At 42.3% G+C, this 72089-nt stretch overlaps 1 protein-coding gene across 2 annotated transcripts; it reads right to left on the bottom strand.

The window, feature by feature from the left end:
- Positions 1-13520: 13520 nt before the first annotated feature.
- Positions 13521-70952, bottom strand: stim2b (stromal interaction molecule 2b). 2 transcript variants are annotated; one of them, XM_085266815.1, is made up of 12 exons: positions 70848-70952; positions 43739-43869; positions 27872-27983; positions 25569-25680; positions 23216-23331; positions 22920-23097; positions 21764-21941; positions 20942-21103; positions 19305-19405; positions 18364-18602; positions 18075-18264; positions 13521-15858 (listed from the first exon to the last, which is right to left on the bottom strand). In XM_085266815.1, exons 2-12 carry the CDS (start codon positions 43850-43852, stop codon positions 15252-15254), a joined length of 2109 nt encoding a protein of 702 aa, XP_085122941.1. In that variant the 5' UTR covers positions 43853-43869; positions 70848-70952; the 3' UTR covers positions 13521-15251. The 2 variants fall into 2 exon arrangements, with proteins under 2 accessions (XP_085122941.1, XP_085122940.1); XM_085266814.1 differs by having other exon boundaries at positions 69399-70950.
- Between the last annotated feature and the right edge of the window lie 1137 nt (positions 70953-72089).

The following is a 72089-nucleotide window of genomic DNA, read 5'->3' as shown; positions in this document are numbered from 1 at the left end:
GTGTACAGCTCTACTGGTTTTGATGGGGCCAAATCCCAGAGTGTGAACACAATTTTAATATTGGTGTTTGAATATTTTATAACATAATGGTCATGGATGCTAATTGGAGGCACTCCCTGTGAATTTTTAGCCTATGGACCAAGCAGAGCCATCAGTGTTTACTTGGCCTCATCCAGTACTTAGACTCATTAAACTGGACTTACAGTATTGAATATGTGTTGAGTATATGCCACTGGTGCTTTCAGGATTATTTGTAGTGGATTATTGACTAATATTATGTCATTTTGTGTGGCACATACTATCCTAGTTGTCTGTGCATCAGTTGCGGTGAGTGAAATTCTACCATTAAGGCATTAATTAACCAATATTTGTATCCCTGCATTGCACCCATATAGTTAATGTAAGCAGGTTGCTTACCAAGCCAGAGATAGTATAGGATATGGAAGTAGCCAGAAAAAAACGCCAAATATGGAAGTACCTTAAACCTGCATTCTATCTAAAGACCACTAGGTGGCGATCCTATAGAGGTCTAAACCCATAAAATCATTTCAGTCAGACTCATTAGAGTCTAATGAGTCTAAGTACTGGATGAGGCCTAGCAAACAACAAAAGCCCTGCTTGGTTCAGTCACTTATTTTGGGTCATATTGAATAAAAGTTAAGTCTATTTTGGAAATCTTGTTCAAACTATATTTCCAAATGGAGATGAATCTGTTGCATGAAACTCCACAATCATTGGCTAAGAACTGGCTAACATCAAGGATGCGAGTTTACAGTCAGACTCATCACAATTGATTTTTGCAACCAAGATGGTGAAATTAAAAATGCTCATCTCAAGGCTTCAAAACGAGGCCTCGTAAACCAGTGGTGGACGTCGCTGTAGCTGCATACAGCTATGAACTAAGCTAGCTAGCGTTAGCTGATAAATTAGCTCTCCGCCATTTCATCCATAGAAACTAACTTTTGGACTTTTCACTCGACCTAGCAGTCAGGATAGTGGTGCTGCCTATGTTAAAGTCCGAAACCAGTGGCGATGACATTTTTATAGTGTCTGTGCCTTTTACCACTCGTTGTGTGGTCGCCCATTGGTACTGCCACTGGTTGTTCAAAAGCATTTAGGTATCTAATACTACACCTATTAACACAGTAGAAGAAATGTACAGCACAAACTGGCAGACCATTACACCATCACAAATGCACACTGACACAAGTACATTTGTATTACTATAAATATCAGTTGTTTTACTTATTGTCAAACATAATACAAAAGAAGGCCCCTTTTGTCTTTATACCAGCATCAAATGCTTTTTTAATGAAATACAAGTGACAACAGTGCAGAGAAAATGAATATTTAAAATATGTGCTTAAGCTTTGGCACACCAAAAAGAGCTTAACGGACCTGAATCGTTTTTTCAAACTGAGTAATGGGCATTTCAGCTTGTTTTTAACCACAGGTCAACCTGAAAAATGTCCCGCTAAGTGCCCAGAATATATCAATTAAGCAAAGTGGCAGTGAAGAATAAAACTCCTTTCAGGCGAGCGACCGGCCTGTCAAAGAAACATCCTCTGGCATTTTTTCAAACCCACACTGGGAGATGCTGAGCTTCTGTCTAAGTGGAATTTGCCTTGTTAATCTAATAGGTGCTGCAGTCAGTCTGTGGTACTGGATGTCACATCTGTTAGACCTCACCATGACTCAACACTAACTCTGTTTGGACTTCATGTCGTCTGACACGGTGTTGGCGATAACAACAAGGTAATTGCGCCGGAAAAGATCTTGACACCTATTAGAATACCATACTTCCTTGCTAGTAGCTGCTTTTTGATACTTGCTTGGGGCTTTCTCTTTAAGTTGCAGCATCACTTAAAGAGCTGGACTGTAACTATCAAATGTAATTTAGGGTGACAGGCAAAAAGTCTACATTTAGGCATCAGCTGAAACGCTGAAATGCTTCAGTTGGTCTAGCTGGAGGGACGTAGGAACAGGATCAGAGCAGCAAGCAATAAATAGTCATGAGAAACAGCATTAAAGGAGACTTGTTATGCTTATTTTCAGCTCTTGGACTTGAGCTGCTTTGTATGGTTCACAGTTCAAGATTATCCTTATTTATCTTGTTAAGGGCCTTGGTGCAGCTCTTCCATTTATCCACTGACTGAAATAAGCCCTTTAACTTCAACTTTGTTTTGATTGGTTGCACTTTGCAAACAAAAGATTTTAACAGTAGGTGGGCAGTTTTGTTAGCTTTTTATTTGTTGCTATTTTAGCATTAGTAATTTAGTATCCTGTAGAGCCAAGAGTAGAAAAAAATGTTAGAAACCACTGCTTTATGCTGTATTCTACTTACCTTAGAAGTCAGATGTTAGAGAACGGAGTCAACCCCCAAGCTGATTGCGTTCCAGTAGAAGTAGTTGGAAAATTCAGGAAAGCAGCTGCTTAGCAAGTCACTGATGCATCACAAGCAATTCCTGTTTGTTTGTTGTGGGTCTTTTGCATCTTGCAGATACACGACGATGACAGTAAAGATTACAAGTTTCACAGTTTTGCTGATGGTTACGTGCACCGCCACCATCTTCATCGTTAAGTTCTACAAGAATTCCATCGCCAGCCAAACCTGGGCTTTTGGCTGACCTGTACAAACACTAACTTCAATAACACCTTGGACACATGGATGGATTTTGGATGGATGTCAAACAGATGGATGAACAGATAAAATGCTATTTGCCACTGCATTTCAATAAATTAGTACTGGAGCTAAATAACTTCTAATGCTTGTTTAGTGCCTTAATGCTGTTTGAAGCTCCATTTCCCATTTTAACCCTATAATGCCCTTTGTATCATATTTGATGCATGAGTTTCTCTATTTCATCACCATGATCAGTATTTGCCATAATTTCAAAATGTTATGGACAAAACTCTTTTGTTTGTCTAAAATTAACATTGTTATTAACAAAAAGTTGCCAAAAACACCCAATGTATCAAATGCACTACACAAAATATCTGATAAATTTATAATAAAAATATATCGTACACAACATAATATAGCAAGAAAAAGTGTGGATTTTGTTATAGGGGTTAGTAAACATCTCAGTTCCAAGAAATCTCAATTTTCTTTCTATTTTTTGGTGGGTTGGGTCTTACAGGGTTAAATTGTAATGTGTCTCTATACGTTGCCTTTTTGTTTGATTGATTCGTTTATTTTTAAATTGTTTTTAATGGCCTTCACATCCTTAAAGTTGCCTAGTCAACAATAAGCTCATGCAATGCAAGGTTTTCACCCACAGATATGCATCTTTCCCTCAACCGTGAAATATTTTATCTCATAGTGTGCACTCGATTCACCGCTCTTCATTTATTAAGGTTCAATCCCCCCATTGTCTAAATAGTGTACTTTTTGAAAACACAAGTATAGAATCTTAATTCCTATCAAGTATGGAACAAACTCCTGATCCTGAAAGCAGTTTGGGATCAAACCGACCCACCTTTGTCCTCACAAGTGTTTCAGGAACTGGAGCGCTGCATAAATCAGACTACTTTAGAGCCAAAGCATGTGCACATGGTTAATTAGAAATAACGGGGGGAGAGAGAGCACTGGGCCTCGCAGGGTTATCCTGCACGATGAAGTCACGCTGCTTATTTGTGTCAGCTGATAGGTGTGGAGGACTAATATGCAGCTGATGCGACTGCTGTGATCGCCTATGCAAATCTGATTAAGCTCAGCTTAATCACACCAAATCAATCAGAGCAGTGTCATTCATGTCAAAAGACATTCAGACTACTCCGGTCCCAACAAACATTTTTTACAATTTGTTCATGTTTATTAATGAGGTCTTTGATCTCTTTCAGCTGCTTTAGGGCCAACAAATTAAACTCTGTAATTGCTTAATAAAAAGATGCATGCAGCGCTCAAGTGTAGCGAGATTATTTTTAGCAGCATTTTAATCAGGCCTACCTTTGCTAGAAATTAAAGATGAAATTCAAGCTGAATATTTGTTCCTTGGGATCTACCTGCTATGTGTGTGAACGACACATGTAATGTGCTGCTCTGATGAAATATCTCATTCGATTAGAGTTTCTTATACACTAACTGTGTAGAGACATTTATAGTATCAGGAACCTTCTTGTAGTTCAGCAAATATGTCCGTGGTATTATGGGGAATACTGGTTTGGAGGATTTTCTTCTCTCTTTTCTTTTTTTCCCCAGCACGACAACCTTATCTAAGTCGTATTTCCCTTAGCTTTCAGCTTCTAAGCAGAAGTGTTAGTGCTGGATCTTCTCTGCATTATTTATTCACTGTTCTGTCCCAGTCAGCATGATTCAGTTGGTTTAATCTGAGTTATATTAGGGTTATTTTTTTCAAAGTTAAATTTACTAAAAATTTAACATGTAGCTAGAACAGAACTGATAACTTTCTCATTTAGCCTGAAGACTGTTACTTATATTGAGACTTCTCGTCTGATTGTTCAACCAAATTTAGAAAATTTTTTTACTTGTATTACATCAAATCCATATCAGTAGAGACAACGCAACGCTGCAGTTGTGTCACACAGTGCTGTGAAGTAAAACAGATTTTAATATTAAAACGATAACACAATAAATGCAGTTGTTAAATGCTGATTCGTTTTATTAAGGAGGAAAAATGATCCAGACCTGCATGGCCCTGTGTGAGAAAGTATTTGCCCCATAAACCCGATAACTGGTTGAGCCATCCTTGGAAGCACAAACTGCAATCACGCATTTGTGATAACTGGCAATGAGCTTTCCACAGCACTCTTCTTCGCAGAATTGTTTGTAATTCAGCCACATTGGAGGATTTTCCAGCATGAACAGCCTGTTTAAGGTCAGAAATCCAGATTTTGAGTTTTGAGCTTCAAGGTACGACTGATGGACAGACATTCTCCTTCAGAGCAGAATTAATGATTCCTTCAGTTACTTTAATGAGATGCTTTGTTCATTTTACACCCGATGTAACGAGACTCAAACCTTCCAAAAAGTTCAGCCTGGGAAGGTGCCCCAAGTTTTCTTCATTTGTGGATAATCACTCTCACCGTGATTCCCAAAGCATTATAAATGGCTTTGTAACCCTGACTGATGGATGTCAATGAGCTTGTTTCTCAGCTGTTTCTTTAGATTGTGGCATGATGTGTTGCTTTTTGAGACCTTTTAGCTTACTTCACTTAATTTTTCACACAGGGCCAGGTAGGTTTGGATTTATTTCCTCCCTTATTAAATGAAATCATTATTCAAACACTGAATGTTGTATTTAGTTGGGTTATCTTTGATTTTTTTTTTAAAAAGAAAAGAAAAGGGGGGATACTTTATCACAGCACTGTATATCATGTTTTCTGCCAGCTAGGCAACTGAAAAAAGAAATCCAGCTTTTAAGGCGACTCAGTGCTTTGTAGTGTGGGGCAGGAAGTGTACAATGGCACTTGCAGCCTATTGTTGGAACATAGACTGTATTTAAAATTGAGTTCAATCCCATTTTATTTGTGCAACTTAATATTAAATCGAGAGGTTCAAAGGGCCTCGCAGGTATAAAAACACATTAAGAAACAAAGTCAGAGCCCATCAGATATACATACACAGCCACAGACACACAGATAATCCTTGAATGAAAATACATCATACAGAAACGCAAACAGACATACGAAAAAAGAAACAACCTTGGAAGCAGACGGCCAACATGAAGAAGAATCTACCAGACTATTAATTGTGACTTAACTTAGTGGGTATGGCACCAATTTCCTTTGTGAGGATAACTAGACATCTAAGACGTTAGCAGAGTTTCAGAAGTATGAGCAGGTCCGAGACTATGTAAGATTTTATATACAAGTAAGAGTATTTTCAGATCAGTTCTGCAGGATACTGGAAGCAAGAGTAGCTCTGCTAAACCTCGACGGATGTGCTCTGTGATATTCCTTTTCATTGTTAACCAAGGCAGAATTCAGGTTAAGCAGCAACCTACTGATCATCCAGCAAAAAGAGCTCTGTAGCAATTAGGACGGCTGAAAATGAGTCAGGACGGGTTGTATTTTGGTAATATTCATGAGATAGAAGAGGGCTGTCTTTAATATGAGCTTTAAAGCTCAAATCTGAATGAGAAAAAAACTTTTAACTTGTGGTTTTACACTCGTTGCTAATGTCCCAAGCTTCTGAATAGATAATATTTGATATTACTGCCAATTAAATACAGTAATAGAGAGTTTAGTCAAAGCATCACTGCCTCTACAGAAACATATAGCCGTGTATCATCTGCATAACCACAGTAGCAAATATTATGCTGTCTGATTAACAAGCGGCCACATGTATAGTGAGAACATTAACGGGCTCAGATAGCCGCCCTGTGGAACTCCATAGGAAGTGTCACGAGTGGCTGATAGCTGACCTCCAAAGATGAAGTATTTCCTGTCGGTGACCGTTAATCTAAATCATTCAAAAACACAATTATAAAAAGTAAAATACGGACAACAATCTTTCCTAGTATCATAAGTTAGCCTAACTATGAAGGTTATTATAGTTAGCTAAAACCAAACTAAAAGCTAAACCTAGATGTGGTGAAACTAAAATAAAAATTAGACTTTTGAAAGAAACTAACACTGAAATTAGTTTGTGAACTTAACTAATTAAAATAAAATCAAAGTACTGAGGAAATATCCTTAGTTTATATTTGTTAGTTTGGTAAAAATTAAATTAACTTGATTTCTTGTAATAGCTGTACTGATTTTAACATGAAATAATAATTCAAAAAGAGTAAAAGTGACTGAAACTAATAAAAAACTAAAGTGAAACAATAAAATCCACTCTGGGAACTAATTGAAACTAAACAGAATTAAAGTCTAAATGAAAACAATTTGAAAATACTAAACTATAATAACTCTGCTAACGATCTTGGTGAGGGAATTCACTGTCCTGTGATTTGCTCTATCACCAGACTGGAACCTAGCAGTATATCACTGATTTGCATAAATACAGCTTTTTCTAATACTTTCCTAAAAAAAGGAAGGTTTGATATTGGTCTGTGATTACTCGATATATTTGTGTCCAAGTTTGATTGCTGTAAAAGTGGTTTCATTACGGCTGTTTTAACACTCTGACGTGACATTTTACAGTTGAAAAAAAGATGAAGAAATTCCTCACATTTATCAGAGGTCTTGATGTACCTCATCTGTAGAAGGATTTAGAAACCATTTGATTGTAGTGAGCAATACTCTGGGATTACTTCCATTGTCAACAGTGAGTTCTTTGTAAGGTATTCTCCTCTTGCTTTGCTGGTAGCTTTGTCCTAAAGAGACAGAATCTTTATAGGCTAGACGATGGACTTCTAGTTGTGCTTTTTTCTGTCTCCTCTCAGCAGAGCAGCCTTCTGCAGACTCCTTTGAGATTGCAGACAGTATTTTTCAGCCATGGGGACGATTTAACCTGTCAATGTCTAGTGTATCATGTCTGATACATGGGTTTTGTGAGTTTTTAACCCCCTGAAAAAACTAAATAAATTGCTCAATACATTTTAAGCAATTAATTGCAAAAAAAAAAAGCCTTATGTAGAAAACATGATACAAATTCAAACTTATATGTCCAAATGAATATTTAATAAATGCTATCAATATCTAATAAGTGCTATCTAAAGACTTGTTTCTTGACTCTAAACTATCATGTGGTTTTGGTTGCAGATAAAACAGCATCAAAAGACACAGCATAAAGGTCACCTACAGCAGCAGCAGAGACTTAAACGCTGGCGATCTTGGCTAATGACCAGATCAAGTGTCTCACCAAGGTTATGAGAAGGTTCGATACCATGCTGCATAAAGTCAGAGTTCTCATTTGGGTTCAAAATGGTGTTGACTTTTAGGCCATTGCTGTTGTTTATATGAATAGTAAAACCTCCATCCAATAGGATTGTGTCATAGCAATGTGTAATGAGTGCCATCAATCCTGAAAATTGTGGAAGGAAATTAGTGTCTTGCTTTGGTGGACTATAAATTGCGATAATGAGGACACTTGGTTTAATTTGCAAATCAACTGCAAAGTGTGAACTAAAAGTACCAAGGTTCATAATTTTGAATACAGGTTGGTTTCAGTGGAGAATTGCAACGCTATCACCTTCTGATCTTGTCTTGCAGCTTGAAAAACACTCAAATCTGGGGACAGATTTCATTTCTAACCGCCACACCATCCTCTCTAAGCCAGGCTTCAACAAAGAAACATTAAATCTAATTCTTTTTCAGTGATCAGACTTCTCATTTGAGAGGGATCTTATATTTAATAACCCAAATCCGAGTTTGGACTTGGTATCTGAGTGATTCTGAGCAGTGATATGAATACTGATTAAGCTACTTGAGCAAATTTTGTTCCCTGTTTATTTCTGATAAGTGGAGGAGCCGATGTACCAACGCCATAGAAAGTAGTGGAATAAGGGGGCAAGTTCACTTTGTTTTTCGAAGGTCCTGGCTCCACACGAGCAACAAGTCTGAAGAAACAAAGATTCAATTCAGGTTTATTTATATAGCTCCATTTCAAGGAGCTTCATACTGTAAGGTAAAGACTACAATATTAGAAAGAAACCCTACAATCAGATTACCCCCTCTGAGTATGCACTTGGCAGCATTTGGAAAGAAAAAAATCCCTTTTAATGTAAAGAGGAGAACAGCATTTCTATTTTTATGGACACTTCTAATCTGCCTTGTCTCCATAGATTCTCGGTCATAGAGGTTGTAGTAGTCTTAAGAATTTGAGACAAAGGGAAGTGGACTTGGACTCTCATCCAAGAGCTTTTGTCAGTCTAAACAAATCCATGGTCTGGATTATAATTCTGATTCCAGACTAGAACGCTACAACTACGATATCAGATAGGAACCTCACCAAACCAGGAAGGACAAGCAGAATGGATTTAATTGCCGGCTTGACCTCATTCAATAGCAGATGCTTTGAAAACTGCAGCTGACTGCAAGTGGTCATATATAGTCATCGATTTGAACTGGTTCTTTCAAGCGCAGCAAGACCACAAGTTCATTGCTTACAGTCGCATAATTTGGATCATGCAATGGTCTCCAACCGCTGTTTTTTCCTAGTGTGGCTGTAACATAAGGGTTTAATTCAGCAGGATGTTCTTTTTGATAGTTATCGTCCTGATTAGACTAAAACCATGGGTATAATTTAGGCTAATAAAATGTCATTTTATTAGCCTACAAGTGTCCCTGAGTACAAGTGTCCCTGAGTATTAATTCAGATCCGCCTCTTGGGGGATGACAGTAAAAAGGCCAAAAAAGGCCAAACTTTTGGCTTTAAAATGGCCCACAAACAGTGTAAGACATGGCTGTGTTTTTATGCAGACTATGTGCTGGAAAAATGGTGCAAACTTTGGAAGTCAAAACAGGAAAGTTGAAGGTGGCGATACCAAAACTATGAGCTAAAAGACACAAAAAAGTACAAACTGCAGATTTGGGTAACAGTTCCCCGAAGAGTTTGTCACTACAAATGATACCTTTCGAGTTAACAATAATTCATTTTTCGATAGTTATTTCCATTCAATTCAGTTTTTGTAACCACAGGTGAACCTCCAACAACCAGGCTACCCCTATGAGCAAGCACTTGGCGACAGTGGGAAGGAAAAACTCACTTTAAACAGGAAGAAACCTCTCGGCAGAACCAGGTAAAAATATTTCTGTGTGCAATGTGTCTTTTGTTCTGTCTCCCAGCCCTCATCATCAACTGATCACAGCAGATGGTCGCCCCACCCTAAGCCTAGTTTGGCCAAAGGTTTCTTCCTGTTAAAATGTAGTTTTTCCTTCCCACTGTTTTCAGTTTTATTTGTCATATGCAAGTTAGCTTGATGGTAGAAACTGGTTTTTTTTTTACAAGACTTTTTTAAGTCTTGTAGTCCGAGCAGACAGACTCCTGTAACTCTGCCAGATGGTAACAAGGAGAACAGCTGATGTGCTGGGTGGCTGTGGTCCTTGATGATGCTGTGTGCTTTACGGAAGCATCGCTGAAGATAAATGTCCTGAATGGCAGGAAGCCTCATGCCAGTGATGTGCTCTGCTGCCTTCACCACCCTCTGTAGTGATTTACGGCTGCTGGCAGAGCAGCTTCCATACCAAACTGTAATGCAGCTCGTCAGCAAGCTCTCGATTGCACACCTGTAGAAATTTGAGGTGATGTTGGCGTTCATGCCAAACTTCCTCAGCCTCCTCAGGAAGTAAAGCCGCTGGCGAGCTTTCCTGATAGCAGTGTCTGTGTGAAGGGTCCAGGAGAAGTCCTCGGTGATGTTGACTCCAAGGAATTTGAAGCTGCTGACCCTTTCGACCTTGACACCGATGATGTGGATGGGCTGGTGTTCCCTGACTGGTCGTTTCCGGTAGTCCACTATCATTTCTCTAGTTTTGCTGATGTTGAGAGTCAGGTTATTTTCCAGACACTGTTACAAAGTGCTTGCTCATAGTTGGTTATTTCATTTTTCAGATTTTCTCTGTATTATTGCGGCATAATGGAATTGAACTAAATTTGAATTGAATTAAATTCTAGATCCTGAAAATGTGCTCTGATAGCTGTAATTGTATGAACCCGAACCCCCTCGCAGGTGAAGCCCTTCCGCTCTCTAAATCGGTTTTGGCTCCACTCTTGGTGACAGAAGAACACCACAGTCCCACCTGAAATGGCTTCATTATACCACAAACTGGTTGCAGGTCTCTGTCGCAGAGTTTTGGAGCAGAAACATTAATTTGCAGGGAGCACGTCTGGTTCCAAAGCTGACTTTGTCTGCCTCAGTCTGGGTAAACACGGCAGCCATCAATTTTGACTATCCCAGGCTGTTTAGGACGTCTCTCTGCTGCTGTCGAGTATAATAGTCGAGAGCATGCGCGAAGCTGCACTGGCACCCGGCATTCACAGCTTCTGTTTTCCTTTTTACTGGATTTGGCAAAGTGATGAACAATTTCTGTTAGTTTGTCTTCATTTACTTCATTCTTTACTGTGAGTTTGTTCCTAAAAACGGGCTTTCTCCCTTCCTTTAATGCTGACCCTTTTATAGCTCATTCCTGTTTCTGCTTCCCTTTTAAAAAACATTCAACCCTTTTTTCTCTCTCTCTCTCCGTGGATGGAAAAAGGTAGACGGCAAGCCCCAGTAGGTCACAGTGCATTAACCACACTAATAAACCCATTACAGCGCAATGGAATGGGATCCAAACGAGAGAGGGAGAGAGAGTTGAGTGATGGGGATAAAGAAAGGAGAGAGGCTGATTTTGGCAGAGAGGAATGGTAGAGTGAGGAGGGAGAGATATAGCACAGTGGCAGGTTGGGTAAAAGCCTCGCTGATACACATTCCCTTTACGTATGTGTGCCTTTAAGCCCTCCGTCTATTCATTACCTTTTCTAACAGCATTCATTAAGGGGAGGATCTGCCATCTTCTGCCAGAGCATTGCATCACTTTCTGCTCCCGTACACAACACTCCTCTTCCTGAGCATTAGCGTCATTGTGGGGCCAATTACAACACTGCAGTGCCGATCTTGGGGGGCCATAAATATCCGCAATGTGTCCCCCCCAACCTGCAGTGCTCCTGCGAGGATACAGAGGAAGCAGAGAGGAGGAAAGTAGGAAGACAATATGGGACAAAGAAGCAGCTGAATGCAGCAATATTTAAGGAGCAAAGAAAAGAAACTACGAGCTGAGTCACGCACCGCTTTAAATATTGTGGAGGTGCGGGAATAGATGACCTAGCCTCCTGCGTTTGAGCAATGTCACGATTTGGGAGTGAATATTTGAGAAGTAAAAATGGCTTTAAAAAATAGTGTCCACATACTTTTGACCTCATCTCGCTCCAGATTGGTCTCAAAGGTTTGGTTCTGCATCGTGCATCCACAAGCATGCATGTTCAAAAGTATGTGGACACGTACACATATTACATATTCACACATGCACATTCTTTTGCATAACAGCTGTGTATTCTGCAGCACTGCTAAACTGCCCAGGCCGAGACATACCAGCACAGAGATCTTACTGGGAAACTGTTGTCAGTGTGTCTGTCCTCATTCATTGGCTCACTTCTCATCTTCTCATTAATAAGAACTTAGTTTCCCGGTGTTTTCCTGTTTTGTTGCTGGGCAGCTAGTCGAGTATCGGTGCACCTTTGGAACAGGGGTAATACTTTACTGCAAACATGCAATTTGAAGCTTCTGAACTGCATCTAGCTTCTACACTTATTACAAGAAATGTAATTTGGCACTATATCCGTATAGGAAGCCAATTTTCGCAGAGTGAGTGCAGAATCAATCTTCTATACCAAATTACAGTGAACTAAAAGATGATCGGATTAGCCGTTAGATCAAAACACATTCACGGGGTCTGGAGCTTCCTCTGTGTCTCTCTGTGCGTGCTCCATCTGACAAAAGAAACAAGCCTGACTCTGGTCCTTCACAGCATTCACCAGCCTGCACTGACACTCACACTTCACCGTTAGGGAGTGGCTCCTGAGGGTTTTCTCTCCTGGTGCTCTGCTGACACCATGTGGGTGTAGCTGCAACTGCATCCCACCGGGCGGGGGCTTAAAAAAATAAGAAAGAAAGAAAAGGCAGGCCTGTGTGAAAGGCTGGGGTTTGTTTCTGTGTACAGTAGCACCCAAACAACACATTCATCACCAGCAGACGTCCCCGCTCCTCTCCTGGTGTGCCAAATTGATGAACCATCAACGCAAGTTTCATTACGTTCACTTTATATTGATAAAGCAATCATGCATGCTTTTCTTCTGTGTTTCACCGTTTCCCGACTCGCAAGACAAATGGGAGTGTCAGAATGATATTTCCCCCCACCACCCCGCACTTCTGTGTACCGCTGTGAGGAGGATGTAGGGCTTCAAAAAAGCCGGATCAGGGAGGTTTTATTCCTGTGGGAAGTCACAAGTCAAACCTTTAGCTCAGCTGGGTGGGTTTAGATCTATGCTGAAGACTTTCAAAATGCTGGTGCGATTTAGTTCAGCAAAGATTTCTGAGGGGTGATAATTGATCATTTCAACCATCAGCTGATCAAGAAAAACATTCCCAGCCTTATAATAACTCTGATGCCATCCTTCCTGACCTTCATCATCTGTATTAAATGATTTCAAAACTCAAAAGCCATCATTATGGAAAGTGAGAATCTTACTTGTTGAGCTCCAGGTGCTTCGATCAGGTAGCAGCAACACTGCCTGCTCGTTCCATCTGCTCTTGTTTTTAAAACAGGAGCTTTAAACCTCCATTATTTATAGTGACAGCGTAGGATTTTTAGGTTTTCTCCTGTGTTTGTGTGACTCAGTTAAGTTTTATGTATATAACACCAATTCAAAACAGTATATTGTAAGATTAAAAAACCTACAACTACAATCAGACGAGGAAGCACTTTGGCGACAGTGGGAAAGAAAAACTCCCTTTTAACAGGAAGGAACCTCTGGCAGAACCAGGCACAAGGAGGGGCAGCCATCTGCCACGTCCGATTGGGGGTGAGGGGAGACATGAAACGCTGCTGCAAACATGACACTGAAACATCTCCGATGCCTCCATTTTTTTTATTTATTTATTAATTCTTCTACCGTATACAAATATTCACACAGAAAATGTTCTCCAAAAAAACAAAAAAAAAAACAACTAATGTCTCGTAAACATTCGTGTCCTCCTCGTCTCGCAGGCCTGTCTTCCTTCATCGTGTGCTGCCTCGTCCACAAGCTTCCAAACATATATTTATTTAAAAACACTCGCTTCACTGTGCCGTGCTGACACTCGAGACGCAACCTCATGCGTGGCATCGCCCTCCTCCACACCCACCCCATCACGTTTGCAGGCACGCGCCCGGTCGAGTGGAGTTGCAGCAGTGACAGCCAGGTCCGGGATGAAGGGGAAGAAGCCAGAAATCACAGTGTGAAGCAGGAGCTCTTTGACATCAGTGCGCTCGGTTGCGGGCCCAGAGGTGAGGAGCGGGACCGTATTGCGTGGGTCACCTTCGAGCTTAGTGTGTGGTGGTGGCGGTTGGGGGTAGTGGGGAGAGAGAGGCGGGGACTGGTGTACTGATCAGATCCAGATCAGAAAGTCTCTTATTTTATCGTTGTTTTTGTTCTCCTGAACAGATGATCATCGCTGTGTAGTGTCTGTGAACGCTGATAGCGACTGTCTTGTGCATCTTTAAATACAGCATGAATGTTTAAAGCCAATCTGACCAAAAATCTAGAAGTTTGGAAACAGAAATGTACGTTTAACGTTTATTTATGGCTACAGGAAGCAGGTAATCAAGTAATAACGGGGAGGCTAGAGTACAGGGAAAGTGACTGGTGTGAGTTAAGTCTGCATATTCATTAAGATCAAATCATCGCCACCGTTAATCCACTTAAAAACATTTGTAAGAACATAATAAAGTGAAAACAAAGTACGGATATATATATATTTATATACGGAGACGAGCATAAACAGTGGCACTGGGACCGATCACATAATTTTGGCTCTGGCATTATGCGCTTGCATCCTCAGTGCAGCTGCCCGTGCATTCTTCTCATCTCTGTGTCGATTTCCAAATGTCCTCCGCGAGCAGCGGCTGTTTCCAAGAACAGCAGGAAAGCAGTAGTGCAACAAACTTTTAGCAGGATTTTTTTTGTTTTTTCCCCCCATCAAAGGAAATTAGTCAAGTACACGTTTAGGATTCGAACACTTTGCAAGATGCAATTTCATCATTTGATCGGAAAGAAGTAAGTCGGGGCGCGTGAGAAAGGAATCGGACGAAATATGGTTTGCACAACCTTTTGTTTTTTCCGGGCTTTGCTCGTGTGCCGCTGTCGCCACTGAAAGCGAGCGTCCCGGTAGGAACAGCGAGCCCCCCCTCCCTTCTCTCTCCCTCTGTGCTCAATGTCGACAGTGAAACACTAAACATACACAGACTGCACCTTTTACATCCTTTGACATGAGTGGCTTTTTGGTTCAAACTCGGGATAAAATTAAGAGAAGACAGTGAACAAGTATGACCTTTGACCTTTTCGCTGACTTGACCTTTTGCAGGTTTCCCTGTGAGTGACTAAATAAAAAAGCATTGTTGAAAAATAAGGCTATCAGCCTGGGGAGGCGTTTAAAGGCATCCAGGCTGAGCTACATTCCATCTTTGATGACGAAAAGAAGAACTTAAGAGAGAAAATGAAATGTTTTAGCTTACAGTGACGTCCATTGTTTTAATATTAGGGCTAAAACAACTTTTTAAGATTTGATTTTCTCTCTCACTCACACACACACAGACACACTCAAGTTTTATTTTTTCTTTTTAAATATGTTTTTGATTTTAGAGGACGTGCGCCTGATTTTCTCTCCGTTGTCGCAGGAGTCCTGGGAGGACGTGCTCTGGAGCTTGTAATCCCTTCCCAGACTCCGGCCCTCCGAGTCCAGGGAGGTAAGAGACGGGTGGCGCCCCACATTAGGCAGCATGCTTGCCGGCAGCTGGCCGAAGCTGTAGGACTTCTCCAGGATGCCGTTGTACATGCCCTTGCCCGTCGGAGAGGTGACGTTCCCCAGAGGTCCGCTCTGGGACTCGGGTACGATGCGGGTGAGGTCGGGCGAGCCTCTTTGTGCAAACTGATGGTGCTCCAAGGCCGGGGAAGGTGAGGTGGAGGGCGGGCCTGAAGGTGTGGTGGGAGGCAGAGGAGGAGGCGTGTCCCTGAGACTGCTGCTGCTGCTGCTGGTGTGGGTGGTGGAGGTGGTGGATGCAGGGCGCTCTGCGGTCTGGGTGAACAGCAGCAGCTCCTCGCGGGAGATCTTGCGGTAGGGGATCTCCGAGGCCGCTGAGCAGGGGTTGTGCAGCGACTTGCGGCCCACTGAGCTCAGAGAGTCTGTGTCGGAGCTGCCCTCCTGAGACGCCTCCCTATTAAAGGAGAGCAGACAAGGCTGGTCACAGACTGATAAACAACACTGAAAAACATCTTCTATGTGTGCTATTTTAAAGTTAGCCTTTCTCTAAATGCGCCTGCATCCATGTTCAGTCACTTCCCCTCTCTGCTGCCTGATCACCTGATGGACTCATTGTCTTTGTCTCTGCTCTACGACCGGACGACACGGCACTGAATCGCCTTAAATATCCACTCTCTCGTCTTCCAGCGATGCTAAAATCATCTGAGGAAAGGCGCTCCTGAGAACATTCTGTGATCCTGGATCAGACGCTTTTATTTGCATTTTTGCATTTTCCTAATGACAAATATTTATTGCCAGATTTAAAGTGAACATCCCAGCACATGATAGAAACTCCCCGTCACCACCACAGCAGGTGGTGTCGGGGGTTTCAGACCCCAAGAACCGAACCGCAGACGGATGTCGACGTTGTTTGAGTGCAGAGTGAAGGTCGGGTCTCTTACAAACTGTCTCTGACAAAGTGAGAAATATAAATCAGATTATTGGCTCCCAGCTACTACCACCTAATGGAAACCCCTAAAAGACAAGTCAGGTGAGCCGAGTTGGTGTTACTGGGAAAGAGGTTGTACAGAGATGCTGCACCCACAATGTCAGAGTGAGTCACTAAAGAGTTGTGACTTTTTTCCTTCTTGTTATTTTTTATTAATTCTTTTATCAGTTAGAGATAAGAGAAAATATTTATTGAACACAGCCCGTCTCTATCTGGGATGTCCAGCCACCGTTTAAGACGTACCTCGACTCCACGTCTGTGACACAAGTTCAACTTTTGGAACCATTTTTCAGCCGTAACTAAATGTTGAGGACGGTTATTCAGCGTAGAAATGTCTGCTGGGATATCACATGTTGGTGTATTATTTCCTTTCCTTGATGTTACAATTCCACAGTCCTCATCTGGGATTTATTCTCTCTCACAGGAAACATAGAACTTGAACTCCCTGTAACACTTTATTTTGAAGTCCAGGCTTTTGTCCTGTGACCTACCGGCATCACTACGTAGCACATGCACCTAGCATGCACGCCCTGATAAAATAAAACAAGGCGGTACCTCACAGTCTGCCACAGTTACTTGCTCTTTGGAGCCCCTACTGCTAACTCTGTATCCGCCTCAGAGAACACAGAGCAAATGTTGTGCTTCTGGCTGCCCTCCAAATCCATTACTAAAATCACTGGTGCTCGCATGTTGCACAGCTAATGTGGCTTGTATATCCACGGGAGAGCTCTGAATTATAAAACAAAACAAACAATAACAGCAACTTTTAAGACTTTAAACACTATTTGGAACCAAAAAAATAGCAATTTCAGCATTTCCAGGTCTATGGACATAATCTGCAGTTCAAACAAACTTTTCTGTATCCCACCGACGTTTGACGGCTCATTTTGACTTCTGTGGTGAATCTTTGTGGAGGCTAACTGAAGGAAAGTAGCCGACACTGTTGCCAGCATTCATGCTTGACCCTCAAGTTTACCTCTTTGGTACATTCCTATAGTTTCAGCAAATATATGAGAGTCTTTATATTTGACAGTATGATTGTTTTTCCTTATATTAATGTGATGATTGTTATTCTCTCACTGATAAATTCAAACGCTCCGGTCAAAAGCAGCCAAAAGTCCACAGGAGGAATCTCAAGTACTGAACAGGTGGACGTGAGAGGTGTTAGGTTACGACCTAACTACAGCGTAGATTTGACACAGAAGTTTAAAACTCCTGTAAAGTATTCTTCCTTCAGTCAGGCTCAGCCTCTACCATCAAGTCTCTCTAAATGCAGCTGGACAGGTTCTGAGTTATTTTGCTGACAGACAAATAATCCTGAAAATGTCTCGAGTTTCACTGAAAACTTCAGCGAGGCCGAGCCGCTCCTTTGCTCTTGGTCTGTCCGTGGTTCAAACAAAGGGCTGAATGCTGTGATGTTGTTACATAACCAAACTAGATTTTGCTAGACCCGCTGACTGATCAGGGCAGCTGGGGTATTTTAATGAGGTGCTGAACAGAGGTCGGAAAAGAGGTGCTACGGCAACTAACAGCAGAAGGAAATGTATGTATTTGAAACTTTAGCGCGTGAAATCCTATTCTTAGGAGCTAAAAATGAATGAAGAAAGTTTGTAAAATGTTTCTCTTTTGAGTCCTTTTGCAAACTAAAAACTACACACACACAAACACATCGCCACACATACCCCCTTCGCTCAGAGTTGAACATGATAACGTCGTCGTCCGCCTCGGGGCGATAGGAGAGGGACGAGCTCGCCATGGACAGCAGGTCTGGGTCTGCAGACATCAGCGAGGACTGCGGGGAGCTCAGCAGGCTCCGGCGGGAACGGCACATGCTGCTGTTGCGTGTCAGTGCGGGCCGAATCAACGTAGTCCCTGGAGGACGAACGAGGAGAGGCAAACGGAGACGTCAATATTTATGCCGTGCCACTTTTGCGGCTACAAAGCGTCGGCGCGCTCTGCCGCCTCGCTCACCTGTGAACTGTGGAATGATGGGAGGCGTGTCCTCGTCCAGGTCGTCCACTCCTCCCGCGATGGGGTAGGGCGGAACCGAGACTCGCGGCATCACCACCCAGCTGTGGTCTGAGTAAAGGCTGGCGGTCAGGCTCGGCAGACCCGAATTATTGACCACAGGGAAGCCGCAGAGCTTCTCGATCTGCTGCCAGCGGTGGAGCCGCTCCCTCAGGCACGCCGTTACCTCCGACAGGGCTTTCCTAATATGAAGACGAACGAATGAATAAATCAGACTCAGTTAAATTAGAAAAGCATGCAAACACTGAGCTTATTCTGCTTCAGATTACCGATCAACATTCCCCAGTCAGACTCAGTAAGATGCCAACTTTGCTTTGATCCATCAGGGTTTACGGATTTAAACTTGTGTCTAACACTTTCGCTCTGTTCTCACGCTTGATCTTCCTCTTTTGAACACAGATGAATTGTTTACCTCAGTGGCGCTACCTAGCTTCTCCAAGAGCTCTGAATATATTAAATACATCTCATTGTGTTTATCGACCCATGAACGTAAAAGCTTTATGTGGTAAAAAAGACAAAACGAGCAAAAAACACACAAGCAGGCAAGAACTCGACACTGTAGAGCTGTTTTTCTTAAATGCATTGAGCGCTCTGATGGCTCAAACAAAAGTATTTAATCCCCACACAAAGCAAAGCTGCCAAGGATAAAGTCGTCGTTGGTGTAAAAAGGCACGGAAAGCCTCACCGACTGTCTGTACTCCTGACTGCCAGATCACACCTGGCTGAAACAAATCCTCTCTTCCCGTGTTTACTTTTAGCTGTTGAATTACCTTTATGATCACGTCATGAAGCGTGCAGCACCTCTGTTATAAATGCCTCCTTATAAATCTATATCAGGTGATATTTCTTATTGTAATCTGCACATTAGAGTCTGTCTTTCTTACTTTGCTTCTAGTATCTTGTGGTCCACCTCATCCAGTGACGAGCTGTGGGCTACGTGAAGAGTCCCAAACACAGAACCTCTCTTCTTTTTTATTTTCTCTGCCTGAAATGGGGAAAACATAGAGTTACTTTGGCTGGAATTTCAGCTTCACATAAGCTGAATTTTCTTTTTAATATTGATAGTTCAGAACAACCATCATCTCAAAGGACTTTATACACCATGTGATGTAAATACACACCCCAGACATGTGAGAAAGAAAAAAAGATGACATTTACATCAAATTCTGTTCTTAGCAGTGAGTCAGAGGAGGTAAAGTTAAAGAAGCAAGGCTGGGATGGTTTGGACATGTGCAGCGCAGGGATAGTGGATAAAATGGACAAAAACGGACCACAGAAGAGATTCCTGGATGTAATGAAGGAGAGATGCTGTGACAGAGGAGGATGTTGGGGATAGGATGAGACAAGCTAAAGGAAGCAGCTGAAAAAAGAGCAGGAAGCCGATTAAGAGAAGCTAATATGATAGAACATAAACTCCCTCCCAAGTTTTTGTTAAATTGAGTGGAAACAACAACAAAAAAAACACACAGCATCTTTACCTAAAAAGGCTGATCACTGCACTAAATCTTTCTCTGCTGTAAGCCAGATTAATGTAGCTGATGTAAACTCATTCACTGATGTCTATTTGCATCTAATGGAGAGGATCTTCAGCTCCAGTCCATTATGAGCTTCTGCCAGACGCAGGTGACAAAGAAAAACGTGCTGAATCATTTGGTCCTATTTCTTCACTATTTACCAGGCAAAACATCACAGAGTAGTTACGCGCCTGCTAGGATGCAACGCACTGCTGAGACTTCAGTGCTTGAGATGAAGTACGGTGGCCCTGAGAGGTCAAATGCACTGCAGCTCAAAAAACCCACAAGCAAATAGCTAGCAAGCGTTTCTGGGGACACAGTGACTTGATGGATCAGCTGTAGAACTGACAGAAACCAGAATGTGACATATCGCACTGAGACACGCTTAAAAGAAGCAGAGGATTCATTAGTGTTGTTGTGGGCTAGCATGCGCTTCAATCACATGATTTATATAATACTGTAGATACATGTTTGCTATTAGCTGTTTACTGTTAGCTTGTCACTTCCTCAGCTGGTCCGTCAGGTTATTGTCGCCCCAAAAACACGTTTTCTTTCACGTTTTTTTCCCCTTTAGCTTTTTCTGATTGCTGGTGCTTTCTATTTGAACTCTCAGGGCCACTGTAATAAAGAGATATACAAAAGTCCCCTGGTGTAATGGTAGTAGTTTAGTAGTAGTAGTAGTAGTGTGTCCTGCTCAGTCAGATTTGCAGTTCCATAATATAAATGGCTTTTTCTCCCCAACATCATTCCTTTAAGTAATCCAAACAGGCAGCAAGACCTTCTTTTAATGTTTTAAAATCTCTGCCAGTGCTGATCTTTTAGTAATTTCCAAACGTTAACACTTCATGAGATGTGTGATATCATGCCAAATCACAGCACGTAACCTTTGGAGAGCTTAGTGGTCACATCCTCACAGCAGCAGCTTCTGCTCTCTGTCCAGCACCTCGTGTCCTTCTCGTGTAATCTTTTGAGCCTTGGCAATAACCTATCAAAAGTTAGCCGGTTACCTCGTCTTTGGCGACGCACAGCTGATTTTCGGCGCTCTGCTTCTTGATGTTGTAGTATTGAACTTCCACTTCGTGCGTGAGCTGGAGCCACTTCTGAAGAGCTTCGGGCACCGAGCGCTCCGACTGCATCTCCTTCTCCGCTCGCTTCAGAGCTTTCCGTACCTACACGGGGAAGAGCGCGATACGCGAGAGGCCAATCAGATTCGCTGCCAAAAAACAAAACAAACAAACAAACAAGAAAGCACCCTTTCCCACAGGATATCGATCAAACGCATCAGTAAGCGAAGGTTAGCGTTCAGCGAATTTCAAATGAACTCCATTTACTGTTTAAGTCCTGCGTTCGCCGTGTGTAAATGAGCCCAATCCTGGCTCGCCTGCACGGAGAGAACTCATTACAGAGAGATATATCGGTGCTGTATTTCCATGTGAGGGGAAATGAGGCAATCTCGAGGATATGCAAAGTAGGTGTTTTATGGAAGAAATGAAAATTTAATGCGGAAAATATGAAATTAATCCTTTCATTTCAAGTTGTTTGCGCCACAGTAATGAATACATTTACATCCGCATATTGCGATGTCCCAGATTTTCGCCTCTATCCCTTTATTTCATGCTCTGAATCGAATATACAATTCAGTATTTACATAATGATAATAAATGTGACTGTTGTATATGTGAATACACTGGATATTCCTTATGGCGCCATAGAATCTGAAATTACATTGTAGCCAACAGCCAATAGGAGCAGTTTTATGGTTGTGTTTCCCTCACTCTGACTAACAATAAATCTGTTTGCGAGCAGGACTCCGGGGCAACGAGCCGTACCTGTACGAGCTCCTCCTCAGCATATTTGAGCCGGCTCAGCTCACATTCGGCGCCCTCTCGCAGCTCTCGGAGCCTGTGAGCCTCCTTCTTAGCCCCGTCAATCTCATCCCTCATTTTCAGCTCGAGGTTCTGCTTCTCCACAGCAACTGTCCGGTTCTCTTCTTGAGCCTTTTCGAGCCTGGAAGAGGACGGGAAGGATACACGGTGAGGCGGAAACATGGGAACACGGGAACAGAGGAAAGTCGTGGATGTGGTGACGGAGGGGATGCAGAGGGTTCGTGTGGTTGGGATGGAAGGTTAGAACACAGCCAACTGAAGAAGAAGAAATAGGGGTATTTGTATGCTTAGAAGGACTTTATAAGTACTGTAGGGCAATGAATTCCAAAGTGTGAGCTGGAGCCCAACGGTGGACCGCATTGGTACTGCAGGTGTGCCAAAGTAATAACAGAAATCCACTATATTTAAAATATTTATTTATATAAAAAGTGGATTAAAACTGGTAACAGGAGGTGGTTAGTTTGTGATATTACTCGTTATTCGGACCTATTGAAGTTTGTGTCCCAGCAGCAGGTGACCTTAAAAAAACTTTGCCTATTACTTGGTACCATTAGGAATTTATAGCCAAGAGCCTGTGTTGTTTATGTTTTTGGAATAAAATCACTTATCACTTTCTTCTGTATTTTGATTAGAGTGAAGTTTGGCTGCTCTCCGTGGGGTTTTCTGGTTTTTAAGTGGGCCGTAGCACTCTTGCCTGTGGGAATAGCTGCTGTAGGCGGTTTAAGTTTTACATGATTTAAAAACAAAGTTTGGATTTCACCCGCTCTAGATGACAAAGAATTAAGTACATCTTCATGTTTCTCTCTGATTTTCTGAAAATTGTTTCATGGTTCAGGCTTTAATTAGTTAAGGGTATAGTTAAGGTGTTCAACTAAGGTGACATCGTTGTTGTATTGAAGTCATTGCATGATGAAAACAAGTGATAACAAGTCTTTAAGTGATACAAAGCCAGGACAGATAGAAGAACATGCCTCAGCCCATAGCGGTGTCACTGCTAACTGCTGCACCACCGTGCTGCTGTTCTCTGTGAAAGGAGAGCGGCAGCACGTGACCATTAAATCAGTGTTTCATCTAAGTCTAATACACGTCCCTCTCTTACCGACTCTGCAGGTCTAACAAGCTTTGCTCAGCATGTTGCAAGCTCTCCAGATCCTTCATCATCTGTGAGATGTGCACCTTGCTGGACTTGTTCTGCACGTAAGCAAACCAGCAGCCCCCGACACCAATCACAATGGACACCATCAGGACGAAGTCTTTCATCCAATTATGTTGCGGACCTGTGCGGGGAAGGACGAGCAGGAGAAAGAGTGATGGATTCATGCATTCATACATTTTCTTTAAGCTCATTTTCCGCTGATATTCATGAAGTGTGATGACACGCGGCTTTATACTTACGTAGCGGGGGGCCGAACAGCACTGCATCGAGCGCCTTTAGGTTTAGTTTTTGTTTATGCCGCTGGTCTAATATCTTCAGCTGCATCGACATAAACGACGGTTCATTTGCCGCTATTCTAAAACGGGGGAGAAGAAAACACAGGACTGAATGCTAAACAAAGTTTTCAAAGTGAACTAAAACTAGATGTGGCAAAAAACACATTTTAAACATCATACAAGAATTGCTGTTTGTTTTAGTCTTTGTCAATTTGTTATCTGCACAACATTAACGATACAATCAGAGGGACACGTGATGCACATGTTTATTGAGACCGGGGCGTTCACATGAGTGTGAAGTTGTGTTTGCATTGCAGTTCTTAAACATCACACAAACACACTCTGCATAAAAACTAAACCTTACACAAGCAGCTTTAAACAACAGGAACAGCCAAAGCCACACTGAGCTGAAGAGAAACATTAAAAATGAAATAAAATCAATACAAACTACAATGACTCTGAGTTCACATGACCTCATCCTAACAACACAAACGTTACCCATTACAACAGCAGCTCCTAACAACGACTCAGCTAAGTAACATCACACTAGACGAGAAGACACAACACGAAAACAGCAAAAAACTGCAGTTTATCTATTGGCCACTTAGCCCAGCTTGTTTCCCCATAAGACCCCCATGTTAAAAAGCATATTTACAGCCAGATAAACAAGACAGCCTTGACCTCCATAGATAGCTTCCTCCCTTTATGTCTATAACTTTTTGTTTGAATTTATCTGGATACTGGAGTTAGAAATAGCTTCGATTTACAGGTGGGCTGACACGGGCATGTGCAGCTAATCAACATCTGTGTTTGTACTACTGGTGCCTGTTAGGGTTCAGTTCCATTTCGCAACAACAGTTACCTTAAAGGTCGTCTTGTAATTATTAAACCCTGCCTCTCTCTGTCGCAGTGTGTCTTTGGGCCCCTCCCCTCACCTCTTTTTTGAAGCCGGGGCAGCAGATACTTGCTGTATCAGAGTTTCCTTCCTGTAAAAATGGAGTTTTTCCTTCCCACTGTCGCCAAGTGCTGCATCTGACTGTTTGGATTTCTTTTTAATATATGAAGTGCTTCGAGACAGCTGTTGTCATGAATGTGGAGCTAAATAAGAAAAACTCAACTGAACTGAAAGGTGCTTTAAACTAAGGTAAAGACCCTACAATATTAGAACCAAACCCCCAACAATGAGTCGATACCCCATACAGCACTTGGCGACAGTGGGGAGGAAAAACTCCATTTTAACAGGAGGAAACCTCCATCAGAGGCAGGCTCAGGCAGGGGGCAGCTGTTTGGGTGGAACATTTAATGCATTTATCTGACTTGTATAATGGTGTGTTTAATTTGTCGTTACTTATAGTTTATGGATTATAGATTACTAACAAAGCTAGCTAGCATTAGCTCCATAAAAACCAACATGTTTGCAACCAAAACGCTGAAACCAGTTTGTGACTTGCATCTCTTAGGCAGCCTGTGAGTGTAACAGAGTTAGTGATACACTCTCAGCTCAAACACACTCGACGTGGTGACAGAAAAAGAGTTCAATCCTTCTCTACACCGACGTCTCCCAGGACGCCTTCTTCACACCACCGCCGCCACCACCGTCTTAATCGGCGCAGACAACATGGCAGGCTGATGAAACCCTACCCCTCTCGCTGTGACATCACTTCATGAGTCAGCTCCTATAAGCTCTGTGGCGTAACATGAAGCTCTTCAATAACCTGCCACCCACCATCCTCCAGTCTACTCATGCCGTAAATACAGAGTGCAGTGAGTCACAGTCCATCTGAATATTTTTCTGTAATGTCGACGCTCATTAAATTTCATCTTCACTGCGCTGCGTGCGGGAATTTTTAATATCCTGGGAGCGCTTTTAAAAGACTGAGCCACCGACCTACGATTAGGTTCACAGCAGATCGTGAGAAGTCAGGGACATCACTCTGAGTTCAAGAGCATTCATAGATCTTTGGGTACTGCTGCATGTTTGACTTCATGACCTGTCTTGGAAAAGAAAAAACCTACAAGCCTTGGAAAGTTTTCTCATGCAAGAGCAAAAGAAGGGCTCTTAAGTTGTGCTATTATTGGCTGTGTTGCCTTTTACAACCAGCAGTGGGCAGCATTGAACAGACTAATGAAAGCTAAGGCTGCTTTCAGATGCTGTAGCACAAACAGTGTGTTCAATAGAAGCAAATGACAAAAGAAAAGACTCCATTTACATGTGTCACACTGCAAATTCCCACAGATGTTGTGTCATTATGTTGTTGCCCCAGGAAAAGAAAAAAAAGCAGAGCTGGTACGTTTGATTGCGTCGTGCGGTACTGACCGAGGTAAAGTGTTCCCCGTGATCCGGAAGTCCCGGAAGTTCTTCTCATACTGCGGTAGCTCCACCGACTCCTTCAGCCACCACACCGTGTCCTCTGTGGTCCAGTTGTGGACTGATAAAAACAAAGAGGGGAGGAGAAAAATGAAGATGTTTTTGTTATCTTTGAAAGCACACACACACAGATCAGTAACTAAGATGATTTACTGCTCGTTATCTGCTCCTCTGCATTCCTCCAAAATTCCCCAAAGCACGACAGCACTCTCAGTCTTAAGCAGGTTTAAGCATCAAAGTTAAAAGCACTCGTTGCACACAAACCCTCCCTGTGTGACGGGTAAATGAGTATATGTTTCATTACCAGGTTGAGATTAATTGCCGTTGCATCATTTTGCTGTTACGGTAAACACACTGGCATTTATAATGCACAGCTTTCCACTCTTATTGAGCACTCGAAGTGCGATTACAGCACTTTTTAGGGTTCGGTGTCCTTTCCCTGGGACACCTTAAAATGCAGACTGGAGGAGGCTCTACTTTCTGGGCCGCAGCCAGTCCCAGAGTTATGTTGGGACACACACTAAGTTTGTGGTGACTAAATGAAGAGATGTAACGGTGGGAAAAATGATTCAGGATAAGACACCAAGCTTCAGGCTTTACCTACATTTTATTTTACCAAGACCCATGAAGCATTCAAACAACATAAATCTAGGAAGTTTATTTTTTGCTTCAAACATGAGTGCATGTGAAGAACTTGTTCTAAAACCCAGTTAGCTGCACAGATACATCAGCGTGATAAACAAACAGGCACAAACAAGCTGAGGAAGACAGACTGTGGTTGCAGATAAGCCACATATGTCACGGGTTATAAAAAAGGAATTAGAGAGGAGATGAGACACAGTGGCGTAAACACAGCTTCACTTTGCCATTTACAAGGACATTTCATCAGGCAAATCGTTACTTTTTTCTACTGCCCCTGAGAACCTGATAATTACAATATTACAAATAAAGGATGACTGAAACGACTCAGAATTTCAGCTGGGTTTCTTGAATGGAAGTGCATTTGCTTAAACTCTCATTTCACTTTCTCTACGTTCTGCAGAGTGAGTAAAAGCTCACGCTTTGTTTTCTTTGAGTAAATGTCAGTAGATGTTTGTTCGCTCCTTCAGTCCTGGCTTTTTGCAGAAGTCCGTCTGACGTCTCAGAGAATCATGAAGTTGTTTAAGGTCACTTTTGACTTTAGCGCAGTCATCTCAAAAGAAGAAGGTTCTGGGTATTATTATATTACCAAATAAAGCACCAGCGCTGCTATAGTAGAAGTAGCATTTCATTCTCCGTAGCGGTTTTGATTATGAGTATTAGCTACGACGCTGTGAAACAACAGTATGTTGTAACAAAAACATGGTTTATTCGTAACCACACTGCTCACATTCCTAAACTGAAACAGCAACTTCTCCAACTGGTGGAGGTCACTGTCGACTAAACCCACAAGCATCAGATTGCTTAGTGAGCTTGAAACTTCAGACGTCACAAACTACAGCATGTATTCAAAACTGTTATTATACAATACATAAAAATGAGAATGATTAAATCCAAGAAGGCTGCTGTGGAATCTGCGATTTGCAATGCATCATGGGATGAGGAGTTCATTCCTATGTACACCGTCATCTACTTTCAGCATATTTTTAATTTCTTTCTTTTTCAAGACTCGGTTCGAGATTAAAAAAATCTTTGCATAAGGCTTTTATTAAACATAAAGGATAAATATAGATGTGTTTTATCCTGTCCCCCTCCCCTCATCCACAACGATGGCAGATGGCTGCCCTTCCCTGATCCTGGTTCTGCAGCAAGTCCTTCCTGTTAAAGGGAGTTTTTCCTTCCCACTGTCGCCAAATGTTGCTCAGTTGTCATGTGATTGTTAGGGCTTTCTCTGTTGTTGTGATTTGGCACTATATCATTAAACTGAATTGAATTTAAATGAATTTCTGAAACAGGAAGCTCCAGGAGTGAACATGCACGACTACTGTTGAGTGCTATAAAAACAGACACTTGTTTAGGGATTGCCCCCCCCGGCTGTCTTCCTGTTTCCCTGCAGGAAACTGGTATATATCGTCTTCCCGATAAATAGGTTGTTTGTTTTTTTAAGTGCTTCCTTGTTTAACTGCTCACTCCCTGTTATCTCCACTATAATTATAGTACAGGTATCACTTATAGCAAGCATGTGTCAAAGTACCAACCATCTCATGCGGGACAGTTATGCAGATTTTTGTGTTTTTAATGACATTAATTCAGTCGACCTGCTTGCTTTTTACCTTCAGAGGTTTTCCAGCCCCTCCACAGCTCCTCCACAGTGATGTGCTGGTCTTCACGGTGCAGGTTGCTGTGTTTGTTGGTTTGCTGCTGCTTCATATCTTCTATTATGAACTAGGAAAAGAGAGAGAAAGACAAGTGAGTTTCAACAGATTTTCAGAATCATCCTGATGGATGTATTTGTAGGTTTTTTGCAGAGAACATTTTAAAACAAGTGTTTTTCACTAAGATCTCCAGGGGGGATGCAGATGGCTGTGCTTGTCTTTGTATGTCCATGTGTGGTTTTGACAGAGGGAGCCGCAGAGAGTTGGCTTTGCCTAAAAGTCTGGATTTGGATCACACACACACACACACTTTGTTTTTGCTCAGCTTTCTTCCTTTTAAGGACTTTGAAAGGAGAAACAGACCCATGGCAGAGGCGCCACTTCCACCTGTGTGTGTGCTTTCAGCTTCCAGCTGTCCTCCTTTGGTAGACTAAAACTAAAAAATGCCCCTGTGGAGTATGAGCTGTAGCAAACAAACCCACAAAGAATTGCCAGAACACCGGTGGCATCAACAAGGATCATGGCTGACTACAAAACACCTCAAAGCACTCATCTTGGAACAATATTTGTATGTGTGTGTGGCCTTGGCATTGATGTAAAACCTGATCTGCCATCTAATTCAAACCTCGTTGTTTCTGATAGGTAATTAGCCTTTTATATCACACAGCAAAGCTCGGTCCTATTGCATCATGCTTACCTGCAAACGTGACGTCTAAAAATTGCTGTGAGTGTTTCCTAGACTCATTTGAATAAGGTGTAGAGTTGTTTTGATAGATTTAAGGCAATATCAAGAACCACAACAACACATTTACAAGCTATCTGTATGTGACAAACACCTAAAATCTTGTAACGGAACAGAAGGACTGTGCACTTCTTTTGTCCACCGTCTTTTGTGTATCGCCTGTTTTGCATCAAAAAAGTTGGAAACAAGTCACAGAAAAGGTCTGTTTATAATAATGAATGTATAATAAGTATTTAATAAGTGCTTTGACCTAATAAAAACAGTCTCTGAAAATGTCCTGAACGGAAAAATCACTAACCAGTTTTCTTCAAATGAACACACACACTTGGTTTTCTTTCTAGTTTATATTTCGCCATGATTTGTCCCTTTTAATCTGTTTCTGAAAAGACAAAAAATCGACCTGAGCAATGCATGAATGACATGTTATTATTCATGTACCTTTCCATGTACAAATATTTGTCCTAGGAAGCCTTAATGTGATGCAAAGTATGACCAAATATCAAAGTAATCCTGCAATCCCCACCTAACTCTTTATTTCCCAACATAATAAAAACATAAGCTACTGGTTCTATTCAAATCTAAAAATTAATAAAAGAAGCATCTAACTTTATGCAGGTATGTTAAGCAAAAACACCCTTTTTGTTTACGCATGCAATCAAGTTTAGATTAAGAACAGCAGGAACAGACACGTCTGCACCTCGATGCAGTTAACTGCAGTTAAGGGACAGATAAAGAGAAGCTTATGCAATTAATAGTAAAGATGCCCGAGCTGTAGAATTAAAAGTTCCTGAGTTTTCAGCTTAGGTGTAATCTGCAGGGAGCTCAATATACTGTTCGCAATTCTAGAAAAACTGTCTGTACATGTCTGAGGTAAATAAAATGAACCGCAGGTTCAGAGCGTCCTGACGACGGAGCAAGAAGCACAAAACTGCCCCACCAGCAGCAGCAGCAGACAATGGTACTTCTAATCACGTAGGACTGAATGTTTGAGCAGCAGCCGAGGGTGTTTTGACATTTCACACAATTATGAATCAATGAGCTTCACATCTGACTTGATAAGGATAAAACAGCACACCCAGTCTCTAAAACAACTAGAAAAAATATCGTGTGCTCGCACCAAGACAGCTGTTGTCATTACCGCTCGACTGCGCGTTCCTTTGAAGAAGTCCTAAAAGCATTTAATGACACATCTTGAACGATGTGCACGTGTGACACAGACGTATAGGCGCACACGGGAATCTATCGCGAAAATCAACTGGCACTTTCACGCATCTCTGTAGCGTGCTGAGAGAGTCTGAAGGAGCGCCGTGAGTTTGACATTGAATACATAAAAGCTGTCTGTTGTTGAGAGGCTGTCTGCTACAAATGTTCCCAGCATTCCTGCTGTCACAGGAGAAAGATCATTTTTAAGTCTTCTCTGAAAGCCTTCTGCACGGTTCGTATCTATGTACGCTCATATATTCGAATCCACTAACTTGAGTAAAGTGACCGAATCGCTTCTTTTGTCAACACAAAGTCATACATCTCTTAACACACAATGGATAACTGGCATGAAAAACAGAGAAACAAGACATGATACAGAGAGGGTGATAATGTAGACATGTAACTTAAAAAATAAAAAAGAAACAGAGGCCATAAAATGTTCATGTTTATGGCCTCTTCCTGCGTTTGACTGTGTCAATATATGTGAGATTAAAGTGCGTCAGCTGTGTGTTTATTCAGAAGCTTGATCCGACCTTCACACACAAACCTGGTGTGTGACTCAGCGCATTAATCGAGACACGAATCAGGGTCCCTGGCTGTAGTTCTTACAGCTGAGCAGGGGAACATGGCCACCACGTTTTGCTGAAATCTGAACTTGACCTTGAGGTCACCAGTAATAACTGCACCTGTATTGTACCAATTTGAAAATCCTGTGTTGCTTCGTTTTCGAGTTATCCGGTCGTTAAGTGATGATGTGACGAATCCTACTTCCGGGCCTAAAGTAGTCTGCGTTTAATATGGCTTTTGTGTTGTTAACATGTTTAATGTTATGTATTTTCTTCTATTTAATCTCAAAAAGCTCCTAAAACAGTCAGTGATCACTGTTGACCTCCCTTGGCTTTTATTACCGCTAATCTTTAGAAGCAGAAAATTAGAGGTCATTCAGGTCTTTATGTCTAAGACATTCCTGCAGACTAACTAATTGGTGTGTGTCATCTGGTTTGAATAGATGAAACTGGGTATTTGAATGATTCTGCACAAGGGAAGCGTATGTAATGCAAACAGAAGTGGCCCTAGCATAGAACCGTGTGGAACTCCATAATTAACCTTAGTGTGTTTATATGAACAAAATCAAGTCTATTAGATAGATATGATTCAAACCACTGCACTGCAGTACCTTTAATACCTACAGCATCCTCTCTGTAATAATAATCTCTGTAATAATAATCGAACACTGAACTGAGGTCCAGTAGGACAAGTCAGTTTTAGGTAAATTTCCTTCCTATGTGTTTAGGCTTATTACAAAGTGCAGATGCACCCGGTTGATGTGTCGTTAGTTCTGCATGTATTTCGTCAGAAACTGAATTATCGGGTGATCTAAAAAGAGATGGAAAGCTTTCGGAATCCAGTCCAATTATTTGGTTTCATTAATGAAAGAATCATGGAACAGCACAGACTATTCAAATTATAATCAGTGGAATTTCATTTTAAGAGTAACAAATCTACAAACTACAGTTTACACTGTACCTAAAATCTTGGTAGTCCACGTGTTGCTGCCTGTGTCTGCACGTATCAAAGGATTCGAATTTGGTTCTGAAAGGCAGTTTCACTGCATCAGTTGAGAACAAAAATCCTCTGAGAACATTTGCCATGTTCTTCTTTCACAATAGAAATGCAAATTTGTCTTCTTACTGACGTAACACTGGGCACCAGCTGAAGGAACTGACGGCCTGCTGAGTCACTGGAGGGACCGCAATGTGTGCAACGCTACTCTAAATTAGTGTCTCGAAAAGCCTTTTAATGCTCACTTTATGAAAAGAAAAATATGAAGTGGTGCTGGCAAAGATGTGAACTTCAAGGACATTTCACCACATAAGAAAAGACAAAGGACGGCGAATATGAAGACATTCTTTCTGTTGCAGACCTTGAGAGATATCCTAATGGCCACATTTGCTCAACAACAAGCAGAAAATACACATGCTACAAGTAACACATTAGCACTAGTAAATGAACAACTGTATAAGACAAATAGCTGCTCGAGTGTTATATTAAAAGCAACAGCAATTGGTTGCACTGCTGCAGCATGAAACTAATTGCAGGCAGACTAGCAGGGCCTCTTTGCATATGTTGAAAGGCAGCTTTGCCTTTGCTTTATGGGACCATATAAAGTAAGCTAAGAGGCATGAATGCAATGATAGGTCTTTGTGGCTTCTGTGGTTAACAGTTAAGATAGCCCGATAGCTGTGATAGTTACAGACACAGTGTGTAGCTTGCAGAATACATTTCTGCAAAGTGATTAAACGTCCTTTATGTTTCCAGGGATAGACAGCCTCGGTCCTGAAAATACGACAACACGTCTACATACACAGACAGAGAGTGGCACATGTTCAGAGCGAGGCAGACACGCACACAGCAAACAAAGACAGATTTCTTCATATCAGATTCCAGATTGGGGGGAGTTGGCGACATACTTCCCATGAGTCTCTGCTTTCTCTAAACAGTCTAGACTCTATTCACCCCCCCAAATATCTACTGTATCAATCCATCTGTCCTCATCAGCTTATCTAATATTACTGGAAGTTATTACACCCATCACTTATCTATCACCATAACCCGGAGTGATGATATTTTTAATCAACAGCATACCTCAGCGTTAATGAAAGTCATTAGTTTGTGAGTCTGCAAAAGGAGGATAATTAAGTTGATTAATTATTATTAATATGTCGCAGATTTGGAACAAAAGGTGAGGTGCACTTGGCTGCAATTCATTATAACGTGAACTACCAGGAGGTACACCTGATTTATCTCACATGACAGCTGGGCAGACTTTTGTGAAACTGTAGCTCTCATGATAAAAAATCGTTTTCATCCCTTTTTTTTGTGCAGTCAGGCTTGTTACTTCGCTCAAGATCAAAGTGGGTGTCGTTTTGCGTAACATTGTACTCATGTCACGTGCTCTTCGGGTTTTATCAAGTTATTCTTAGAACAGCCGAGGTCTGAACTTTCTGTTCTGTCGTTAGCAGCAGGTTTTTTTTCCGTTCACATCAGTTCGACAGCAAAAATAAAACCTTACTTTGGGAGATCAGAAGGCCTTTCACAAGATAATGCCTTTATTCTTCCAACTTTCTTTATGTGAGATTCAGACAATGGTTTTTGTCTCGCCTCACTGGTACCAAGAGGACAAACCACACCTTCTGTGTACTGACCCCCCCATCCAACATCCAGCAGGACATTTTCTATGACATCATACTACTTTCTGCTGCCAAGAATTTTTTCTTCCATTAATGCCCCTAACTTTAGAACCATTTGCCCCTCAATGGCAATATCTCCATCGATCACCAGGCTAATGCATCCGTATTCACAAGGAGTCACCACAGGAGGTAGTTTGAGTTAGCGGATTTTATTATTATTATTTATTTTTATTTTCTTTAAACTGGATGCTGTTCCTGATGCAGCCCACCGGTTGGTGAGCAATTGGTGGAAGTTGCTGGTTGTCACCATGTGAACTCAGTCACAAAGAGAGTGCTCCCCGTGATTGTTGTGATTCTAGTTGGTTGCTAGCAAATTTCTACAGTCTCCCACACTTCGCATTGAAGACTCCAACTTGTCTGCAAACGCTCGGCAACCACTTGCTGAGCCTTAACGCTGCAATCAGGAAGTTTCAAAAGTCGCAGCATTTACTCTAAAGGAAAACGTCTGTGTTTCCAGACTGTGTTGAACTCATGGTTTTGTTTCCACTCAGGCAAATGCAGCAATCTGCTAACGACCAAAACAACCTGAAAGAGTTTTCCGGTGTAACACCATATTCCTCCTTTCACCTAGGAACTGCTGCCGGATCAGGGAATACACATTTTTCCCTAGCAGTTGGCGGTTGCCATGGAGTCATGAATTAATTTCTAAGCCTGTGTGACAAGAGCCTTTCTTAAATAAACGTTCAGAAAAAGTCACTGTGTCTCAATTTCTCTACTCCTATTATTACACTTTGATTTAGTGGACTGTTTGCTTACACAGCATGAATATCATGGGGTTATCTCAAATAGAGAGTGGCGGAAATGGTGAAAGCAGCATTTAACTGTGACTGACTCACTAACCGCTGCTATTTGCCAGCATTTACAACTTGTTGAGCCTCTGACCACACATAGAGAGCTATTAACATCAAACAATGCTACAACACATATAACATTAACAGCTGATAAAAATGTGTTTTAGCATAGTTTTAGCACTGCTACATCCACATCCACAGATGACACATTTCTCCTTGTGGTTTTACTTATTTTGACCTTTGATGCTTTAATTAATATTCTTGTTCTCTGTAACATTAGTTTAAACAACCAAGAAACCAAGGCAGTAGCACCCAAAATGCTAATGCTAGGCTCAATGTTAGCATCAAAGGGGAAGACTGGGAAACAGAAACCAGTAAATGACATTAGGTGGCTGTGTACATCTTTTCTATTTATTCCATGGTTTTGTCCTGGTTCTGCGATTCGTCCCACCATCGAAAACATGCTTGAGTAATTGTGCTGTTACTGTGCGCTTCATCAATGCAGTAGCTAACATGTGGAGATCTAAAATTGAGTTTGCCTGCAAGGGGAGATATCTTATCTTAGGGAAAGTAAGTAGAAGAAGGAAGTATCTTAGGAACAAATATGCTTAACTGCTTAAAGAGAGATCAGCACGAACATTACCTTTTATTGTATTTACATATTAAACATGCAGCTAGAACCAGCACTGATTAGCTTTGCTTAGCATAGCTCTCAGACGTAAGGGGAAACTGCCAGCCTGATTCAGGTCAAAATAAATAAACCAGCCCGATTATAAAGAAAGACAAAGAGTGTGCAATCACTTTGCAGTTGCTGACGCAGTACTGACACTTCTGGCAATGTTGTAGTACCAAGAGATAATTAGAAGGGATACATGTAAATTGCTGCACTGCAGCTAACACCTTAATGCACAAACTCTGTCCTCTTTCAAAGCTTGGACTTGTGACTAAAATCTCATTTGAATGTTCCCTCTAAGGCATTCCCAGACAAGTCAACAAACCTTCAAGAAGCTTCTTTTTATAGATATACCATACCCTCCATGCTCCATGAGGCTCCTCCTCAAGTTTCTTCTCATCATAGCAGCCTCATCACAAATAATAAATATACAGTGGGGCAAAAAAGTATTTAGTCAGCCACCGATTGTGCAAGTTCTCCCACTTAAAATGATGACAGAGGTCAGTAATTTGCACCAGAGGTACACTTCAACTGTGAGAGACAGAATGTGAAAAAAAAATCCATGAATCCACATGGTAGGATTTGTAAAGAATTTATTCGTAAATCAGGGTGGAAAATAAGTATTTGGTCAATAACAAAAATACAACTCAATACTTTGTAACATAACCTTTGTTGGCAAACATTTACTATAGGTCTTTACCAGGTTTGCACACACAGTAGCTGGTATTTTGGCCCATTCCTCCATGCAGATCTTCTCGAGAGCAGTGATGTTTTGGGGCTGTCGCCGAGCAGCACGGACTTTCAACTCCCGCCACAGATTTTCTATGGGGTTGAGGTCTGGAGACTGGCTAGGCCACTCCAGGACTTTCAAATGCTTCTTACGGAGCCACTCCTTTGTTGCCCGGGCGGTGTGTTTTGGATCATTGTCATGTTGGAAGACCCAGCCTCGTTTCATCTTCAAAGTTCTCACTGATGGAAGGAGGTTTTGGCTCAAAATCTCACGATACATGGCCCCATTCATTCTGTCCTTAACACGGATCAGTCGTCCTGTCCCCTTGGCAGAAAAACAGCCCCATAGCATGATGTTTCCACCCCCATGCTTCACAGTAGGTATGGTGTTCTTGGGATGCAACTCAGTATTCTTCTTCCTCCAAACACGACGAGTTGAGTTTATACCAAAAAGTTCTACTTTGGTTTCATCTGACCACATGACATTCTCCCAATCCTCTGCTGTATCATCCATGTGCTCTCTGGCAAACTTCAGACGGGCCTGGACATGCACTGGCTTCAGCAGCGGAACACGTCTGGCACTGCGGGATTTGATTCCCTGCCGTTGTAGTGTGTTACTGATGGTGACCTTTGTTACTTTGGTCCCAGCTCTCTGCAGGTCATTCACCAGGTCCCCCCGTGTGGTTCTGGGATCTTTGCTCACCGTTCTCATGATCATTTTGACCCCACGGGATGAGATCTTGCGTGGAGCCCCAGATCGAGGGAGATTATCAGTGGTCTTGTATGTCTTCCATTTTCTGATGATTGCTCCCACAGTTGATTTTTTCACACCAAGCTGCTTGCCTATTGTAGATTCACTCTTCCCAGTCTGGTGCAGGTCTACAATACTTTTCCTGGTGTCCTTCCAAAGCTCTTTGGTCTTGGCCATGGCGGAGTTTGGAGTCTGACTGTTTGAGGCTGTGGACAGGTGTCTTTTATACAGATGATGAGTTCAAACAGGTGCCATTCATACAGGTAACGAGTGGGGGACTGAAAAGCTTCTTACAGAAGACGTTACAGGTCTGTGAGAGCCAGAGATTTTCCTTGTTTGAGGTGACCAAATACTTATTTTCCACCCTAATTTACGAATAAATTCTTTACAAATCCTACCATGTGGATTCATGGATTTTTTTTTCACATTCTGTCTCTCACAGTTGCAGTGTACCTCTGGTGCAAATTACTGACCTCTGTCATCATTTTAAGTGGGGGAACTTGCACAATCGGTGGCTGACTAAATACTTTTTTGCCCCACTGTATAATGTACGCTTATTTTGGTACAGGCTTCTCACAGGCAAGCCTAATTTTGCCGCTAAGTTATAATGCACGGCCTGTTAGGAACTAATAAAGTACGCACACAGTAGCACCACCGCATCGCCCCTTGCTGTGATCTGGGTTGTGTCCATGTGATTTCAAGTGATGCAACATGATCCAGTCGAACGTTCCTTTGGCAGTCGAGCAGCACACAGCTCAGCACCCTGAAGGCAAAGACGTGCACCTGCCGTCCCCGGTGACTGATCTCAGAAACAGACCCCGAAACGTCACTCAAAACCACCCGACAAGACCCAGACTCGCAGCGTAATAAGAGACGGGATTATGTTTAACTGGGCTGGATTCCTCGTCAAATTTCAAATGCTTTTAGAAGACTGTAAAAAAATATTACTGTGACACTTGTGGGTTTCTATATATATATTAACGGTATATATTTAGGATAACGAGAGAGGGAGGAAAGAAAAACCTGATGGATGATTGGAGACCCACATTAAGGGAGTGCAGATTATAAATATATTATATATGAAACAACTTCAAACGTGATGATGATATAAACGCTTTGATTGGTGGGATTCTCTCTCTATTATTGTGGAGTCTTTACCTTGAGCACCTTGAGGCGACAGTAGATTTGGTGCTATATAAATAAAGTTGCATTGAATCCTGGTAAATTTTCACCCTCCTGTGACAATTATTTATGACTCTCCTCTCTTAAAGTGAACTTTCAGAGCAGCCCAAGCCTTTTTTTTTTTTGTTTAACATCCTGGTTGATATCTATGTGGCGTGACACGTCAAGTAAACGCTGCCAATGCAAAGGGAACAGAGATATGTTGGCCTCTATACTTCCTTGTTTGCTCTCACTCCTCTATCACCCCGTGCTGACAGTACATTTAAGGTGGTAACTTATGTATTAAAAACTAGATATTAAGTGAGGCAGACAGACAGAGCAAAAAGAGCTCAATCTGTACTCAAATACAGGCGAAGACTGTGTATGACCTGTGTGTGTGTGTGTGTGTGTGTGTGTTTGTGTGCGCATGTTTTATTACTTGTGTGGTGATATGACGTGCGGTCAGTGTTGTCTCTGTGGATTCATTTCCATCTTCCATAGCGACAGTGATTGTGGTTAAGTTACAGAAGAATTTTAAAGGTGAAACAGGTTCATGTGTCAGCGCTGCCAGGCAACCGACAACTGTGTGAAAAGATCACCTTCATACTTTCAGAATCAATGTAATGACATTCTCATCATGCTAGGGAAGCGAAACAAAGCTTTACTATGTAATGGAAATATTTAGCTTTTTCAAATGTGGGCAACTGAAATGCAAAAGTCTTGAGCCACCCCTTCATTTCTTTCTATTTTGCTCGGGGAATGGGAAATAGGAGGGACAGCAGTTTACTGAAACATGTGCGTGGAAATGAGGCATGTATGAGGCAAAGACAGAGTTTGTACAAACTAACGAGCTTGAAAGTCAGTTTTCGGTTTGCCCTCTTTTATTTCTTTCTTGTCGTTTCTTTAGTCTTCGGGAATAGTTCTCCAGGCTTGTCACGGCCTTGCCTTGCTAAGCATTAATTTCTTTCTCCAAATGATGTGAAGATCATATTTACTCAACGTGGAAACGTGCTTAAGGTTTGAGCGATGTTGATATACGAACAGCCAACAGAGCTTGAATAGAGGATTATGTGTGTAAAATAAATGGGCTCAACACAGATGCCACTTGGGTTTTCTCATGTTTTCTATCAAATATACAGACACAGGAAAACATGACCACAAAGCCACTTGCGTCACTGTCACATACGTCATCGCCTCTGTGGAAACATGACTTCATTTGAACTTGACTTCCACCTTAAGATTCTCTTGAAATCTTTGGCATGAAAAACAAATATCATGCTCGTGGTCATGACATGATCAATGTCACCTTACTGGGATAAAGGTAGCGGGAAAGAGGGAAAGGAGGAAGTGCCACAGAGGGTGTAGGGTGTCAGCCAGGTGGCAAAGGGGCAAGAGTGTGATTAGGTCTTGATTGCCAAAGGCCAGATGTGAGCTGACCCCACACATCAGTCTGCCTCTTAACTGTGTACCTCCTTTCAGCTCATCACTGCTAGAAAGAGCCTGACTGTAAATCAAACTGCTGGTAGAATGCGACCAGTCGTCCCACATACCACAACAGGGGATCGAATGGCTAACTGTAGCCCACAAACCCCTAAACCAAACTTTCACATCATAAATACAGTTGTATTAATTACCATTTATTACATTAAGAGCTCTCTTTCTAATCCCTTTTGCATGAATTCAGACTTACCAGGCTTCAGTTCATCATAAATATTTCAGAAAAACTAACAAGATCCAAAAGACACGCAGAATTTCATTACTATTACATAGTTACTATTTCACATCTGAATTTTAGATTACATTTTAAAGGTTTTGTGGGATCACTGAGGTACACATGGGGTTGCCGTCCTTCTCAGGAAATAACTAACATGGAGTTACCATGATCCAGCTGAACGTCATTCACCTTTTAAGTGCTCATGATGTTGACTCACTGAGAGACACACAGGTAAAAATTCCACCTTAAACGTTACAGATTCTTTCGTCCTGTTGCGCAGTCACTTATATAAATGTATATTAAACTTCCGCTGTGGAAGCAGTGGATGCATAACCTACGAAACAAGTCGCAACTTAACATTGTGCGTCATTAATAGCGCTACATCCGTGCCTACTAAGCCTATATAAGCCTGAGAGCAGCCTATGATCCTGCCCTGTGTTTTTGTGTAGGCTGAGGTTAAAGGCTCGGCCCTGTCGGCCCCACTCACTGCAGAGCAATCTGCCGGACCACACCAAACTTTGAAAAACACAAACACTGTGTCTCACTTCCTTCTTTGGGTGCATATTTATTTAGCACACGGCAGTCCCTGGACTCTTTATTAGGTACACCTGCTCACTTTTATATCTAATCAGCCGGTTTCCTGCAACTCGGTGCATTTAGGCATGTAGACATGGGGAAGACGACCTGACAGCGTGTTGTCTGCCAACTGGAAGATCAGTGAATTGATCCCAGACTCCACATACCCAAGTATCCTTGGGCAAGGTACTGAACGCCAAGTTGTCCCCCAATGCTTCCATCAAAGTGGGAGTGTGTGTGTAAATGCTGGAAAGCTCCGAGGCATAGATAAAAGTGATTTCTGAATGTGTGAGTGAGACCTGTAGTAGGAAAACACTTGGAGTGCTCAACTGAATAGAAAAGCGTTACATAAGGCCACGTCCACGCTAATACATTTTCGTTTGAAAGCACACACCGTCCACACTGACACGGCGTTTTTGGTCAAGGAAAATGGAGCTTTTTGAAAATGCTCTCCAAAGTGGATACATTTGAAAACGTCGTTTTCGCAGCACAGTGTGGACTGCGTGAACAGAGACTTTTTAAAACAATGCATTTTAGTCATGTGATGCAGTCATGTGACCAATTAAACTAAGATGAAAGAGGGCATTATACAGAAGTTGTTTTGTTTCCTCTCAATTTTGACAGCCCTATTAAGGATTAATACCAGTTTGTACTTGCTCCACATAGCTTTTCTTCAAATTCCTTAATTCTCACTCGCTTTTGCAACTTTGTACTTTTGTGTTACCCGTAGCAACAACTCCACCTCATTGTTAGTCCATTTAAAAAACTCGGATTAGTGTAGATGTAGCCTAAGATTCAGTCCATGTAGCCACAGTTGTTTGTGTGAATGCACTCGTGCTCTCAGAATAAGAATTGCAATGAGTACTGTATATTCTCGTTTATCTGCACTACTGCACTGTTTTATCTTTGTAAAGCACCAACTAACTTGGTTCTGCAGTGGTCTGATTGGTCAGATTTGTTGATTTAGATCCTCGCTTGATTTGAAAAAAATCAATGCTCTTTGTATGAAAAATATTTTTGACGTATAAAATATTTTACACATCCAGTGTGTCTGTGGTCATAAAGGTCAGAACGTGATGTGAGCCGGATTTTGATGAGGCCGAAAAAAGACAAATCACTTTTTTCAGTCAGTCTCCTGCTCGTCTTTCATAGAGCCAACGGATGGACAGCCACTAATTTGATAAAATAAATCTGCCCAGCTTTGAAACCCGGCTCCATTTGTCTCAGGAGACCAGAGGAGAGGTTCGAAAATATTAGGTAACAAATAAACAGCCAAAAACAACATGAAAGAAACGATCAGCCACTGCCTTTACTGAGCCAAAAGGTGATACTAAGCATGGGGACATTCAGTATCGCACTCGTATACTGTACACGCAGGCGTCGGTAATCCACACACAGACGGACACACAGCTCCTCCGTGTGGGCTGAGGTCCAGTTCCGACACTCCAGCCCTCGGAGGTCTTTAGACGGGATTCACACAGCATCCGGCCCTTTACTGAGGCGCCACCACAGGGCTGTGGGGTATAAACGGTTTCTCACACCAGCACTTCTCAGGCAGTTAAAAACGTCTCTGCCAGCAAACACACATGCACACACACACACGCATGCACACACACGCACAGAAAATGTGACTGCAGTCCCAAGTGGTTGCTTTTGAATGTAAGGAGGTGGCTGATTACCAAGAGACCCACAGGGCACACCAGGTCAGCGTGATCTCAGATGTCAGCCATACCCTCCAGCACACACACACACCATCCATGCATAAACACACACTACCATACCGGTGATACTTTCACCTCTTCAACTATCCGGAGCATCAGCTCATTTACTCAGAAGTAAAACTTTTCCAAACGACTTTCTGGAGCTCTAAACGCTTTTAGTTTAACCTCAAAAAGAGTCAGCGCACGCTCTCGATAAAACTATAAATATGAACAGTTTCAACATTTAATGATAAATTACATCACAAGTCGGATGAAACTGTAAGTAAAGAGTCGTGTGCGTCTTTGATGATGTGTCTGTATGTTAGGAATGCTGACTTGGCCGTCTCCTCCGATGACTTATTGCCTTTGACTGATCCAATGCCACAAGCTTTTATTCACTCTTAGCTTTGTAAACTAAACATTTACTCAGATTTGCCAGCTTTCAGCAATCAGTTGGAGCAAGTTGCATTTATAAAAAAAATAGGTCAACTTTAACCATTTGGGTGGCCTGTTAAACAACAGGGTGTGTTTCAGAGGGCAAAATACACTTTGTGAAATCTTCTTCACAGAAATGCAATTTAGGTATAATAATTATGTAACCGCAGCAGCTTATTGTACTATAAAATGTGTTTTCATTGTTATCAGCCTAGCTCCTGCCATATTACGTTTCTTTATAGTCAGAGAGGTCACAAATTTTACAGCAAAGCAGTAATTAAATCAGAAAACTAGGAATGTAACAAAACTGGAGGGATTTATTTTATTACTTTAGTAAAGGAGATGTGCTGAGGACAAAATATATAAAAAGAAGATGGAGACTAGGCCTCGTGTAAATCAAATGTTTTCACTATGACTGTGTAGAACAGCTCACCTACACTTACGGGACACAGCGGATCATCTGGCTCCACCTCAGCCAAACCCTAACATCCTCCTCTGTTGCGACAACGCTCTGCATGTCCTCCTTCACTACATCCATGAATCTCCTCTGTGGTCTTCCTCTTCAACTTCTGCCTGGCAGCTCCATCTTTAACACCCTTTGTCCAATATATCCACTAGGGGTGCAACGATACTCGTATCGGTATTGAACCATTCGATACAGTGCTTTCGGTACGCATATGTATCGAACAATACAAAATGTTTTATTTATTTTATCAACTTTTCTTCTGACGATGCTGTCTGTGTTGAGCGCTCAGTGGATCTGCGTTCGACTACTCCGCCTAGGCTGCACTGTCGAGTGCAGATCCACTGAGTGCAGCACAAGCTACCAAGACAGAAGCTAAGCTCGTTGCAACATGGCAAATTGAACCTCCCCCACTCTCATTCAGATCTGGCGTTTGGAACTATTTTGGTTTTCATGTGACGTATGACCCTGATGGTAAGCGAGTCATGGACTAAAGTAAAACAGTATGTCGGATGTGCCATGCAATGCTCAATTGGTGGGAACTAGTGCGTTAGCGCAGTTAGCTCGTTAACATGTTGACGCCGTCCAGCCCCACTCACGGGGCGATCCGCGGTAACTCGTTAACGGAAATTTGCCGTGTTGTGGCGTTGTCATTTTAACGAGATTTACGCTGACAGCACTAGTGTGAACACAACGAATATGACTGCACATTTACGCCGACATCATCCTAGTGCAAAGACAAAAACAACAAGCAGGCATGCTACAAACTTTACCTGAGTCATTTAGACAGCCGTTAGCACGTGATTCTCCTTATGGGGACCTGATATGTTTAATATGCTGCTGAGAATATAGCCCAGAAGAAGCGTATAGTATAGCTTTTATTTTGGGAAGAGACATTTCTCTGTAATAAACGCTCTTTTCCAAGGATGAGTGATTCCTCAATCAGATAGATTTTTTTTATTACTTTGTTGTTTCAGCAACATTACATTTAAAAACTGTACTTTTGAGTTAAAATATATATTTATAATTTTAATAAATGACAAATTAAAAAGGCATGAACATTTTTTTTTGTATCAAAAAAATATCGAACCGTGACACCAAAGTATCGAACCGAACCGTGAATTTTGTGTATCGTTGCACCCCTATTATCCACTATCCCACCACTGCGCACGTGTAAACAATCTCAGCCTCACATCTCCAACATCCTCAGCCTGAGCTGTCCCTTTAAACCTTCCCCTTCACTCCTGCTGCTTACCCTCTGTCACCAATCACCCCTGACACTCATCTCCACCTGCTGCACAGTTTCTGAATTCTCATCTCCACCTGTCTAGTGAACTGTCCGCTGCTTTGGATGGGTTACCCCAGGTATTATAATTCATCCACCTTCACTACCTCCACCCTTGCAGCTTCACGTAATCATCCTTATCCCTCTGTAGTTAGAACAGATCAGCTGTGTTAAAAGATCCGGTCGAGTCCACTGCCCTCTCTCCGCGTCACCTCCAAACCTCCACAGGTATGTCATCTGGACCCGCCACCTTTCAACTCTTCACCCTCTTCATAGCTCACTTTCTGCTTACTCATCTTCTGAGATTCATCGTAACCGCCCGAATCTCAAAAGTGTACGCCCCGAGCTCACCTCCACGCTCTCGTTGACCTCTATCCCCCCGTCGTTGTCATCGTCCAGCTGTTTGTGGATGTGTCGCAACGCCTCCAAACTGAAGCGGTCGGCCTCGCCCATGCACGGCGGCATCACTATGAGGCAGGGGTCTGCGGAACAAAACAAAACAGAAAAATAGAGATGAGAAGGGAAAGGTTGAGATTAACAAAAGCAGTACTCTCGTCTGAGTATAAACAGGTGGAAGTTACACCTGCGAGCATTCGTAAAACCGGCTCTACTAAATGCTACCCAGGCTTTCAAGGAATTTCTGCTATGTTGTTCACTCGCTGCATACTTGGAACATGGAGGCAGCACATTGAGCAGAATGTAGGTTACAGTGCCAACAAAACAAAGAGCACACCGGGATGATATGTAGTAAAAAGAGCGAACAGAGACCGGGCGGTTATTTTTATATTCTCAGAGAGGAACGACGTTCTTATAGCGTTTAGATTTTATTTGCTGACTGTTTATGAAACAAAGAAGCTTAAGATGCCGCTGGATGGGTATGCGGTGATATGCTAATGCAGGGCTATGATAATAAAGTCTCTGACAGCGTGTTTACATAGTTTCACCTGCTCTCACAGCCCCGACCACACCTCACGCTCCAGGCATTTATTAAAATCAGCTCCACTTTCGTGTTTGAAATGGACACGTGACGCGACTCGTGACGTGAAAGCGCACTACAGGAGACTCCTCCACGTGCTCACTAGTGTTTGTTTAATTAAAGACTTCGATAGCTCAATTATTACAAACGCTGAGGTGACGATGATGTCTGTGTTTTTGTCACAGCAGCGCAGGCGAATCGGCGGTCCTGCCGGACTCTGTCGCGTGCTGTTATCATTCCTGCAGCGTCCCCAGACATTCCCCCTCTCTCTCTTGTTTTTATTCAGCCCTGTCCCGTCCCAAAGGGCGAAATGAGCCCATTACTTCCAGCCTTCCTAGCGATGGACAGTGTCAGCTGGCTAAGAGCCAAACTGTCTCAATGGAGCCACAAAACCACACACAGAGGCAGATGTGTACAACCACAGAAAAAAAAAAGACAAATGCATGCATCACAAGTGCAAAGACATCCCTCTGTAAACCACAAAGACAGAGCATTTTTTAAAACACTTAGATTGTAAAAAAAACAACTGAATCCGAGTCATCCCAAGGCCTAACAAATAATGATGCTCCCTGCTGTTTATAGAGCTGCACAGCACTGAAGGCCAACAATACAACAGCGAGACAGACACACACCCAAACACATGCATCAGGTTTTTAAGTGTTCTTGGCAACAGGCGGCGTTTCCGAGTGCGTGTACACGACCGCCACCGTGACGGCTTCACAGAATGCAAACAAGAGGCGGTAAGAAATCACATTATACGGCTAATAACAGCTCTTCCCTGAGAGCCAATGGACACGCCGCTTTTGAATGCACAGCTGGGCAACTCGGACAACCGCACACCTCGAAAGTGATTCGTTTTCAATGTTTAATTGCTCCGTGCATTTACCCGACGACCAAAAAAGGAAAACGCATGCACAAACTGTAGCAATGTTCTCAAGGCGTGAAGCAAAAGTTCAACAGTCTTCTTTAATTTTAACGCGAGGACAAGAATCAGTCGACATGTGAAAGCGTGTCAGCCGTGTCAGCAAACATCTCGTCTCGTCACGCTGTCACGAGCTTCTCGTCATGGGTAGATGCACGTGTCTTTCTGCTAGGCGATGCGGGTTGCAGGTGTAGCTCGGCAGAAAGAGAAATAGTACCTGGTGAATGTGAAAACACCCGCGAGGTTTCTGAGTTTTATCTGATTGTTAACCAGGGCATGATTTCTTAAGAGGAATTGCTGCTGAGCTTTTCAAACGTACTTCTTGCGTTTTGAGTGCCACAGGAGCCAACTGGTTCCACTATATCCGAGAGAAGCTGGGAAACGCGAACTAAATCAGTGTACAGCAAATGGTTAAAAAGCACAAAGTGCAAAGAGTGTTTGACACAGACAGCTTGACAAAGTCTGGAAACTCAGTCGGGGATCATGAGTATCATGACAAGGTTTTCAGCTTTCTTAGTTAACCCTTCAGGCTGTGTGCTCATACAAAAGAGGGTGTTGGTGTTTGATGCATCATTTGACTCTTGTTCTGCACAAAATGAACGGACTGAGTCCCGCTTACATCAGAGGAATGGCTCACAGAGAGTTATGGGAATATCAAAAAATGCTAACAGCAAAAAGACGAGAGAAATGCCGGAGAGGAAAATGCTGTCAGTTCACGAGTTAATATATTTATTTCACCACTAAATGAAGCTCAACGAGTAAATTTAGAGCTCACACTGCAGGAGACGCGGAAGTTAATTCACTTTTTGCCAAGTTAATGCTGGAACATTGCAAAACATGCAAACTGATCAGACTGCAAATCAGGACTGAGCACAAGTACGTTCCCTCACTGGCCATTAGGTACTCCTCTTCAGCTGCTCCCTAACGCAAGTATTTAATCAGCCAATCATGTGGCAGCAGCTCATCTAGACATGTAGGAATCGTCAAGACGACCAAACCAAGCATCAGAATGACGGAGGGTACAGGATCAGAAGACCACGCCAGAGGCTTCAGTTCGCATGGTCTCAACTTCTGCTGGGCCATTCAGGTGGTAGGGTCAAAATATGGAGTGAACAACGTGAAAGCATGGATTCAACTTGCCTGATATCAGCAGTTCAGGCTGGTCTTGGAGGTGTGAGGGATATTTCGTGGCACACTTTGGGCCCTCTGCTGTGAACTGAGTATCATTTAAACACATTTGCCTGCCTGAGTGTTGCTGCTGACCATGTCCATCTTCTGATGGCTGCTTCCAGCAGGATAACACGCCATGCCACAAAGCTCAGCTCGTCGCAAACTGGTTTGTTGAACGTGACAAAGTACCTGTACTCTGTACTCAAATGGCCTCCACAGTCACCAGATCGCTATCAACTAGAACACCTTAGGGAACGAGGTGGAACGAATAATTCGAATCACGGATGTGAAACCGACAAATCTGCAGCAGCTGTGTGACGCTGTCACATCAAACACCAAACATGTGAATATGGAGCAAAATCTCACAGGGATGTTTCCAGCACCTTTTTGAATCTGTGCCATAAAGAATTAAAGCAGCTCTGGAGGCATAAAGGGCCCAATCCTGCACCAGAAACGTGCACCTAACAAAGCGTCTAGCGAGCGCATTCATGTGCTTTCTGCAGAATTTCATCCAAAATGTTTTCTCTCAGCTGAAAAGAAATTGTGGTGCGCTTGGATCGCGTTCACGGAAACAGAAAAATGCAGCTTCTGACTAATTACATAACCTGCCCTGGAGCAGGCTGCGTTCAGCACAGGTTCCCATCGCAGGCAAGCCGGGTTAAAAGAAAGCCACCTTTGAGACAATAACTCACTAACACATTCATGCTGCTTCATACACACTTGCGAGACCAGAGGAAAGGCGTGTATGTTTGTGTGAACTCGCCCCATTAGATCTGCAGCTTCCACTTTTTTAAAGCACCCTGATGAGCATGTACAGCTCGCAGGCAGCCATGTGATATTTTCTGTGGGTTTTTGATGTCAGATCTGTTTACTAAAGCCAGACTTGACACGTTAGTTATAGAACTGCCACTTGGCAATCTACAGAAGAAGCAAAGAGAGGCATTTGATTGGACGCATGCCCGGGGCTAAGTTTGGATGAGAGGACACTGGGTAGGGATGAACGTGTCGAGCGAAGGAACCAGCACTGGCAGAGGGCTGCGAGTGGCCTCACGATTGGCAGAAGGGAGCGATACGCCGCCAGAGGTTAGATAACACGGTGATCATTTGTTCTTGTGCAAACAGATACAGCGGACTGGTTTGAGGGAGTGAAACCACAGAGGCTTTAAAGTCTCCACCTCTCAACACGATACAGTGACAGAGCTGGGCTAACTTGAACTGAACTTTTGTTTTGACTGATGTGCTCCAAATAGAAACATCACTTTCTTTCTGACAACACGGTGTGCACCAATCAGGAACAGACCTTTACTAGGATTCCCCTAAAGGCTGTGTGCTGTTGGGGGAAAAAAACAGGAACAAAGAGAACCACAAAACACTCCAAACCACTTCCGTCCCCATAACGAAGACAGTAGATGAAGAAGCGTATCTGTCAGTGACAGGAAGTAATATCAGTGCGAACGAGGCTGCTTTAGATAAGCCTCATTTGGGCAGCGTCTGTGCGCCTGTGCTCGGTCAAAAGCCATCTGATGCTCGAGAACAAGTTACATAATGCATTTGCTTAGCTTGCCAGAAAAGTTTACATAGTCTGCTGTTTGCATAGCATGCACATCTAGTTTGCTGTTTGGTTATTTAAAGGAACCCAAAAAGACTTGACTTTTTTATGCAGAGAAAGAAGCAAAACAAGAGCCGCGGTTTAGCCGGAATTCTTTCTTTTACAGGAATGTCGGAACTGACAGCAGCACCCTTTCACTGTCTGTGATGTTGGTTTTCATTCCTCTATAAGTACTACTGGCCTAATTCTGTCCCCTGCATAAAGGAAAAGATGCTTCCAAGATAAAACAAAAGAAGAAATTTTAAAAAGCTGTCATTCACACGCAGGATTTAAGCTGTCCCACCTGCTGAGACATCCAGAAATGTGACAGCGCAGGCCTTTTCTCCCCCATTTCTGAGTACGTTTGAGGATAGTTGTTAGCACTACAATGAGAAACCATGTGACGGGAAGTGGTCGTCGGTGACCCCCCCTGAGCGTTCCAGGGGGACGCTTGCTAAAAAAAATACTCAAATTAAAAACAGCCGGGACAAGCGGTCCCGAAAGATGACAAAATTGGAAAGCTCTGGGTTATTTTTAACCTATCAGGCTCCCGGCTGTCAGGATGTAAACGCTCAACAATGGCAGAGGTCTCCCTTGCTCAAACACACACAGATGAGCAGGAAAGCGGCTGTACAGTAATTTGCTTTGCTATAACTCACAAAATGTGTGCAAGCTGTCACCGTGGGGGTGGGTGGGTACTTCAAAAGAACTTGATAGCTAAAGCATTTATCTGTCAGCTGCTCGCTTTAAAGTCATTTCCAGCACCTTTTTTTTCCTGCTCTATATGCGTGACATTAACAGGGTGTTGTTTCATGTTGACAAAAAAACATGTGAAGTCAGTGAGAAGCAGACAGAGAGGAGTGTGTGTTTGTGATGTTCGATGTGTTTGCCGTGGGAGCTGTGGGGTGAGGGGGGAACTTCCTTCAATTCGATCCCTGTGACATTTGGCCTTTTGTGTTTAAACGCTCGAATCGATGCGCCAGACCTCATCCCGCTGAATTCTGGGTGTGTGGTCTGTTCAAATGTTAGACAAACATGTCTCCTACAGAAAAAATAAAAACAGCTTTACTCGCTGATCTTTAAGCCCCTGTAATCTTTTCATGTGCTAATATGAGAGCTTTGACAAGCCTTTCTGTTCTCCTATGTTTTTATTCACCTGAGATCAATGCCGAGGCAGGAGTTTGTTCTCTATCAATGCACACGATCCATCAAGATAGCTACTTTTATAACCTACTGAGCATTGTGTAAATAGCAAACCTTAACAAAAGCTGTTTTCGCCTGATGCTTTTGGACTAAATCGGAGTGAAAGGGGTCCAGGCGTGGTCTGAAATCGTCCTCACTGCAGAAAACTTCATGTGTAAGATGTTTTCCCCATACTGGAAACCCAGGTGGAGTCTATAGGAGGCAGGACTCGCGGCCTGTACAGAATCTATTCTTAAAACTGGCTCAATCAGACATAAAGTCTGAAAAACGTCTGTTCAACGCCCGATCTGTCCAATTCAGACCACCTTGCATCCTCACATGCAGTTCCAAATAATGCCTCAGCTATAACGGCTTTAAGTATTACTCATCTGTCCCATTGACCTCTATGATATGAGTCACAGCGCTGCACCACTTGATTTGAGTCAATCCCACATACATCTTTGTGCAGCTGTCATAGTGTGTTTGATTCCACAGCTTAAAATAGTCGCCCACAAATCCACTGTTTAAGCAGCGTTTGCCAAAAAAAATGAAGCGCCTGGCTGTCTTAAGATATTACTTAGCTCTAAACACACACATTTGTTTTCACTGAAGATGTGGATCTGGCAGAGAGCTGCAGATTTCTTGACAAATAAATAAGGACGAGAGGCTGATGTAAAGAAGGGGAGCTAATAGAGAGCGTCTGCTTATACACGGACCAGACTGCATATCACAACATGGCCCTTTAAGCCCTTGAGGATTACACTTAAAACATGTGAAATACATAACAATCAATATTTAGTTCGTATACTTCTGATCTCTGCAGACAGGCTTTAGTTCAGTTACACAGGAAGAGTACCAGCGGTGCATCACGTCAGCACCTCGTAGCCCAGAGTGAGAAGCCAAGATTCAGTGTAAGAGTATCTGGGAGCTGGTTGGGTGTGTGCAGAGGCAGTGGGGAATTAAGATAGCAGGACGTGATGGGCCTGACATTTGACTCTGGGGAGCCAAAGGGGGGCTGAAGCGGCCTCTTCTTTCCCACAAACTGCTTGAGATTTCTCGGCGTCCTCAGCCACGTCCTGCGCTCACACGCTGACGTCTCCCTTTCTCTCTGGAGTGCAGACACACACCTCGGCCAACGCTTATTCAAGCAGACAGCGATGTGTCTGAATGGCGCAATCAAGTAACGGGGAAGGAGGCTTGAGAGCAAACATGGCGCATGCTAAAGCAGACGAGAGCGAGCTCACTCGTGCGCCTCTTCGCGTCGAAGCCTCCTGTCATCTCAGATACTCAGATGACAAAGGCTGAGGAGACGCTAATAAACCTGACTGAGACACATTTAGTTAAAAATGTTTGCTTAAACTGTGCCAACACTTTGCATAGCATGCAACTACTAGAGGTGAATGATAAGTCATAGAATATGACTCCCTAAACAACTACAGCAGATACTTCTGTGATAATAACCTGGCAAAATCGGACTTAGCATAAACCTGCATCCGCTTTATACCCGAGTGAGCCACCCTGCCCTCCAGACACGTGACGCATGTGCTGTGTCAAGCACAGCTGAGAGAGAGCACTAGTCCAGCTCCCTGCTTACCTTATTGTGAACATGAGAATCACGCAGTAACTAACAATATGAGCATCTCAGGACGCACTGCCCACAATATCTGTAACATGACACAGCAATCATCTATGACACATCACCGTATCTGTGTAACAGGAGATTAAAGAGCATTAACATACGAGAACAGCATTAATGATGTATTTATTCACGTCAGTGAGTCTTTATCGTTGTTCAGTTTCATTACTTCCAAGTCATACCTCAGCTCTCAGGCTGCACATCATCCCCCTGTGAATTTCTTCTGTGCTGTGACTTAGTTAACTTTTCTTCCCTTTCGGTTAATTTAGCTGATAAGAGTCATAGAAAGAGCCTGATTCAGTGGCCTATATGCCAATTTATCAGTACGTATAACGGCCGATACGTAAAGATTAAGGTAAAGAAGAGACAGGAGAAACACCCTGCAACCAGGTTATGATTGTTGATGTTGCATAGTTTGTCCACCAGGGGACAACTTCCCAGTTGGCCAAAAACAAAGAAAAAAAAAAGTAAAAACACCTAGCTGATTCGAGAAGAGTCCAGCAGAGCGTGAACGAGTACTCCTTATGGTGGCAATGAAACATTCATATTGTGATATCAATCATATTAAATAGCTACACTAAAAAGCTGTTTATGGTTAATGTGTCTGAAAAAGGAAAGGATTTCGGCCAATATATCGGGAATAGCTTTCTTTTTTTGGTGTTAAAAGTCTTACATCAGTTGGGCTATAAATGATATAACTGTCACTGCTGCAGGCAGCAGTCGTGTGGGGTTAAAGGGAAAAGGACCCAATCGCAGGCACTGACGACGCAATGACTGAGCTTTATTTACATGAGGTGATAATTCAGACAGAGCAGAGATGGGACAGACGGAAACTAAGAACAAACCTAAACTGGGACAATCTAACCAACAAATATGAAAGCAGAACTCACAGGAAACCATACAGGGTGGAACACATGGAGGTAACACAGACGGCCCAGTAACAAGCAGAAGAAAACACGGGGCTTATATGCACACAGGAGCAATCGGGGAATGGGAGACAGGTGGGAGAAATCAGAGCTGACGAGACAAAGCGAAACAGAAACCAAACCTAAGAACAAGGAAATCCTAACAACAATTAACCTGAAACATAAGATAATAATCAAAACCAAAACCACTGAGTCCACAGGCTCAGGACCAAGACAATAACAGTGGTTGTGATGAGTGAAATAGCTCCATGTTTTAATAATGATAGTTGCCATCAGTGTATTTTTAATATAGCGCAAAAGGAAGCGGCACGATATAATGATTGATTTGGTCCCACCTGTACTACACGCTGCACTAAATTAAGTGCAAATTTCTTTACTTGGATGCCCAAAATTGCAGTTTGCCGTTTCATTTTAAAGCACCTTTAACTATTTACTAACAATCCCAAAGAAGAAAGAAAATTTAAGAAGAACATTTAAAGATACGCGATGATGCAAAAGTTACGATCAATTTCCAAATACAGAAACTGTTCAATAAATGTGAACTTAACCTCAATAAAGTGCAAACACTTTTACAAAGAAAGGCAAGTAAGGCGAGTAGGACACTAAAAAACAGAGGGGGTAATTGCAACATGTGTGTAGGGCTTCCAGAATACAAACAACACTTGGTGGGAAACACTGAGTGTAAACATAATGTTTGTTTGTCTGCAAGATATCTCCACTGTGCTACTGAGTCAATAAATTCAGATGTAGATAACACTTACTGGAGCTTCTGTAGATAAGCTAGCAGAATATCAGGATGGGGCAACTGGTGGAGTTTGGATTTCAAATGTTTTTTTACAAATATATATTTCTGTTAATTTGACCCAAAAAGATCCCAGATAGTTCTCCAGTCTATGAAATAAAATCCTCTCATAATTTTGATTTCCAGGAGAAAGCCAGCTTGCTCGTGGACACTTCAGCATAGCGGGCCCGCGGTCTTGCTTAACCGGTTTCTTTCTGCGCTCATATTTCGCTACATGTACATGACCCCGTTGCTCCAGCGTTAACAACACCAGTTACAAAACGAGCTCAGGTGACCTCCTGCTTGGGTGTCGCTCGGCTCTCCGGCCATTCTGTGAAGTGCATGCATGCACCTTCCTCCGCACGGAAACCTGCCACGGCCATTTCAGCTGATCCGCTGGCAACGCATCAAACTCTTATCAGCGTTCACACGTTTACGATGCATGCCTTAACCGTGTGCATGATAAATGACATGTTAAGAATACCCTTATAAGTTGCTCTATTTTATTAATGTCTTGTGCAGCCGTGAACTTCTGCAGGCAGCCTTTGCTTGCTTGCAAGGGGCGCCTCCTTATGTCTGACCCCGCCCTGCGAACCCTTTTATTACCATTTTTTTTTGTGCACAGGTAAACACACCTATTAGAAGCTCAAAATGTATAAAAGCAAGGAGCAATGTGATTTCAGTGTGTACCATGTATGTCCCCTGTATCCACTGCCCATATGGCAGTGTCATAAGTCAAGCTGACGGGTCAGTATTAAAGGCAAGTAAATAAAGCTTCTAGAGAGTCTACCATTTCAGCTCATCAGCAGCCATTAATAAGACACAAATATCATTAGCTGCCTACAAATGCCACCCACTAGTCCAGATAGAGGAAGAGAGGTGGTTAGTTAAGAGGAAGAAACGAGATACAGAAAGTATTCGTGTGTTACTCTCGCTTTGCACAAGCTGTTAAAATGAACGCATCGCAGACATGCACTTAAAAACCTACCTCTCTTACTCAACAAGCACTTTAAAATTGAGATTTGGCCAGCAGAAGGGGAACGAACCGGATAAACAATAAACTAGATACAATAATTAAACAAGACTTTCTCTCTACTACTTTTTTTTTCCCCTGGAAGAAGCAATAATTTAAGAAATATTTATTTCTCAGGCTCTGAGGCTTTTGTTATGTTTGAGCTGATGTTTTGTTGACAGGTGTGCTTTCACATTCCTGTGGGTGCCTTGGGCATGGCAGACAAACACAAAGTAAAGTGCCACACATGACTGTATAATTAACTCATTTCCAAGTAGGGAGTGACAAGTGAATGACAGGCTTTTTTTTAAAGGATGACTCAGATTGTTCACGAACCGCTTACACAAAAAAGGAGTTACGCATGTAGCCTCGACGAATTCTTGGAAAACCTCACACTAAGCTCCACGCTGTCCCGGCTAAAGGCGTTTAACATGTCTGAACTGCAGCTCCGTCCACCCGCACGAAGCAGTGGAAACAAAAGATGGTGCAGGTGGAGGTGGATAAGCATGGACGCAGTGAAGCAATGCAGCGAGTGCAAAACTCCAACATGCACATCTGCAGTCTGACTGAGCAGACTGTACATAAAAGATGGACACAGAGATTGCGACATCACCTACTGGTTTGTGGAGCTCCATTCTTAAGACGCCAGCTGAGAGTTTAGGTCGTCGCCATCATGGTTCAAACATCAGAAAAAGGTGAATTTGAGTTAAAAAAAAAAACAAAACCACAAGACAGCCGTGAAGCAAACCGTACTTCATTGTCTGTTTCACTCTAAATGAGATAATTTGCCAAATTAATATAATGTTGTATTTAACAAGTGTTAAAACATTTAGGAACATAAGCTCATCAGGAAAGTGTTTCCTGTGCTCACAAATCGAGCGACCAGTACCAGTGTTATTGTTATAGACGTCTATGCAATCAGGCTTGGCCACTAGATATAATGCAGATTTTACTTTTTAGACTCAGACTCACATCCACCTCTTAAATAAAGTCTATTTTTTGGTTTTGGTACAATGTTTTGTTTTCTTTTTTCACTAGCAGTGCTGTGCAGCATTGTTTGCCTACCGAGAGCCAGTTTTGTTTGAAAGTAACACAGAAGAAAACTACAGTACCGTCCACAAGTCATTTATTTATATTTTGCTTGGAAAATGGGAAATGAGTTATTGAAGCATGTGCAGACATACATGGAAATATATATATGGCAATTCTAATTAGCTTGAAAATCAATATTTGGGTTGATCACATTTATTCTTTAGCACAGCCTAAAGGTCATCAAACCTGTTGTCACTGACTTTTCGTCCAGTTCTTGTGAAGTTTGGCCTACCTCAGTCTTTTCTCCTGTTTCCTTTTCTTAATGAGCTTCTTGACAGCCACACTTCCACTGAGACAATTTCTGAGGAAGCTTCAATGAACAGTAAATGGATCAAGTAACGGGCCAGATGCATCTTTCAGGTCCTGTGTCAGGGCTTTGCTGGATGTTTTTTCCTGTTTCTTAAGGACATGACTTACAGATATGTTTCATCTGCTGTGAGTAATGTTTTAAACACAAAACTTCTTCTATTCCTCAAGACCATTTAAAAAACAATTACAAGAAAGTAGGGCTGCTCGATTATGGCAAAAATGATAATCACGATTATTTTCACTGAAATTGAGATCTCGATTATTTGATGATATTTATTTAACCCTTTAAGACCTACTATAGAACCAAGTCCGCCAGAGCTTATATTATTTTTTTACATGTTGTAGTGCCATTTGTGGGAGCATTTCAAGTTGCTATACAACTGTTATAGCCCATATTTTAATAATATGTATGCATTAAGTCCATAGTAACTACATTAATTGCAAAAAAGTGCAATAAACTACAAAAAAAATTGAAAATCGTTTTTGCTTTTTTTTTTTTGCATATATTTCTACTTGGAGAAATTTAAGAGGTTTATCCCTCAAAACTTTAAATACAAAAAAGTTTATTTTGAGTGTCTTCATAGTTTTATTTTGGAGATACAGCAATTTTTATATACACTGCAGGAAAAACGAAAAAACAATCCTATGATGCAAATTTGCAAAGAAAACAGCAGGTGCATCAAAATAAACTATTTCCAGCAGTGCAATTCGAGTTCTAAGCATCTCAGAAACTATTCAGAAAAGTCAAACATGACCAGTATAGGCCTTTAAGGCCTACAAGTAAAAAACTACATTTCCGCGAAAATGACGTCACTTCCGGTTTCGGGGAGGAAATGGCCGACATGTGATAGTTCGCGCTGACGTCTGTTTCACTGTGGGAAGTGTTACGAACAGCTGATCGGATCGGCAAAGCGTGTTTCTGGAATATTATATTTTTGTTGCTGCAAGCGCTTTTTATGCAATTTTTGCAAAGCTATATGTGGAAGGAAACCGTGACCGAGGACAAGCTGATGGCATCAGATGCAAGTACAACTCCTCTGGTTTCATATGCAAAACAAATTATTGCGCTAGCTTACACGGTTCAGGTTCTACAGGGATTTAAAAATAGTTACACAAAACGGAGCGTGCTGCTTTGACCGGCTTTAAAGGGTTAACAATAACAATGTATTGAATAATGACTTTAAAATATAATATAAAATAGTGTGCAACACCACTGAAGTTTTTTTTTTTTGTTTTTTTTTAACCTCTCTTTTCAGTCACTTTCTCCTCTCCAAATAACTTCTGCTTAGCTTTCCGAGCTTCCCTCGGGTCCTCTTAATCAGCGGTCTCCAACCTTTTTTGCGCCACGGACCGGTTTATGCCCGACAATATTTTCACGGACCGGCCTTTAAGGTGTCGCGGATAAATGAGGGAGGGGCTAATAATCGGCTCAGTCATTTTTAATGATCGTTGAAAGCCCAGATCGTAATCGTGATTAAAATTCGATTAATTGAGCAGCCCTACAAGAAAGTCTGGTAAAATATAAAGAAACGAGGAATGGCTCAAGACTTTTGCACAACACTGTACACTCTGCAACTTCAGTTTTGCAAAAAGACTTTCACCTTTCTATCTTTGATTCAATAAGATGGTTGAGGAGACCTTTTGTCTTTGACCTTCTGAACCCAGTCATTTCCATTTATGTTTGGGATGGACCCACATGAGCCACCTTAATGGGCTTCAGTAATCCTCTGCTTAGGTCACAGCTCAAAAAAAGAGGGCAGATAAAGGAGGGAAGAAAACTAGAGGAAAACTTCCAGAAAAGGAGACGCTACTTGCGCCCCGGAGTTCGTGGAATGTTTGAATAACAGCCTCAAACACGAGACGTGTGATACATGCAGCCGGCCTGAAGAAGAAAAGAAAAAGGGAGAGACGGAAAAGACAAAAGGCCGAGCGCTGCCCTAATTAGCCGGCCCGGCTTCAGACACGCTCCTCTGGATATAACGTTGACTCGAATGAAGCATAGAATGTGTGCATAAGGTGACCAATCACAACGATCCAAGTCGTGCACACCAGCGTGCAAAAGATGCATCCCGCATAATCCCAGTTGGGATTAAGTGTTCCTGGGTCTGTGACATGGCCTAAGGGATGGAAAACTGGGGGTTAAGACTTTCCCAGTGGAGTTTTGAGAAGCACTTTATTTAGGTATGGTACACCATGTTCTCTGGCCTCATCACAGAAAGAAAATTAATGTAACAAAATAACACCAAGAAAGAGCTAGATCTGCACAAGTAAACAGCAGCAGAATCTGATGATCAAAGCTGAGCAATCAACTGAGGAATTTAGATACAGAGCTCACAAAGAGTCAGAGAGAAAATCTAGAGACCCGATTTTAAGTCACACCAGAATAAAATCAGATATAATCAGACCTAAAAAAATCCTCTGATCTGACCTAATCGCCTTCTTAATTTAAAAAAAAAAAACCATACATCCATTTTTTACAGCTGATCCAACTTTAATGTGGGCTGAAGTCCTTCCCCGCAGGGCAACTCCACATCCACACCTGCGACCAATTCAGAATCACCAATTAACCAATTAACAAGGACGACTTACGACTGCCGCAGGAAATTGGAGTGTCCAAAGGAAGCCCACGCCATCCCAGGGAGAACCAGAACCTTGCTCCACCAAAACCTTCTTCATGTTGCTTCTTGTGGAAATTCGAGCCATTCTCAGGTGTGTGTACACAAGTGAGTAAAATGTTTCACTACTAACAAGTAAATTAGTGGTTTTATTCAAACATGATGTACTCAGCTCAAGCACCTGTTTGTAAAGATGAGCTCAATAAAGGTGTGGCATCAATGTAAGCGCGTGAGTCTCACTCCAACCGGTCGCAGCAGATGGCCCCGCCCTCCCCGAGCCTGGTTCTGCTGGAGGTTTCTTCCTATTAAAAGGCAGTTTTTCCTTCCCACTGTCGCCAAAGTGCTTGCTCATAGGGGGTCATATGATTGTTGGGTTTTTCTCTGTATGTATTATTGTAGGGTCTACCTTACAATATAAAGCGCCTTGAGGCGACTGTTGTTGTGATTTGGCGCTATATAAATAAAATTGAATTGAATTGAATGTAACATACAGAAGTTTAACACTCGTCCTCATCTCGATGGAGCTCACATTCCTGCACTTAGCTTTGGCCATTGCACACGCTCAGATGAGACGGATTTTACGTGACTTTATTGCGAATGAAAGGAACACTGAAACATCCTGTTCAAAAGTTTTACAGCCATCTTAAATGCTGGTTTGTTTTGATAAGCTGCAGGGTTTGCACGCACGATGCAAAATGACACGCACGCTTTTAGTTTCACTCTGAAAAGCGGCAGATTAATGCTGTGGGGCTCTTCTGTCACCGCAGCAGCGCGGCCATGTCTCAGCTGGAAGATTTGTATCTGACAGCAGACATCAGGTTTGGCTCTCGGCCAGCATCCTGTGTATGTCCTCTGCCTTCCTGTCTGACAGGACTCTGATCGTTTTCCTTTTATTTCTGTTCTTTTTTCTTCTCTTTCTTCAGCAGTTCTAAATACAGATGCAAGTTCGGACACCAAGAATAAGTGAGACACTGCAGACAGCAGCAAAGTTATTTAGCACACCTTCCCAGTTTGGATAAAGAGCCGGAGTTTTTGCATGTGGTGTAACACACAGACAAAACTAAAAGTATAGATTCAACATAGGATACTGGTCCAGTATCTTATTCACATAGCTGGACTTGGCGTATGTGAAAAATGAGTTTATCTATTTGATTTCTTTTCGTGTTATCTGACATTTACTGAGGAGGTACCGATTATCATATTCTGAGCTGATAAAATTTCTGAAGATTACTGACAGTTGTTGTTTTTACCCCACTTGTTCCAGGAAAGGAGTACTCCTTTCTCTGGAAGTGAGTTGAGCTCTCTCACCAATCTCTGAATAAGCAATCAAACTATAATCTAATCACTGGGTCAAAGACACAAGGACCTCAGACTCGACTGAACACATCAGATAAGCGCCAGCCACTGCCATCAAACCTGACGCTGTTGTACATGATGCATTTCTAACTTGCAGGAATATACTTCTAAACAGAGCCAGTCGTCACCTGATACTGGCCTATCACAGATATAAACTGTGTGCCTTGAGTTCTGTGGGGGAAAGGGTGATCTCAAGCAGAAAAGACATAACTTTCATGGTTTCTTCAGTTGGTTTGTCAAGTCGATTCCTCAGTTTCTATAACACATGTAGCAGAGCATTAGGGCCGGCAACAGAACAAATATGTTGGCCATCAGCAATTATAAGGCTAAAGGGCTACCTTGGAAAGCACACTAAGGAAGCTAGGCATGTGTTTTTCGTTACACCAGCATAACCACTTACTACTCCTCGCTCACGTGCCTCAGCTTGCCAGTTTCGTCTCACACAAACTGCACGCCTCTCAGAACAAAAGAGTGAGGCAACAGTCTCAGACCGAAAAATGCACTGACTAAAAACCTACACCCTAGCTAACCACTCACCCATTTGGTACTGTAGATACAGAAGAAGCCACCACATGTAAGTGATTTAGTTCTTACCAAGCTCTTTGATGTGCAATACGAACTGGTGCCATCGCAGACCACATCAAAGGAAATCCAAATAGGCTCCAAAGAAGTCACCTGTTAGTCCGGACATGCTGCCGTTTGTAAGGCCAAGACAGATTAGCATCCAGCTTAGCACGGCCCAACCAAGAAATGAAGGGTAAAAACATAGTTCAACTGCTTGCTTGAACTCTATACTTTTGATTATTCGAGTTGTGGGAGAAACTTGATTTCGATCTTACATAATAAAGGTGCATAATAAAACAATGCTGATAAGAGCAGTGAGAGTGGAGGAAAAATCCAAAACAAGCTAAAAGATGCTAAAATACTTCAAAGACCAAAAGGGTGCAGCAGAGGTGCTTGACCGTGCTTCCTATTTTACAATCCATCCATGCAACACGCAGCAAGACAGAGGGCCTACACAGCACGAGGCACCAGTAGATGATGTTATGGCTGATTAGGGTAATAGTGGAGAAAACAGGAAGCAAGAGATGGCAGAAATAAAAGCTGAAAGGTGCTCAAGCAGGCACCCGTATGATTTCCAGATTTGCATCTAAGTCTGCCCGTTACGCTTGGTTTCTAACTGTGAATCATTTTTTGCTATGAGCACAGGTCAGAGCACGAATGTCGGTGGAGGCAGACTTGCGAGGGGGCAGCATACCAAAGAAATCCACACCGCTCTTTGCCCCCTCGCGCCGAGGCCACCACCACATTACATGCCCTCCACCGAGGGAAAGTCCCTGAAATCAGAGGGGAGTGCTTCTGACGTCCAATATCTAACTTTAAATACTTCTTAAATTTATATATATATAGATGCATTTACCCTGATTTATTTTTTTATTGGGAACTCTGCTGCTAACGCATGAAAGCTCCAACTTCTTCAGGTCTAAACAGGAAGTATCTGTGTGTAACTTCCACAAGTAACTTTTCACCGAAATCATGTAAAATTTTGCATGCAAAACTTGTAATGGTGAGAAAACTGCATCTGTGAAGGTCACAGCATTGACCTCTTCCTGTATTAAGGCGACAAGTATTATCACAGCACAGTCCCATAATAGAACGAGGCTCTCAGCCTTTTATTCTCGAAAGCATGGAGGTGAAACTGCCTTTCATGTTGTTTCACGAGGATTTTTAAGGTAAAGTCAATCAGACCAAGCGAACGTTTGGCTTTGAGGTTAAAACAGATGCTTTTTAGAGTTTGCTGTAAAGCCTCTAACCATTTCACTACAGTCTAAATCTCACTACACGACAACAGCAGGAGAAAACAGAGGAAGTGAGATATAAAAGGGGAAACAAGAAATTTGTTTTCCTACACGGTGCCTATGCACATCAGTGTTTGCGCTTTTTTTTCTTTGCTTGTTGGCTTGTAGTGATGCCTGTTGCATCTGTCACACAGGGGTCACCCAGCCAAGAGCTCATGTAATGGCCAGCTAGAGGATCAACACCTTGAAGTGTGGTGCTGGGGGACAACAATAGCCCCCTGTGAGATGGGAGAGGGCACAGTTCTGCTACTGTAGGCCACTCGCAACAGGAAACACTGTACAGCTGAGTACAGTGACCTACATCTTCCACCAAGGCGCTTTCTGCACAAGTGAATCAGCTTACAGTCAGCCAGTGTTGTCTGCTTATGAATGAATTATCTGGAACGTACTGGTGTGTGCATTAGCGAGTCGAGACTGTGAAACAAAGGTTTGTTTCAGCCTCATCTCTAAGTTAGAGGACACTGAAATGAAAAAGCAGAGATTATTCAGAGAAGGTCATTAATATGCAATACGAGGAATTTTAACAACGACTTAGACACAGAAATCTAAGAAAAAACAATAGTTGGTAGTAAAATTGACAGGAAATAGCAGCCTAACAATGCCCTGATTACAGTGAATCAGGTCATTGATTGTTTCTACACTCAAGTCCAGTCTGTTCTCCACCATGGCTGCTGACAGCGGGCACGCTAGAGCAAATCGTCCAGCTCAGACTTCTAGTGACAGCCACAATAATAAAAAGGATCGCCCTAAAGCCACAGCCACAACAGGAAGCATGGTGGCTAAAATTTTAAATGCACTCGAGGGGTCTGTTTGTTTGGAGAAAGGCCTCATTAGGTTGGATCACCACCCTAAAGCCCCCAACTGAGACGGGCAGCAGTTGCCCACTTTTGAGAAAAGCCAAAGGGCCATTGTGTCAGAGCAGTGCTGCGACTGTTTCACACCAAATACACGCTGTAAACACAACACAGATGGAAAAATACCACGCTGTGAGCAACAATAATACACTTAAAAAATGTTTTAATAAGATGTTAAAGTGATCCAGGGCGGTCGTGGCTCAAGAGTTGGGAGTTCGCCTTGTAATCGGAAGGTTGCCGGTTTGTTCCCCGGCTTGGACAGTCTCGGTCGTTGTGTCCTTGGGCAAGACACTTCACCCGCTGCCTACTGGTGGTGGTCAGAGGGCGCCGATGGCGCCAGTGTCCGGCAGCCTCGCCTCTGTCAGTGCGCCCCAGGGTGGCTGTGGCTATAATGTAGCTTGCCATCACCAGTGTGTGAATGTGTGTGTGAATGGGTGGATGACTGGATGTGTAAAGCGCTTTGGGGTCCTTGGGGACTAGTAAAGCGCTGTACAAACACAGGCCATTTACCATGATAAGTATTTCAGCGATATCTGAAAACAGTATTTGCATATTTGGACTTTTATGCTAGCGACATGCCATACATGGGGCTGTTGTTAGAATACCTGCTTACTGCCTCGCTGGAGTAAACAAGCGCCTTCCGTCCAAAAGCGGTATATCTCGTCAACACTGATGATCCAGTTAAAGAGGTGCAAATTGGCCTTGTCGTTGGTACAAAGCTAAGTTAGTCATGCCTAATTGGTAAACACATTGTGCTCTGCAGAGCCCGCCTAGTTGTTAACTTTCTCTGGTTTTGTGTGTGCCAACATGGCATCAAAACTAAGAGCTGAAAACGTCACACTTGATCACGTTGAGGTTTGTTGGTGACGTCCATTCCCTGTGGTATTTTTTTCTTATGTCTTTTTTTTCAAAAAGATGTATTTTTTTCAAAATGTCTTGATGAATGCTCAATCATCCAGGTACGTAAATCTCCTGAAGTTGATTCTGTTCATCCAGATGAACAGAATCAACTTTTGGAGATGTGTGGAAAAGCTCCAAATTTGAGTCTAGTGAGATCTACTGCTGATTTTAATTTTTCTTTTTATTTCAAAGATTTCATTGATCTCACCCTCAGCCACATGTCTTCTTCTAAGATGGTTCAAAACTATCCTTCGAGGTTTTAATCATGTGTTTCAGAGTTAACCCAGTTTTATTATCCTGATGAATCTCGTTTGGTGTTTTCATTTGCTTGATGCCAGCCAATAAATTGACCCTTCTGAAATGGAGTAACACATTTTACACAACCATGTATCTTCCGATGCGGTTGTTTAAGACATGACAAGTTACTCACTGCATCAGTTAGGCTTAAATAACCTGCTGCCTGCTGAAACAAACTAACTGAAGTAAATATCCAATGTAAGGGTCTTAATTAGCTTAGTTAAATCCAGCTGGTGACTTGTAGGAAATTTAGAGTGAGCAACTTTTACATTACACACAGTCATTTGATCCAGTTCCATCATACAAGTTTTGATTAGTGCAGTATGGAAATGTGAAGTGTTCAAAGGATCATTTTGGTGGAAATCTATCAGTGCACTATGTGGGCTGGTAACAGTATTACTTCTTTTTTTGGCCCAGAGAAACCCTCCAGAACAGTCTGTTCTTGTCAAAAAATGGAAATGGCTTTGCGTGTTGAGCTGTATTCCACAGAGGAACATTATGACTTATTTCACATTCACGCTGATATTTTGTCATCAGCCCCCTGAACAACCCCCAAATTCGACCGTCTTTCCTCGAGTGTGCGTGTTAGTCTGATAGAGCAGGGGCCAGCCGGCAGCGGTGGAAGCAGTATAAAATGCAAACTGTCATGCTTGGCGCAGCACTTGAGCCAGCACTGGCAAGATAGGCAAATGCCGAACCTCCTTTCCAAGCAAATCTCTTTAACAATGCAGCCACTGAACTCTGAGATAACCAATGTCACCTCTGATTTAGCCATATAAGCAAACCTTCTCCAAACTTGTCCAAGCTTTGGGCGTGACAGAGATCTAATCACAATTGCTTCAATACATCCAAGTCCGTAATTAACCTCAATCTGTAGGTTGGAAAAAAAGTCTACACTAAATGGGCTTCCTGTATCAGATTCAGCTATCAGCGAGCAGCCACATTACTTCAACACTGGATGTTCCTTGCAGGCACAAGGGTTTTGTTTGTTGAAATGCCAACACGCTAAATACACAAAACTATTAAAACAAGGGTAGACCACATTCACAGTACCGCTCTACAGAGTGTGCTCGCAAACACCTCTTCCATTTTTACTGCATCTTCTGCTGACTTTCCAAAAATCTATACCCAGTTTGCTTCCAGTGATGATTTATGACTCCTATTGTTTAGACCTGGTGTGGATTTGGCCTGTGTTAGAAAAACATGCTGATTTTGGATAGATTTATAACACACTAGATTCTCCTCATAGCTGAAAAGGCCAACAATGAGGAAAAAGGTGTTGTTTTACAAACAAAGCACTGCAGGACATTGTACTTTTACTCTTTTTAAAGACAAATGCGTCACAAAAACCATTGTTCACTATGACCTTCAACTCAATTTGTGTGTCCCTGGTTATCTGCAACACCACTGTTGGTGATTACTAGTTCAGGCCTAGTTTCATCTCCTCTTTTTGTCTTTTGATACAAGTTCATTAGTAACTTTAAAATCACGTAATTATAAACTTCAACAATGATGCTGGCGCTCAATATGAAAACACCTGGTTCCTCGTACACAAATATGCTCACGAGCTATTAAATATACGCTCATGATAAACTGCACACTTAACCACCGTCACTGTCGAATCAATTTCTACTCTCTCAGTTCCTCTGGGTTTGTCTTTGGGAATCACAAATCTCCAAGGAACCCATCTCTGGCCAGTCAGAAGTTAAACCCGAACCTTTTGGACTACCTACCTCCACACTGGAACAGTTTAAAAATAGCAGACTTGTATCACTTGAAAACACTAAAGGCTTTAGGCACAGGCTTTATATATGCCTCGACAAATATAAGTAGTAAAAACCTTTTATGTAATAACATGCTAGGACAATATGTACAGTGTAAGTGGTTATATATTTAACGAGTCACTTCCCTAAACAAACTTTTGGAGTGCCTTCATGCTAAACTACAGTTTTTCCATTTTGCATTTGTAACGATCAGGGTGACAACGGGTCAAGTGAATCTGGCCCCAGTCTCACGAGACTGCGTCGCTCGAGTGACTAGATGGCAAACAGCCGTCATGAGGGAAAACGAGTATTCTCAAAACAACCAGATTACTGCGGTCACTCACGTCTCCTTCTAGGCTCAAAATGGGAATCTGGTCACAGTCACACAGGCCTAGAGAGCACACGTTGACCATCTGACAAACATCACTAGGAGGAAAAAGTTTATTTCCCAACTGGCTTGTGAGTGGTTGCTGGCTGCAAACGGACTGCTGCAGTAGATCGCGTGCAAGATGCACTTTTTCGTTTTACGACCGCTCGGTTAATAGTTAGTGTTTTTAGACAACTAGGCATCTTCCATGGAAACTACAAATGTTACAATGTGTTAGCAAGCAAAGCTATCATAAGAATAAAATGTGATGCACCTTTGTTTTGCATCTAAGCATTTTAAATATTCATTAAAAGTACATTAAAAACAAGGACATTTGAGGGACTTGTTAAACATACAAATAGAAACCGAGATAGGTCATGCCTCAGGGAAAACAATCTACCAATTGTCAGCCTAGCAGTTTCATCCCAAGCGTCTCCACATCCTAAGGTATTCTTGGAAAAGAGGCTGAAGCTAAAGTTATTTCCACTGGCAGGCAAGTAGTTTGCATAGTAGCTTTGCCACCGTTAGTGTGTGTAAATGGGTGAATGACAAATGCATTATTAATGGTTTTGAAGAACCAGTAAGGTGAAAGGGTGCAATAGCATATAGCATGTGCTTTCCCTCAGCTTATACTATCGAAAGGCCACCTTCATGGAAAGCTGACCTTTCAATGAAAAGCTAACCTTTCCACAGTACTGAGTGGGAAATGGTTAGCAGTGTGGTTTTGTTTCCTGTCACCACCGTCTCTATATTCATTAGTTTTCTTGTTCATGGGAAGAGAGAGCTGATCTCATCCCTTGGTTCGTATTTACACTGTCATGCTGTTGTGGAACAGGACCTCTGTGCTTTTGCCTTATTAATCAATATACTGTAAAACCCCTGGTTGATTTTTCAGGAGCAGCTTGACACTTGTAAACAGTCACAAATGCTTAATAGCTGTCTGGGGTAAGGTTTAATACCTTCAGGAGGTTTTACAGACATGCACGGATGCACCAGATGAAATAAAGATATAAATTAGTCTATTTGCCTTTATTTATGAGGCTTTTTGTGTGTCTTCAATTGAAGCGCCTAGCAGTGTTCTGTTAACATAGCACAGAGCTCATTTTGAGTTTGTGCAAATGTCCCTAATTGCAAAAAGTCAAAGACAAAGCCCAAAAGCTAACATTTGAAATTAAGCTTCATGCGATTAAAGAATTGTAATAACAATTCATGCTAACATTTGGCTCAGAGACAACTTTCCACTTTAAAATCTACCTGTGAGGGTATGTCAGAAGATGCAAGTGAGGAATATAACTAAACTAGGGTGGAGTTTAAGGCTACAAAGTGTAACAAAACATCAAATATTAGCTGTAAAATGATATGCTTAAGTTTTGGTATTTGGTAAAGGATTATCAGATATGTAGGGCAAGAATCCTAACCCCCATCTCTGAAATGGTACAATCCTGTAATTTCCCTGTAAATAGACCTTGTTTGGATTCTATGTATTAAGGTTTCTCGTGGGCCGTCACACATGGATAATGGTTGTTGAGTGGTTCCTGGGGGTTGCTACCTGTTGCTGGGGGACATCAACAAAGAGGGTGTTGCATCAAAAACCTCCTTGTGATTGCTTTGGTTGCTAGCAGACTTTTGCAATCACTCCCTTAGTTTACATGGAAGACTCCAGCTTGCCTGTAATGCTTGCTAACTTCTAATCAAGCGGTAGAAAAACTTGAAAATGAATATAAGTTGTGCCCCAGCGCTGCAGTCAACCTATTTCAAAAAGGTGCAACTTTTACTTCGAAGGCAGCCAGTCCATTTCCAACTTGTCACATAGTTTTACTATCGCTCAAGTAATAGCTAGCAAGCGTTTGCAGACGTGTCACCATCTTCCATCCTAGAATTTACAACCATCTGCTAAGGACTGCAGCAATCCCAAGGAGGTTTTCTCCAACCAGTCGAGAAATACATATTTTTCCCTAGCAACGCATGGTTGCCAGGGGTCACTAAATAGTTTCTAGGGCTGCACCACTAAGGCTTTAGAAGTCAATTTCATAATGACTGCAAGCAACCATGTACCAACTGGTTGGGAAGTACCCATTTTCATTTTAGAAGGTTATACCTGTATGACTGGGCCTTGTTCACTTGTCATCATGATTGCCACACTTTCAAAATTGTGGATAAGATAGCATCTCGTGGTTAATGGTCACATATCTACAAAACCTCAGTAGCCTTAGCTTCTCTGATCTGATTATTAGTTCATGACTTTTAGCTAACTTTAAGAAAATGTTACTGCTGGGTTAGTTAGCCAGTGTTATACCTTTTTATACTATTTTTACTACAAGCAGTTAAACAAACTGCTGAACAGTAGCATACCAAAATTATAGTTTACCATGTAGAGTTATAGTGGTGGACAAGTTAATGCCATGTAGTTAACAGTGACAGGACTGCATAACTTCAAGAGAGATATGACTGAGTTTATTTTTCAGTCAAATCTGTTGTTCATGCCTTTGGACGCTCACGTTACCAGACTAAGTTTAAGGAATAGTTGGACATTTGTGGAAATTCCTGTATATTTTTTGCCAAGAGTTAGGATTAAGGTTGATTCCTGTTTGTCAGCCTTTTGACTGTCAACTCATAGCTTAGGAAAGTGGGAATAAACAGTCTTTTCAAAGCGAATTCCCATAAAGAGCATTTTGATTTGAATTGTTTTGTGTTACCGGTAGGGTGCATAACTTGTTAGAGTTCTGATGACAAAGCTCATTTGAGCAGGCTTAAGAAGTCTGAAGATAGTCAAAGTGACAAAATATCGATTAACTTTGATTGCCCTGACCATATACATGCTCCAGAAGTTTCCCAGCAAATATACTTTTGTCAGATATTTTGTTTTGGTCTAGAATGACTTGGTTGATTGTTAATCAAACCATTAATACATGCCTGAGCTTGTTCACTTAACCAGATAAAGAAATATCTGCTTAAATTAGTCTTTTATCTGAATGCATGTGTGGGGGACTTTTTCTGCAGAAAATTAGGAGGAAACAGTTATCCCACTCTCATCTGTCAGCCAACCGCCTGTTAGCACATAGCTTCACATGAAGCCTACATAATGGAAACAAACTGAGTCAGTCCAGCGGTGACATAATCCTGACATAATTATATCTTCCTTGATTAAATGTGTACAAAAGTGGACGGTAAAGGCTCCCAACTATTCCTGGACATTCCACCGACTGCCTGGCAACAGGTCCCACTCAAGAGAGTGAAAAAGGAGTCTTCTGAAAATGTTAAAATACTCCTTTAAATGCTCAGTTCAGTTAACAGAGACTTACCACAAACGGTCAAGGATCAGCACACAGCCATAAACAATTTATGCTGGGATGTCCCAATACATTAGCAAGGACACCACAATGAAAGTATCTATATGAACTTATCCAGGTATAATTCACCAGATGCCTTCAGTATAATACTGCACTCAGATCATTGTCACTTACTTAATTATTAGGTTCCAAGGGGTTCTCCACTACACAAAGAACAATAAAAGAAGTGATCCACCCCCTTAGTAATCCAACACTAACCACCACTAAATATCTTATACTGTAGCTTACTAATTTGCTCTTCAACATGAGCCTTCAGATTCAGTGAGGTCGGTTACATAACACTGAAATGTATATTTGCTCAAACAGCAAACACCTATATACATATATATTTACCTGTATGTCAAGTGCCTCCAGAAACAAACTGTTATGTCATTACACAGGTATGCAGTCAAACCAACCGGTGTATCGTTTTAAACTCGACTATAAAGGCCCTAAAACAAGGCCAGGTGCTGCTTATTAGCTTCAGCATCCCTTTCAGTCCTTGTGTCAAGGTAACTCTAACAAACAGAGAAGGAAATAGTACAAGGCTTTTTTATAATGCTGTCAGTTCAGGACAGCGTGGTGTATAAAAAAGGGCCTGGTTCAAAATATTGCCTGGATGCAAATTGATGGAAATCCTGCTCTAATAAGGTTATGTCAACAGTACAGTTTAGCTGGGGAGGGTTTAGTCACCTGTGGCCTTCTGGAAATGATCAACCGGGCTCAAAACACACAGCATTATAGAGCTATGCTGTGCATTATAACACCATAAGGGCACCTGTCATGTCATCACAGCAGCCTTGATGGCACGGATGTGAGTGCAGCCTGCATTCCTGTCATGTCACGCATTCATCAGCAATGAACAGAAAGGAGAGGAATTCAAAAAAGAGAAACAGAGAAAGAGACAGAGAGGTGACAGTCGACATAAGATGCATCACTTCCATTAGGCTGCTGCGCAGGGCATTCCTCGGCTTTCCCAAAGGGAGACAGAGGGAGGGGAGGGGTGAGTGTGGGGGGTAACACTGTACATGCGTAAATAAATTAGAGACACTTGTGTCCGACATGGACTGCGCTTACCTGTGGTGGCTACGTTTTGAGCATCAGACGAGCGGCTGGGTAGATCATTCGAGTAAGAGCACTCCAAGCCGAGTACCGCATAGATGACGAGTCCACGTAGCAATACATTCACTACCCTGTGGATGTAACTCATTGTGGAAATGAGGTGAAAATCTAGTAATCCGTGGGACTGACAGTGTAGATGGAGATTTAAATCACAGGTGGTGGTGGGGGGAATACCCCAGAAAAAAAAAGGACAGACTGGTGAACACAGCCAACGATTAAAAACCCCCCAGTAAAAATAAAAATCTAGTCTTTTTTTAGAGCGGAAAATATGTGGTGTCACGACAAAAAAGGCACCTGAACTTCAAAAGATAACAACAATAATAATAATCCTGCAGTGGACTGACAGCTAAAAACAGGAGCCAGTCACTGACTGCCGGCACAAAACCTCACAGGAGCGTGGAAAAAGCCCACGAAATAATAGTTCATTGTTCGCCAAACTACCCTGAAAGAAGCCCTTCTTTAAAAAAAAAAAAAAAAAAAAAAAAAAGAAATCACTTTAATAGCCTCTAATGGCTTTACTGGCTGTTTCAGAGGGGTGTCTGCTGGGAGGCAGGACAAATGACAACCCCATATCCAAATCTATGCATTCAAAAATATATATTTATGTATTTATATGTGTTAGCTACCAAACACGACCAGGTTGTGTATTAGAGGGAAGCACATGCAGCCTATGTGTAGGAATTCCCTATCCAAAACAAAACCAGACTCAAAAAATGGTAGCAGCCGAGGATATCCGGGAGCTACAGTTAATGCCAAGTGCTCTGTTAAATCCTTACGTGGAGCAGTGAGTTGGAAGAAAATAGTCTCTGTACTTCCACGTATAGTATACAAACACCGGGGACAGCCTCAGCATATTGAACTCGCAGTGTCTCGTAGGTCCGCCTCTTCACACGAAAGCAGCAAATCCCACTGCATCAAGTAAAAATATTAGATGTAAATATAAATATATATGCGCCTCTTCTTGCTCCGTTTCCTGTCCCTTAGTCCTTTTCCGACCGGTATCTGTCGCACACGACATCCGCCTACTTTCCAAATGAAGTTTTTAAGTCAGCTTCTCATGGCTCGGCGCGATACTGTATCCCCCTCCAGTCATATCAGCTGCTCGCCGGCTGATGCAGACCAGTAGGAAGGGAAGCCGAGCGGGGCGGAAGTCGGTATGCAAAATGGTTTGACATCAGGAGCCGGGGGAGGAGGAGGGAGAGAGGAGGAGTGCCGGGAGAGGAAGCAACGACGGGGCGGAGGGGGGGTTAATTTGCCCCAACCACTGCCGCGTGCAGGTCACCACGGGAGGGATTTGTTTTTGTTTTTAGGGAAATTCAGCGAAGCTTGTCGAGCCAAGACGAGCACCGCCACCCGGTTGTACCACCCCGGTGTTACACGCAGAGGTACCCGCTCTTTACTCACTCCCTCGGGCAGTTTAATGGTGGTCACGGAGGAGCCCTCCAAAGAAACTTCGGGGTTTTTCTCGTCTCGGTGATGCCCGCCTCATTGTTCTCCAGGCACAGCCAAGTTTTCCTCCGTGCTGAGCGCTCTCATTGGTTGCGCTGTCCCAACATGGCAGAATCTGATTGGATGCCTCCCATGGCATCTTTTTTGTCTCTTTTGAGGATGTTTAGCGCGGGAAACAAAGCGACGTTAAGGGATTATACTGGGTTTATTACGAGTAAACTCGGTGCTTTACTGAGAGGAAAGTGGCTGCTACTTCTGTTTCGGGCATTTCTACATTCATATCCACAAAAATGTACTGCAAAACTAAATATTGTAACAGAAGCATTTCATTTATTCATCTTTATTGACTGGAGACACTCCATTGACCAACGTGAACCAACCATAAGTTGATTTAAATTGAGTTTGTATTTGCTTTTTAATGTACTTTTCCCACAGAGAGTATATGAAAGCACCCTGATAATCCCATGCAAGAGTTTAAGATGAACAAGTAAAGGTTCAATTTTAGAAAACGCACTGGTATAAAGTATTTGGGGGTTTTTTCTCATATTTGTCACATTTATATGATTCAGACCATCAAACATATTTTAATATCATACAAAGAAAAATACCTGATGATGATCCTATTTATTAAAGGAAAATTATCCAAACCTACCCAGCTTTGTGTGAAAAAGTAATTACCCTTAAACTTGGCAGTAAGAACTACAAGCTGACATGAAGCAACAAAGCAGGTCTAGACCATCACATTACCACCATGTTTAACTGTTAGGGTGTTATGTTCTTTTAATGAAATGCTGTGCTAGTTCTGTGCTAGATGTAACAGGACCCAGACTTTCTAAAAGTTTAACTTTTGTCTCATCAGTCCACAGAATATTTCCCCAAAAGTCTCTGAGATCATCAAGATGTTTTTTGGTAAATGTGAGATGAGCCTTTGTGGTCAGCAATGGTTTCCCCCTTGATTCTCTCCCATAGATGCCATTTTTGCCCAGTCTCTTTCTTATTGATGAATCATGAACTCTGAACTTAACTGAGGCAAGCGAGGCCTGCAGTTCTTTAGATGCCGTTCTGTGTTCTGGCTGGCCGGCCACTCCTGGGGAGTTTCAATCGTTTTTGGAGATGTATGGGTATAGATATGCTGAGAACAAAACCCCGTCTTATTCACGAGTATTTTCACCCAAAAACCTGGCTGGTGAAAGCGAG

The sequence above is a fragment of the Mchenga conophoros genome, linkage group LG3, assembly GCF_057382185.1.
Source record: "Mchenga conophoros isolate Kocher_MC1m ecotype Shallow Benthic linkage group LG3, M_conophoros_male_GT1.1, whole genome shotgun sequence".
Classification (NCBI taxonomy): Eukaryota; Metazoa; Chordata; class Actinopteri; order Cichliformes; family Cichlidae; genus Mchenga; species Mchenga conophoros.
The sequence above is the reverse complement of the archived record's forward strand: the minus strand, read 5'-3'. Positions and strand labels throughout refer to the sequence as shown.

Excerpts from the sequence above, each read along its gene's own strand:
- stim2b (XM_085266814.1), bottom strand. The coding sequence starts at position 69,531 with ATGAGTTACATCCACAGGGTAGTGAATGTATTGCTACGTGGACTCGTC. Across the intron at positions 23,098-23,215 it reads GCTGTTCGGCCCCCCGCTAC|GTCCGCAACATAATTGGATG; the intron begins GTAAGTATAAAG and ends TTCCCCGCACAG. Across the intron at positions 18,265-18,363 it reads CATCATTCCACAGTTCACAG|GGACTACGTTGATTCGGCCC; the intron begins GTGAGCGAGGCG and ends TTCGTCCTCCAG.